This window comes from Haliotis cracherodii, unplaced genomic scaffold (genome assembly GCF_022045235.1).
Source record: "Haliotis cracherodii isolate W230 unplaced genomic scaffold, xgHalCrac1.p SCAF_19, whole genome shotgun sequence".
NCBI lineage: Eukaryota > Metazoa > Mollusca > Gastropoda > Lepetellida > Haliotidae > Haliotis > Haliotis cracherodii.
In genome coordinates, this window is record NW_027266274.1 from 10,523,913 (window position 1) to 10,596,001 (window position 72,089).

At 42.0% G+C, this 72,089-nt stretch overlaps 3 protein-coding genes across 3 annotated transcripts; 1 reads left to right on the plus strand and 2 right to left on the minus strand.

Moving 5' to 3' along the window:
* Positions 1-16,078: 16,078 nt before the first annotated feature.
* LOC139467096 (isochorismatase domain-containing protein 2-like) lies at positions 16,079-27,796 on the minus strand. Its single transcript, XM_071248814.1, has 4 exons — positions 27,594-27,796; positions 25,289-25,399; positions 24,387-24,519; positions 16,079-17,474 (listed from the first exon to the last, which is right to left on the minus strand). The coding sequence occupies exons 1-4, from the start codon at positions 27,775-27,777 to the stop codon at positions 17,312-17,314; spliced, it is 591 nt and encodes a 196-aa protein (XP_071104915.1). The 5' UTR covers positions 27,778-27,796; the 3' UTR covers positions 16,079-17,311.
* Positions 27,797-28,255: 459 nt separating this feature from the next.
* LOC139467097 (GDH/6PGL endoplasmic bifunctional protein-like) lies at positions 28,256-35,462 on the plus strand. Its single transcript, XM_071248815.1, has 3 exons — positions 28,256-29,106; positions 31,129-31,217; positions 33,438-35,462. Exons 1-3 carry the CDS (start codon positions 28,334-28,336, stop codon positions 35,051-35,053), a joined length of 2,478 nt encoding a protein of 825 aa, XP_071104916.1. The 5' UTR covers positions 28,256-28,333; the 3' UTR covers positions 35,054-35,462.
* Positions 35,179-36,637, minus strand: LOC139466940 (uncharacterized). The gene is made up of 3 exons (XM_071248663.1): positions 36,556-36,637; positions 35,414-36,400; positions 35,179-35,207 (listed from the first exon to the last, which is right to left on the minus strand). The coding sequence occupies exons 1-3, from the start codon at positions 36,635-36,637 to the stop codon at positions 35,179-35,181; spliced, it is 1,098 nt and encodes a 365-aa protein (XP_071104764.1).
* Between the last annotated feature and the right edge of the window lie 35,452 nt (positions 36,638-72,089).

The window sequence follows — 72,089 nt, forward strand, 5'->3', positions numbered from 1 at the left end:
AATTTTCCAAGTCGTTCAGGTAAAGCGAGAATAGAAGTGGTGATAGGTTTTCACCTTGTCGCACGCCGGAAGCGGTTACAAAATAGTCTGACAAGTTGTTTTTTGAGCAAACGCATGATTTAATATTTCGGTACATATTTTTAATAACATTCAAACATTTTCCACTAACACCTTGTTTTTGTAATTGATGCCATAGGCCGACTCTCCAGACTTTGTCAAACGCTTTTGAGAAGTCGATAAATGCGCAGAATAGCTTTTTCTTTGATTGTTTAAGTGTATTTATCAGCATGTGTAAAAAGAATATATTATCCATGGTTGAGTGGTCCTTACGAAATCCGGCTTGTGCTTCACTTAGGATTCTATTGTTTTCAATAAATTTAGTAAGTCTATCATTAAGTACGATCGTAAATAGTTTCCCGAAACAGCTGAGAATAGTAATTGGACGGTAAAAGTTTGGGTCAGAACGATCTCCTTTTTTTTCTTATATATTGGTTTTATTATGCCGCTCGACCATGCCCCAGGTATGTGGCCTGTATTGAGAACATTATTAAAAATCAAGACATAAAGAGGACCCAAAGAATCTATAGTATCGATAAGGTAATTGTTTTCAACGAAATCAAGAGCTGTAGCTTTGTTCCTTTTTAGTTTTTTAATGCAATATATAATTTCTTGCAATGTTATTTCATTATTCAATGTACTTATATCGTAGTTCTTAAAATGATCATTATCTTCATTTTCAAAGTCGTTTTGTGTATCATCTACATCAATATTCAAGTTAGAGAAGTATTCATAAAACACGTCTGCATTGGGGTGTGTTTCAGTATCTTCGTTAGATTTTGGATTTAACGATACTGAGCACATTAATTACCGACACTGAGCACACTAACGACACTATGCAAACTAACGGCGCTATACACACTATTGGCGATGTACACACTAACGGCACTGTACACACTAACGACACTGTACAAACCAACGGCGATGGACACACTAACGGCACTGTACACACCAACGGCGATGTACACACTAACGGCACTGTACACACTTACGACACTGTACACACTAACGGCACTGTACACACTTACGACACTGTACATACCACTTCATACTATTTATTATGTAAAATGCATTAAATATTGGTTTAAGATTTTGCAAATGAGTCCAAACAGATACCCATACCAGTGTTATTAAATGTTATTATCCATTGCTGATAGAAAACGCCCTCACTGGGCATCGCATATCAGTCATTATGGTTTTGGGGATGTATGGGCTGCACAAAGCCTTGGCATTCCAGAATTATTTGTACACATGTTCAGCGAAAGAGTTAAAGATTGTTCGTTTCAAGATTGGCATGCATCTCTAGGCAGCAAGACCATCTCATTCTATAAACTGCATAAATCTAATATCGTTTGTGAAAAATATTTATCAAATATTAAGCATTGTGAATATAGAAGGCTAATAACCAAATTTAGATGTGGACAGAATACTCTCTTGGTATTCAACTTATTCGTAGGGATTATGCTAATATTGAGGAGGATGCCGTCTTATGTAAACACTGTCATGTAATTGAGAAGGAACTTCATGTTATATACAACTGTCCTCTTTATGCAAGTCGGCGGGAAATGTATATTCCAAAGACAGTTAATCATAATTATTTTTGTTGAGAAAGACTCTGTCAACTATCCAACAACGATGCAATGATAAATTTTGCAAAATTTCTAATGTACGTGTTCTCAACTCACACACACAACACAAAAAGTATCAATTAGGTAACTCTTAGATAAATATAATGTAAATGTATTTTGTACAATGGGTCAAATGGCCTTATACAAATCAATCTGTCTGTCTGTCTAACGGCACTGTACACAATAACGACACTGTACACACTAACGACAATGTGCACACCAACGGCACTGTACACACTAACAACACTGTACACACTAACGACACTGTACACACTAACGACACTGTACACACGAACGGCGCTGTAAATACTAACGACACTGTACACTAACGACACTGTACACACGAACGGCGCTGTAAACACTAACGGCGCTGTGCACACACTGTGTCAATAAATCAGAACGGTCAACACGATATTTCTCATTTATATGGTATTCGCATGTCTGTCATACGAAAAGAGTTTCGTTACTTGTGAAGGCAAAGTGACTGTTGGCCGAAAGACCATTGGTTAAGTTATTGCCACTAAATGTCAGATTTGTGATGAGGTGATTGGTCCATGGCAGTCTGACACGGTGCACACGAACATCACCGCACATTTAAACCGTGTAACGGACAACAAGATTCCGACCGCAAGACTCCTCCCCTATTTATATCATAAACGCCGATATTTGGATATATCTTCGTATGCCTGTGGTATTAACATCTCGTCGGTCATACGAAAAGCATCTCGTTGCTTGTGAAGACAAATTGATTGTTGCTTTAATTTGAATCCTAATAAATGCCAGATATGCGAACAAACATGTTTGTTATTTTTGAGTTAAATGTGGTTCTGTTATATGTTACTAGTTATTTTGGGCGGTCGGGTAGCCTAGTGGTTAAAGCGTTCGCTCGTCACGCCGAAGACCCGGGTTCGATTCCCGACATGGGTACAATGTGTGAAGCCCATTTGTGGTGTCCGCCGCCGTGATATTGCTGGAATATTGCTAAAAACGGCGTAAGACCATACTCACTCACTCACTCACTACTAGTTATTTTACTGATCCCGAGATGACAGGATGTTATATTGTTTTGTTGTGGTATGTTCTTTTGTTTGTTGTTTAACGCCGCACTCAGCAATATTCCAGCTATATGACGGCGGTCTGTAAATAATCAGACAATCCAGTGAATTATATCATGAGCATCGATCCACGCAATTGGGATACGACGACATGCATCAACCATGTCAGCGAGCCTGACCACCCGATCTGGTTAGTCGCCTCTTACGACAAGCATAGTCACCTTTTACAGCAAGGGTTGCTCAAAAACTATTTTACCCCGGACCTTCACGGGTTGGATTTAACACACACACACGCGCACACACACACACACACACACACACACACACACACACACACACACACACACACCAGATCTATCAAAGGTCAATTCCAGGAAGTGAACATTTTATAGCATCCAGGAGCTATTGACGGCATAGGAGATGTATGTTCTTTTCTTTCACTTGAAGGCAAGGGTAGCTGAAGTTCGAATCGGGATCAAGAAGAGTCTACATAACCCCTCAAAAACGTTGAAAAACATTCATTTGTGAGACTAATCCTACGCACTGTCAGATTGGACCTGTGAAGATCCGGGGTAGAACAAACTCTTCAGTAACCCATTCCTGCCGTCAAAGTCGACTATGCTTGTCGTAAGAGGCAACTAACAGGATCGGGTGGTCAGGCACGCTAACTTGGTTGATGCATGTCATTGTATCCCAATTGCGTGGATCGATGCTCATAATGTCAATCACAGTATTGTCTCGTCTAGACTCGATTATTTACAGACCGCCGTCAAAGCTGGAATATTGCTGAGTATGATTGTCATACAAGGAGACTAAATGGATCGGGTACTCACCTAGACGTCAGACACACACACACACACACACACACACACACACACACACACTACCCAGACTACCCCATCTAGTCGGAGATTGAAATGCCGCGTCATACCAAAATACGTTAAAAGATGGTACTTGTTGTCACCCTGTCTTGAAACAGCTGCCTGAAACAGAACTCACTTGCCATCTCAGTCTAAGTTTACAAGTTGCTTGATGATAGTTCTCTTTGGAATCAATTGTGTTTCCTCCGATATAGGTTACATGTCTTTGGGTATAGAAACATCAGTTTCCGAAAGATGAAAAATAGGTTTAGTTTAGTTTTTGCTATGAATATAGCTCACTAAAGTTATGGTGCATCATGTCACTACACGATTCCATGACAATACACGATTTCATACCCATAGTACTTGCTGAAAGGGGCCGACCATTTGATATTGTGATACCCGTGAAGATTCGGGGTAAAATAGGTCTTCAGGAACCCATTCTTGCCGTCAAAGGCGACTATGCTTGTTGTTAGAGGCGACTAACGGGATCGGGTGGTCAGGCACGCTAACTTGGTTGATGCATGTCATCGTATCCCAATTGCATGGATCGTCTCGTGTAAACTCTATTATTTACAGACGGCAGTCATATAGCTGGAATATTGCTGAGTGCGGCGTTACACAACAAATAAACAAACAATAGGTTTAACAAGGTTTTCTGAATGTAGAAATATGAATTTCTCAGGCAGTAACATTGTGATATGACAAATATCATGGAATGTGGTTCAGTCAAATTATACCCAACGAATGAACGATTGTAAATAATCGAGTCTGGGCCAGACAACCCATTGAAAATGTGTTAAATTCTAAACATATTTATTGTGAATGAAAGATTTTGAACTGACTATCAAATCGGTGACTATATTTAATGGGCATTTAGGGTATTGTGTGATAGAATATGTTTTAGCATCGAGTGACATATTCCCCGATATCCCCGATTTTGATATAGTATCTCGATCGGAATCGCAGCATCTACCTGTATTTGGGGCATTAAAAGGAGTGAGTGAGTATGGTTTTACGCCGCTTTTAGCAATATCACGGCGGGGGACACCAGAAATGGGCTTCACACATTGTACCCATGTCGGGAATCGAACCCGGGTCTTCGGCGTGACGAGCAATCGCTTTAACCTCCAGGCTACCCGTCTGCCCCGCATTAAAATGAAGTTGTTGCACAAAGTCAGTAACCGTAAAGCATACAGATACACGTAGAAAGTGTAGCTTCACAGTATTTTCTCCACAATATGGAATCCTCTTCGACATCAGACTGTGAGAATGCAGCATTGTGTTCTCTTACAGATTTGTCTGGTGCAGCATTACTAACTGATACTATTGTATCCGCCGCTTCTGTGATGAAGACACGAGTGAGCGATAACTATAGACGTTCACTATGGCATGATGACGAATGTCGCTGTAAAAAAACACGAACGGTGCAATTATTTAAATGCGTTCAGAAAAAAAACTAAAGATAAGTCATACCTCATTAAGTATAACAGAGTTTGCAATGCATTCAGATCACTGTGCAGAATCACGAAGGACCAGTATGTTCAGCAGCGGAAGATTTCAGGGACATGATTAAGCGGGTGTCGGGACGACTTGTATAAAATATCTGAATGTCAGTCGGGGTTTCCAAAAGGTTATTTAATTATTGATAACTATTTTAAACTCATTCAGCGTTGTCTTTCACGAAAATGAGGTAAATTTTATGTAGCATTTATTAATTTCTCTAAAGCATTCGACTCCATTCAGCATCATCTTCTATGAAAGCTATTGTACAAATTGGTTTGAGTGCTTAAATGGGTAAAATGGTACAATCAATCTACAGTAATGTGAAGGCGTGTGTTCGTTCAAACAAGAGAGTATCGAGTACATTTTATTGCTTCGTGGGTGTGAAGCAAGGGTGTATGCTTAGCCCCTTTTTGTGTCAGCTTTTATTTTATAAACGAAATGGTTTCTGAATTTGGTGTTCAGTTACATCCGGAATTTATTAATATTTTTCACTTCTGTTTGCTGATGGCCTTTTTGGCAATACTGTCAACAACTTACAAATGAAGTTAAATATATTGTTTGATTACTGTTGTAAATGGCAAATGTCAGTGAACCTATCAAAAATAGTTGTTTTAATAATGGGGGAGGTTTGTCACGTTATTAAAAGTGGTATTTTGAAGTAGTTACTTGGCTTATATCTTAGCAATAGATTACTGAGCCTTAAGCTTTAAATAATATTGCAATTCAGACAAGAAAGGTGTTCAATGTCCTGTTGAGTAGTATACATTCCTTAAAACCACATAATAGGTTTACATTAACAGTTGTAACAAGGGTTAACCCGCAACCATTCATATTATTTTTTTTCATTAAGAATATTTTTTTACATGAAGGGTTGTAACAAAGCCCCCTATACTTACGCTCATTACAGATTTCACTAGTGACATCATAATTGTAGCCGCTCTCACACTCGCAGACACCACCGCTGCATACTGAATGGGCGTATCCACAGTCTGATGCGTCCCCGCAGTTACTACCATACGAGTCTTCTCCTGTGAGGAACATGTCACTCGTGAACCATGTGCGATAAAAAATAAACACTTAAGGGTGAGGTAGGGGTGTGTTCACGCAGTTACTACCATAAGAGTCTTCTGGGAAGATCATGTCACTCGTGAACCATGTGCGATAAAAAATAAACACTTAAGGGTGATGTAAGGGTGTGATCACGCAGTTAGTACCATACGAGTCTTCTGGGAAGATCATGCCACTCGTGAACCATGTGCAATAAAAAGTAAACACTTAAGGGTGATGTAGGGGTGTTTTCACGCAGTTACTGTCACAAGAGTCTTCTGGGAAGATCATGTCACTCGTGAACCATGTGCGATAAAAAGTAAACACTTAAGGGTGATGTAGGGGTGTGATCACGCAGTTACTACCATCAGAGTCTTCTGGGAAGATCATGTCACTCGTGAACCATGTGCGATAAAAAGTAAACACTTAAGGGTGAGGTAGGGGTGTGTTCACGCAGTTAGTACCATCAGAGTCTTCTGGGAAGATCATGTCACTCGTGATCCATGTGCGATAAAAAGTAAACGCTTCAGGGTGATGTAGGGGTGTGATCACGCAGTTACTACCATACGAGTCTTCTGGGAAGATCATGTCACTCGTGAACCATGTGCGATAGAAAATAAACACTTAAGGGTAATGTTTACATAAAGGGTCGTAACAAGAGGTAACCCGCAAACCTTAATGTAAAATATTTTTACATTAAGAATAATTGTTACATTAAGAGTAATTGTTACATTAAGAGTTGTAACAAGGATTTACCACAACCCTTAATGTAAAATATGTTTACATTAAGAGTTGTAACAAGGGTTAACCCGCAACCCTTAATGTATTTGTTTCATTAAGATTATTCTTTTACATGAAGGGTTGTAACAAAGCCCCCTGTACTTACGCTCAGTACAGTTTCCACTTGTGACCTCATAATTGTAGCCGCTCTCACAGTCGCAGACGCCGCCGCTGCATACTGAATGTGCATATCCACAGTCTGATGCTTTTCCGCACTTACTACCATACGAGTCTTCTCCTGGGAAGAAGATGTTACTCGTGAACCATGTGCAATAAAAAATAAACACTTAAGGGTGATGTAGGGGTGTTACCAGGCAGTTAGTACTATACAAGTCTTCTCCTGGGAAGAACATGTCATTCGTGAACCACGTGCGATAAAAAATAAACACTTAAGGGTGATGTAGGGGTGTGACCACGTAGTTACTACCATACGAGTCTTCTCCTGGGAAGATCATGTCACTCGTGAACCATGTGTGATAAAAAATAAACACTTAAGGGTAATGTAAGGGTGTGACCACGCAGTTAGTATCATATGAGTCTTCCCCTGGGAAGTTTATTTCTAATTCGTTCAGGATATCAAACTAAAACGTGAACGCTTTAGGGTGATAATTGTAAATTTAAACAGTGTTAAAAGCATCATTTGTCCAACCAAATTTATAAATTATTGCTACACTGTACTAATTTCATTGCAGGAATCCCGTAGCTTTTTGAGCCGTCGGATAAATCTTGAACTATTTAAATTAAGTTTTGGATAACTTAATGATAATTGCTCTCAGTTTTTGAATAATTATTCTAGCTCCGTACTGTGGAATTCGATTAGTGTAAGTGTGGTTTGTATGCAAGAGGCCCGTGAAGATTCCGGGGTAGAATAGGTCTTCAGCAACCCATGCTTGCCGTAAAAGGCGACTAACGGGATTGGGTGGTCGGGCTCGCTGACTTGGTTGATGCATGTCATCGATCCCAATTGCGTGGATCGATGCTCATGATATTAATCACTGGATTGTCTGGTCCAGATTATTTACAGACCGCCGTCATATAGCTTGAATATTGCTGAGTGCGGCGTTAAACAACAACCCAACCAATGTATGCAAGAGATAGAAATGACAGTACCTTGCAGGAAAATTGTAACTTACTTCCACACATTAGAAACAGTCGCGACCCATCCTCGTCAGTCACGGGGTTCAAGGTCTTCCCAGGGAGGGAATAGCCACAGCCGTAGGTAGAGCACGTCCTTGTCCTTGGGTTGTACCTGTAGGACCTGCATCTGCTGTCCTCTGAACACCTCATGGAACAATATCCCAGGGTGTCCTCGGCGTTTTTGAACGTGGCTATATGGAAGTCTGATACAGCCTTCCCTTTGAATTCAGAGATAGAAAAACATCTACATATGTAGGGACATCCAACCGCAGATATATAAATTGGTTCAAAAAGCAAAATCGTAAGTAGGAATAAGGTTGATAGAGACAGCATCATCAATTTTGTCTCGACTTTCACTGCTCCCCTGATGCGCTGGAGCAAGTGATTGTTGGTATATATAGGTGACCCAAGTGTATTGATTTTTTGTATATAAAACTGGATTGTCTGGTGCACACCCGTGATATAGCTGTTTGTTTGTTGTTTGGTGCATGAACTAAACCAAATAGATATTTTGCTTATTAAATTAAAGTTATGAATATTGTCTGCACAGATTGTTAATGGATTTCTGCTTTAACTATGAGTGATCCTAGTATATGGATTGTGTTTTTAAAATTGGCCTTAAAGGTTTCTTTCCTTTGTGAAAGAGCACAAAACAGAAATTATCGACACGAGTCGGCCAGTTTAGATCGGGCATCAACAGAAATGATTCCAAGTGTGTCTACCACTAGTTCGATTCATGAAAGAATGGATAAAAGTGTAAATACTAGTATACCATCCCACTTATTGGATGTCCAGCCACAATAATTGGATTCAGTTGATGTGTAAAGCAAAAGACGTTGGCAATTTTTCTCGGAAATGAATTGCTAAATAAAGCGACAAAATCCTTTCCATATCCAAAAGAAATTTCAGACTCTCCACGCCACAAGCGGAATGACATCACCTTCAGTCAACTTTCCCTTTATGCCGAGCAATATCCCATCAGCTCCAGCCTTTGGTGTGTAATCTGCACAACTTTTAAGGTATAATCACACATGCTTCCTGTACGAAGAGCGTCTTACGACTCTTTGTTTAAAAGTTGTTTGATAAAGGTTAAACATTCAAGTTCTCAGTAAAAACGTTTTATGGCGGAGGACTTTTTCAAGTTTGACGCATCGGTGACAAACATTGGGTACGTTGTAATTTCCTATTTTCACTTGTTCTATGTTTCCGTGTTTTTGCTTTATTTCCTAACTTTAATTTATTTACAATATTTCTTTTAAAGTGGCAAAAAATGTTGAGGCTTCAAATGATGTAGCATGTTGTCTGGTTGTTTGCCCTGAGTTGTCGGGGGCACGGGTGGCCCAGTCGTCGATGACTTGCGTCCCTTGTGCACACGCTAGAAAGCTATGATTATGGGTTCGAATCCCGGTTCGCCCCGATTATGTTTCTAGGTTTGTCAGCACCATATCCGTGCTCGTGGGTTTCACCGAAGTGGTAGAGGTCTGAGGATGAACCAAACTCACTCACTCACTCACTCACTCTTTGAGTTTCCCAATGATACCAACATCGCAGCCAGACATGATGGGTTTGGCGGTGATCGTCCATTTATACTCTCAAGCAACACTCTCCCACTGTATAAGCGTCGGTAAACATCCCATGGAACCACAAGAACCGTTGTTTTAAGGCGTATTTTCGGGAACCGTGGAAAGAACATGCAGCTGAACTCTGTACAGCTCAGACACATGAATGTTTCAACGTTCCCCATATATAAGCGCCATAGTTGATCACACATCGTGTCATAAAGTCTTGTTTATGTATACTCTGCAAAACAAGACAATATCCATACAAAATAATTACCAAAAACGAATTCGTCTTTTCCGCATTGACTGGGATTGATTTGTATGGGGAGAATGAGGTAGTGCACGTGCAACATCACTTGTAGAGCTAACGTTGGGTTCGTTTGCATAGCACCACAATCTCACAGCAAGTGAACAGCGAAAACATGCCACGACTGACGGAACCCCAACGCATCAACGCCGTCGGCCGACTGCAAACAGGAGAATTATATTCAGCTCTAGCCAGGTTTTTGCACATAGCACCAAGTACCATTACAAGACTGTGAAACCGTTATCAGACACACGGGACAACGCGGGACCTTCCCAGATGCGGTTGATCACGTATCACTACCAGAGCACAGGACAGACTCATACGTCACTTACTTGAAAGAATCACCAAGTAACTAATGGATAATTCCATCACGGGCGTTGATGGAGAAAAGTTTGGTTTTGTGATGAGTCATGTTTTATGCCTCACCGTGAGCAAGCGACAGGCGTCGAGGAACGCTATTCCCGAAACTGCATACAGGAAGTGGACAGATTTGGCGGTGGTTGTGTAATGATGTGGGCGGCCATCTCCTAAACTGGTAGAACAGGCTTGGTTCAAGATCATGGGAATGTGACGGCACAACGATACACGGATGAGATTCTCTGACCACACGTCCTTCCCATTATGCAAGAAGCGAACGTCATTTTCCAACAAGACAACGCCCGACCTCACACGGCAAGACTGAAAACAGCCTTGTTCAGGACTCGCAACAACCAGGTCTCAAGATTTAAACCCAATCGAGCACGTCAGCAACAACCACAGAACCTCCGACAGTTAACACAAGCACTGCAGGAAGAGTGGGTGAACATTGTCCAGGCCACAATTCGGGATCTGATTGCTTCAATTTGACGACGATGCCAGTCGGTTTTGGACTCTAATGGCGGCGCAGATGACCTTCATCTTGAAAATCTACTGTTCCATGTGTGCCATTTGGAACCTTGGTCAATGAGAAAGATGTGTGCAAATTACCATCTGTTGATTATTTATATGAAATATAAAATATGCATCTAAAATAATTTTTGCGTTTCTTTTTTTTGCTGAGTTGTTTTATGTCATAGTTTATTCCATCCAGTATCTTATATTTTAACAATCAAGTTCTCTGCTCGCAGATGGGACAGCTGCTTTACGGCCACAGTCAAATAGTCAATATACTCAGGCAGTGAAAGTCCCGAGTTTGTTTGTTTGTCTTTTTGTTTAACGCCGCACTCAGCAATATTTCAGCTGTATGACGGCGGTCTGTAAATAATCGAGTCTGGACCAGACAATCCAGTGATATGACATCATGAGCATCGATCCACGCAATTGGGATTGATTACATGCATCAACCAAGTCAGCGAGCCTGACCACCCGATCCCGTTAGTCGCCTCTTACGACCAGCATAGTCGCCTTTTATGGCAAGCATCGGTTGCTGATGACCTAATCTATGGCTGTGTACATTCTTGTTTGACGTTAGCTGTGGAGTAAAACAGGGATGTCTCTTATACCCAGCATTGTTATACAAAGATGTTAAACAATGATGGGTATAAGAGACATCCCTGTTTTACTCCACAGCTGACGTCAAATCAGGATGTACATAAGCCATTTGCGTACACAACTCTTGACGTTCTTGCATATAGATAGACAACAGTGCATTAAGCATTCCGTCATGTATGTTAAAGTCAGAAATCTTTCTCCAAAGAATGCTTCTTGATGAGCTCTGCGTAAATAGTAGACCATTGAGGTAATTTATTCGAAAATGTATGGCTTGCTTTATAGAGGGATCCTTATTCTTGCAATTTTGGAGAGAGAAAGAGATCACGCCTTCAGTGCAATACATAGAAGTAACATAATGACCTATAACATTTGAATTGCAACATTGTATATAGATAGACAACAGTGCATTAAACAGTCCGCCCTGTATTTTAAAGTCGGAAATCTTTCTCCAAAGAATGACAAGGGGCCATTAGTCTTGCAATTCTGGAGACAGAAGTCGATCACGCATTTAGTGCTGTTCATGGAAGTAAGACAATGTTTTATAAAATTTGAAATGCAACATTTATATTTAATAGTCATTGCTTTGTGTAAGAACCAATACAGAAGGCATGGTATTAAGTCGACAAAGTATTCGTTTAGCTTCCTCGAAGATACAGTCAATGGACTCGAGGACTGAGGACACAGAACGACTGTCCTTCGCTTTATCCTGAGGAAAGCAGCTTCGTGTTGTATCAAGTATGTTCATGCATGTTATACGTACAGCATATTGACATACAGGCAGTGTCTACCCGGACAAAGGCATTGACGAAAGAAACAGGCAAACATACACTGCATCTACACTGAAGGACGGAACTTCCCTTTGTTATGAGGAATTGTTACCTGTGTGACACTGTCACGATGTCGCAAGCTGGACCCACAGTTCTGTGCAGGCTCCTTCTGGACGCTGGTGATCCGCCATTGAGTGAGTGAGTGAGTTGGGTTTAACGCCGATTTTAACAGTATTCCAGTTATATCACGGCGTGTCAGCTTAATGTGGGAGGAAAGCCCGAAGTGATGCAGATCTCAGACGTTTACCACTTCGTTTACCATAATCGGGGCGAACCGGGATTTGAACCAACAATTATAGGTTTCTGGCGTGTCCAAGGGACGCAACTCTGCACAGTGAATCGCGGGGCCTTAGACGACTGGGCCACCCGTATCCCCCGATCCGCCATTGCGCATACTAAATGTTGTCGCGTTTATTTAAGTAAATATTAGCAAGTCTTACCCATAAGGGAAGTCAGATAGAGGGTACTAAATGTTCTGTAATGGGCTTGGGAATAAGAGTTTTTCATTCTTGAGTTAAAATCGGCACAACGGCAGTATTTCAGCCATATCATGACTATCAAATGTTACACTATAAACTATAAAAAGTCCGTCAGGACAATACAAAAACTAGAATGTCAGTGTATAATTTAAAACTAGTATACAACCATAAAACGATGTCTATACATGATAAAAAAGGGCTATAGGTTGTCAGCAACAGAAGGTAGATCACCATACTTTTGTTCCCTGCATGATGAGTGTGAGTGAGTAACAGTATTTCAGTTATATCGCGGTGTGTCAGCTTAATGTGGGAGGAAAGCCCGAAGTGATGCAGGTCTCAGACGTTTACCACTACGGTGAAACCCACGAGCACGGTTATGGTGCTGACAAACCTAGAAACATAATCGGGGTGAACCGGGATTCGAACCCGAAATCAAAGGTACGCAAAGGGACGCAACTCTGCACAGCGAATCCTGGCGCCTTAGTGTACTGGCCCGCCCGTGCCCCCATAACAAAGATAGATGCTGGTTTATGTAAACGAGAAAGAGGCCGAGGTTATATAAATTGACTACTGCTGACCGTTGTCTGTTTATCCAAGCAACTGATAAACATACAAAATAATTCAGACGGCAAGCAAATGTGTTCTATATATGAGAAAACTTTACATTTAATATTTAAACACTCAGACATCGATCTGTGATAGAAACATCCTTCAAAGAGGCGAATGGTTTTCACAAGTCATGTTGATCGTTCTTAATGCATCACTGATCAGTCAAAGACAACAATAACAGACCAAGCCATCTAGAGCATCTCTTGCAAAAATGCATATGTTCAGGCAACAATCCAGTGATTCTCATCGTAAAATCGATCCACGCAATTGGGATACGATGACATGTATCAACCAAGTCAGCGAGCCTGACCACCCGATCTTATTTGATAGCTAAGAAAAACGCATATAGATTTGTTTACCTTTTATTTCCAATATTTGATTTGTGGCAACTCCCTTCATCCACAAGTTTCCGAACTTGCTGCTTTCTCATGCTGCAAAAAATCAATATTTGATGCAAATTCATTTATCATATTTATTGTGTAAATTTATTAATAATTTAATTATTTAATTTGATATAATTTATTGCCTTCAATATTATTTCAATTTCATTTGGAAACATTCGAAAAAAATTGACAGGTCTAGATCAGTTAATTTATTTAAATTATCATTGGTTTTGGTTTATTGTTTGTTGAATGAGTCAAGAGTATGTACAATTAAATACAATGTGTGAGACGCTTGTCTTTTGTGATATTTGTTCCATCCGTCATGTCATTCATGATACTGTATAATTTGTTTAAGACCCATCGGTGAACTCTTGTACCAGGCAGAGTCGACTTTCCCGGAGTGGTTTATTTCCACAAAGAAAGGGCTCTCTGGGTGAAGCATGGATGTTGGCCGGTTGTCACTGTACTTCTTGTAGCAGGCCAATGGATTCTGATTTTGTTCATCAGGGATTGCATAGCTACGGTGCTTCCTGTGGATGCCACTTGGGCTTTCTCCAGAACGGGTCTTTGGCTGACGCTCAGAGGTAAATACCAAATATTCTTCTTTGTTGTCATCTTTAAGGTCGACTTCCCCCATCACACCTGAAGGTACCTCTCTCCCAGTTCCCATCCTGAAACAGAGTGTTCAGAAAGCCCATATTGAATGTACGAGGCTGATTCTGTTTGACAAGCCGAGAGAACCTGCTTGATACATAACATCAAGGTCCTTGTCTGTTATCTCGTCAGCGACCCGGGGTTCATTCCCCTTTCCTTGTGTTTTTATTTCTTTTTGTTTTGATTTCAGCACTAATCTGGATTTTGGAAATTCATCACTTTTAATTACGCTGGACACATAAGCTTTCTTTTTCAGGTAACGCTGAAAGGAAGACAGAAAATTCCTGTGAGATGAGGGTTCGTACTCTGAACCATCTTTCTTGCCAGCTGAAATGAGGAACTTCGGCATGAGGTGACGAGAGGTGAAATTGGGTTTAACGTCCCGTCCAAGATTATTGCACTTATATAGCGACGTGCATGCACGTGTGTGTGGCTGCTTGTACTAGTCCGGACTGATGCCGATTTATAGTGCTAGCTCACTGAGATATCATGCCGCAGTTTAACATGAATACCCCACTCAGACACAGTATACTGACTCCGAGCCGACCAGTCCTTATTTTAGCCGCTTAATGCCGGTCAAGCCGAAGACCCGGGTTCGATTCCCGACATGGGTACAATGTGTGAAGCCCATTTCTGGTGTACCTGCCCTGATATTGCTGGAATATTGCTAAAAGCGGCGTAAAACCATACTCACTCATTCTGACAGGGTAACAACAAGTACCATATTTTAACGTCTTTTGGTATGACGCGGCCGGGGATCCAACCCCGGACCTTCCGCTCTCCAGGCAGACGCTCTACCACTAGACCACGGAGGCGGTATTGGACATGAGGTTATCGAGAACAATGGGTTCTATTTCTACAACTGGTCTTGAAGCCCTCAGGTCGTAGGCAGTCTTCTTTTTGATGTTTTCATTTTCTTGTTCATCAAGAAATCTGTCAACATCTTCACTGCAAACTTTGTAGAAACGTTTGGAAGGAGCTTCTTCATGTTGTTCAAATATACTAAATCAGTTGAAGCTAGTAAATGGACAATATCATCCATCTTCACTTTGTTGTTTCTTGACTAGGATTAATGCTTGCCTTTAAATGCGACTATGCTTCCTGTAAAAGGCGACTAACGGGATCGGGTGGTCAGGCTTGCTGACTTAGTTGACGCATGTCATTCATTTAAACTGTGTGGATCAGTGCTCATGATGTCAATCACTGGATTGTCTGGTCCAGATTTGATTATTTACAGACCACCGTCATATAGCTGGGATAATGCTGAGTGCGGCGTAAAACAACAAACCGACCAACCGACCGACTAGGCTGTGCAGAATATAATCCCTTTCAGGGGGAGGTAATTCAAGTACAGGGTAAAGGGAAGTAACTCTGAGTGGCAAGTAATTCTGGCAAAGTGTTATTTTCACTGCAGTGAACATATCACGTTTCGGTCACTGCTGTGAAATATTACTTTTCCAAATGACAGAAATCTCAGTCTTTCACACTAAAGTATATAATAAATAGAGTTATCTGTGCAAGGCCAAGAGTATATGCTTTTAGTAAAAGCCAACAAAATATATGTGATGTTACAATACTAGAGCTAACTGCAGCAATAAATAACTTTCTCCCACTTACTCATACATTTGACAAGATCATTTGACCTGCATTTTTCTATTTTTTACACAAATTTGTCTGGCCATAATAAGAATTAAGAAAGAAAATTTATGGATGTCAACTTCTTTATTATGAGGAACACAGCATTTTGGAGTATATGCCTCAATATGCAAAACACTGAAGGCTCGTTGTTTGTTGTTTTACACCTCTGTCATAAATATTCATCATTGCAATATTTCATCATTGCAATAAATCATAGATGCATCTGAAGACAACCAACTGCAGGACCGAAGCCACACGGCTATCAAAGTCAACTGTCCAACAGGCAGGTGCACAGTCTCAACACCTCATGCATAAATCCAGTCTGTGTTGCAAAGATCAATCAGTTGATGATCAGTTGATCGATCAGTTCTCATCTGCACATTGTGTCTCACAACTCTGCAGATCAATATCAATCACATTGTCTGTTTATTTACAATCTCATGCATAATTAACATGTTCATTACTCCATCAATCACAGTGCTAACAGTCATCAGCAGGCATCAGTAGGACTCTGCTAATGCAGTTTTTGAAACCAACGACCAAACCTGGGTCTAGATTTTCAAAACATTCTTAGGGTTAAGATTATCATAAAGCTATCATGAGCACATCATACTCTGTCGTAGCCTATTTTTGAAGCTATCAATGTCCTAAGATAATATAAGAATGTCATAAATCTTAAGATAGCTCCACACCTGCCTACGTTTATTTTTCATCTTCATCCAAGATGGAGCATGCTTTGCCATAGATATATTTAAAACTAGAATGCGTTTTTACTCCAAAACATATGTCTTCCTCCTAATTTCTTTTAATACATTAGGTATGGTTTGTTTGTTGTTGGACCAGACAATCCAGTGATTGACATCATGAGCAATTGGGATCGATGACATGCATCAACTAAGTCAGCGAGCCTGACCACCCAATCCTGTTAGTCGCCTCTTACGACAAGCATAGTCGCCTTTTACGGCAAGCATGATTTGCTGAAGACCTATTCTACACCAGATGTTCACGGGTCTTATAACACATTAGTTCAAGTCGATACTGTAAATGTGTTTGCAAATCCATACAACATATGACAGTAATAAGATAATTTCCAAAATGAATCTTATCATAAAAACTTATATCATATCTTTGAATGTAAGTTGTTAATATTAATCTTAACTAAGATCATTTTGAAAATCTAGACCTAGGAAATCAGAAACTGGGAATCTGAAATAGATTCTGCTGCATGCACTGATGCAAATTCCTCTTTGTATCTATCATTTTCTATGCTTTTAGATCCCATGAACCAATAACCAAAGTGTCTGAGTCACAGCGTCTATTTATCTCCCAGGAGTCCGCTGTCCGGGGCAGATTCCCAGATGAGTTTCTGAACTTGTTTAAACTTTGGGGATGCGGCGTCCTTCGTCAAGGCCAGCATCATACTCTCACTGGTCGTCAGAAAAGCACCAGCCTCCTTCATTCGATCAAATGCATACATTCTGGAAAAAAGAGAAGCGATTGCTACAACCAAACCTGTCACCTCCCATGTAGTGGTAATGCAAGGTTGGTTGGTTGGTTGGTGGTGTAACACCGCACTCAGCAATATTCCTGCTATATGACGGCGGTCTTGAAATAATCGAGTCTGGACCAGACAATCCAGTGATTGACATCATGAGCATCGATCCAAGAAAATGGGATACGATTACATGCATCAATCAAGTCACCGAGCCTGACCACCCAGTCCCGTTAGTCGCCTCTTACGACAAGTATGGGTTGCTGAAGACCTATTCTACCCCGGAACTTCACAGGTAATGCAGGGAGACAGATTTAAAGTGTCTCCTGATTATGAATTCTCAGAGAAGTTTTGTCAGATTTCAGAATGTACAACAAACCACATTACATGATATTTGTCATATCACAATCTTACTGCCTGAGAAATTCATAATAATACATTCAGAAAACCTTGTTAATCCTATTATCAATTGCAAATTAACTGAATCAATTTCATTAATGTGTATAATCACAACTGACGAAATTAAGGCTTGTCTTTTTAGTTGGCTTTTATGACAAAAATCAACACAATTTTTTAAAGAGAGCATGCCGTTAATATAGATCTCTGCTGCTCTGTATGCAAACCTTTATTGTCCAGATTGAAAAATGTGATTGCCTCAATATTGCCACAATAATTCCATGCATGTATACCCGTGAAGATTCCGTGGTAGAATAGGTCTTCAGCAACCCATGCTTGCCGTAAAAGGTGACTATGCTTGACGTAAAAGGCGACTAACGGGATCGGGTGGTCAGGCTTGCTGACTTGGTTGATACATGTCATCAATCCCAATTGCGTGGATGGATGCTCATGATATTAATCACTGGATTGTCAGGTCCAGACTTGATTATTTACAGACCGCCGTCATATAGCTGGAATATTGCTGAGTGCAGCGTTAACGACAAACCAAACCAAACCATGCATGTATATTAAATTTATGTACCCAACTTTTCACACATAAGATACAAGTATGGCTCAATTAATCCTGAGTTTAATGTATTTGAAATATTTCTTTATCAGAGAATTTTCAACAATATTTTACGATTATCAACATCACAACGAATTAAATCTTTATCCGACAGAAATTGATGCAACTGTTTGTGTATTTTGAAAAAGATCAAACGACAAAGAGAACATTAAATATACTAGAAATCTAATTATCATCAGTGAGTGAGTGAGTGAGTGGTTTAACGCCGCTTTTAACAGTATTCCAGTTATATCACGGCGTGTCAGCTTAATGTGGGAGGAAAGCCCGAAGTGATGCAGATCTCAGACGTTTACCACATCCGTGAAACCCACGAGCCCCGTTCCCCTTAACTTCCCAGAAACAGATAGAGAAGCAGGTAGCACCCCCGGAAGAAAATGAAAAACGAAACTGAACAAGTGGGCCTCAACATGTAACATGCATCCACTGCACACTCGAATGTAAAGAATATGATAACTTGCAAATATAATGAAAAAGTCGAAATATAGATAGAGAACACTTACTTTTATAATATACTTCAGTGTGACTGAGTTTCCCAAAGTTGAGAAAAGTGACATTTTCAATATATCCCCTTTCTCATCACAAATGAGAGAAACATGATATTTCACGACACATGGAATATTCTATTTTTTAAGAAAATCACAATTACATGGGGTGGGGAAACGTCCATCTTGTTAGGTTGGGAGAATTAACGTTTCAAGGTTTTACATCTGTAATGGAAAAATATAATTTTCCAGTAGACAACCACAAAAAAAAGTATATAATTAATAGGATACTCCATGTGTTGATTGAATCTGATGTTTCTCTCATCGAGTGATGGAAAAAGGAGATACTTTCACAAATTGATAGCAACAAGTGAAAAAATCACCTTTCCCCTGTCACGAAATATCCTCTATTACTTAATTAGTTGCTGAAAGTAATTGCTTTACAGTGCTGGAAACAGTGTTAATATAACTGCAGTGAAGTGCACATTTTGTTTAAATATAATGCTATTTGTGAAACTATTTGTGCTGTCATGTTGTTCTTGGCAACATTGTTGTTCAGTTGAGATGGATTGGTTTGTTGTTTAACGCCGCACTCAGCAATATTCCAGCTATATGACGGTGGTCTGTAAATAATCGAGTCTGGACCTGACAATCCAGTGATTAATATCATGAGCATTGATCCATGCAATTGGGATCGATGACATGCATCAACCAAGTCTGTGAGCCTGACCACCCGATCCCGTTAGTCTCCTTTTATAACAAGCATAATCATCTTTTACGGCAAGCATGGGTTGCTGAAGACCTATTTTACCCCGGGTCTTCACGGGTCGATGCCATTGTGGAGATATGTCACCCTAAAAAGCAATAAAGTAAACAACACCCCAACAATGAATAGCATCAACCAGTGGGCCCACACAATATACTCAGCACAACCCATGTGCACGCACATCCTACCCTATTGATACACTGGCAACACTGCCCCAATGTTGGTACAATGTTGGACTCTTGTCATGTTGCCAACATTGGACCAAGATGAAAATGCTGCGCAAAAGATCATGTTGGGCAAATATCATCTTCCAACATTGGCACCACGTTAAGGCTAAGCGTGACATTGGGCCAACATTGATCCAAAATCATTATGTTTGCTGCGTTAGCAAATGGGTGCAGGTCAGGGGGAGTTGCCTCCCTTGGATTATTTCAGTGAACACTCTTGACATGTATTTTGATGAGAACATATTTCTACACTCCTGTCATTATTGTAAATTTTACATTAAAGTGTTCATATATAACACTTCTCCTATCTGAGTGTATTGATTGCCTTGTTTTACTCATTCATTATATTTCAACAAATCACATCTTCCCGATACAAGGGAGTTAACTGACTGCAAAAGTCCAGTTTCCACCCTTGCCGAACTCGGCTGGAATTTCTAGGTTCAATCGTTGTGCCACCAGTATCTATTACGAGTTATATCCCTCCTATTTACCAATCAGATTCCACCTCTTCTCATTGCATCAAATCATATGAGCAACTTGATTAAAAACATGAAAAGATATTGAAAATATCTGTTAATGCCGAGTTGGGGGTACACACATTTTGCAAATCCTGCAATCGACCGACATCTGCACAGCAGTTTATGAACCGGATGTTGATTTCATTACGTGATTTTGATTGGACTATGCATAGACTCATCGTCCAACCAAAATATAACTCCGTAATCCAGCCTATTTGTGCAAGGGTGGAAACTGGACTTTTATTGTCATTTAATTCCCTTGCCTAGGGAAGATGAGCAAAGCGGTACAGGTTCTTGTATTCAGAAATCAGTTACTCATCTCACTATAAGCCCAGGTAAGCTTTGATTCTTAGCATGCGCAGATCCAGAGGAGGTGAGGTGAAATAGGGTTTGACTTCGCATTCAAGATTATTGCACTTATAAATAGTAATGTGCATGCATGTGTGTGGCTGATTGAACTATTCTCATGATGCAGATTTTATGGTGCTAACTGAAATATCATGCTTCAGTTTGACAAGAATACCCCACTCAGACACACTAGACTGACTCCCAGACAACCAGTCCTTGTTTAGCCCCTTAATGCTGAGTGTCAGACAGAGTAACAATAGGGATAGAATCCACGACCTTCCACTCTCCTGGCACAGGCTCTGCAACTGGACCACAGAGAACAATGCAGGGGTGCCATCTTCCCCATGCAAGGGAATTACCTGACTGTAAGAGTCCACTTTCCACCCTTGATGAATAGAGCTTGAATTTAGATGCAGGCATACAAACCTACTGTTTCCACCATACTCCTGGAGGAACACGCATCCACGATCACATGAACGCCATAGCTCCACTCTACCACGCCTACCTGTCCACCATACTCCTGGAGGAACACGCATCCATGACCACATGAACATCATAGCTCCACTCTCCCACCCCTACCTGTCACCATAGAGGAACACGCATCCACGATCGCATGAACATCATAGCTCCACTCTCCCACCCCAACCTGTCCACCATACTCCTGGAAGAACACGCATCCACGATCACATGAACATCATAGCTCCACTCTCCCACCCCAACCTGTCCACCATACTCCTGGAAGAACATGCATCCACGATCACATGAATGTCATAGCTCCACTCTCCCACCCCAACCTGTCCACCATACTCCTGGAAGAACACGCATCCACGATCACATGAACATCACAGCTCCACTCTCCCACCCCTACCTGTCCACCATACTCCTGGAAGAACACGCATCCACGATCACATGAACGTCATAGCTCCACTCTCCCACCCTTCCACCATACCCCTGGAAGAACACGCATCCACGATCACATGAACATCACAGCTCCACTCTCCCACCCCTACCTGTCCACCATACTCCTGGAAGAACACGCATCCACGATCACATGAACGTCATAGCTCCACTCTCCCACCCTTCCACCATACCCCTGGAAGAACACGCATCCACGATCACATGAACATCACAGCTCCACTCTCCCACCCCTACCTGTCCACCATACTCCTGGAAGAACACGCATCCACGATCACATGAACATCACAGCTCCACTCTCCCACCCCTACCTGTCCACCATACTCCTGGAAGAACACGCATCCACGATCACATGAACATCACAGCTCCACTCTCCCACCCCTACCTGTCCACCATACTCCTGGAAGAACACGCATCCACGATCACATGAACATCACAGCTCCACTCTCCCACCCCTACCTGTCCACCATACTCCTGGAAGAACACGCATCCACGATCACATGAATGTCATAGCTCCACTCTCTCACTCCACTCTCCCACCCCTACCTGTCCACCATACTCCTGGAAGAACACGCATCCACGATCACATGAACATCACAGCTCCACTCTCCCACCCCTACCTGTCCACCATACTCCTGGAAGAACACGCACCCACGATCACATGAACATCACAGCTCCACTCTCCCACCCCTACCTGTCCACCATACTCCTGGAATAACACGCATCCACGATCACATGAACATCATAGCTCCACTCTCCCACCCCTACCTGTCCACCATACTCCTGGAAGAACACGCATCCACGATCACATGAACATCACAGCTCCACCCTCCCACCCCTACCTGTCCACCATACTCCTGGAAGAACACGCATCCACGATGACATGAACATCATAGCTCCACTCTCCCACCCGTACCTGTCCACCATACTCCTGGAAGAACACGCATCCACGATCACATGAACATCACAGCTCCACTCTCCCACCCCTACCTGTCCACCATACTCCTGGAAGAACACGCATCCACGATCACATGAACATCACAGCTCCACTCTCCCACCCCTACCTGTCCACCATACTCCTGGAAGAACACGCTTCCACGATCACATGAACATCATAGCTCCACTCTCCCACCCCTACCTGTCCACCATACTCCTGGAAGAACACGCATCCACGATGACATGAACATCATAGCTCCACTCTCCCACCCCTACCTGTCCACCATACTCCTGGAAGAACACGCTTCCACGATCACATGAACATCACAGCTCCACTCTCCCACCCCTTCCTGTCCACCATACTCCTGGAAGAACACGCATCCACGATGACATGAACATCATAGCTCCACTCTCCCACCCGTACCTGTCCACCATACTCCTGGAAGAACACGCATCCACGATGACATGAACATCATAGCTCCACTCTCCCACCCCTACCTGTCCACCATACTCCTGGAAGAACACGCTTCCACGATCACATGAACATCATAGCTCCACTCTCCCACCCCTACCTGTCCACCATACTCCTGGAAGAACACGCATCCACGATGACATGAACATCATAGCTCCACTCTCCCACCCCTACCTGTCCACCATACTCCTGGAAGAACACGCATCCACGATCACATGAACATCATAGCTCCACTCTCCCACCCCTACCTGTCCACCATACTCCTGGAAGAACACGCATCCACGATCACATGAACATCACAGCTCCACTCTCCCACCCCTACCTGTCCACCATACTCCTGGAAGAACACGCTTCCACGATCACATGAATGTCATAGCTCCACTCTCCCACCCCTACCTGTCCACCATACTCCTGGAGGAACACGCATCCACGATCACATGAACATCACAGCTCCACTCTCCCACCCCTACCTGTCCACCATACTCCTGGAAGAACACGCATCCACGATCACATGAACATCATAGCTCCACTCTCCCACCCCAACCTGTCCACCACACTCCTGGCGGAACACGCATCCACGATCACATGGACGTCACAGCTCCACTCTCCCACCCCTACCTGTCCACCATACTCCTGGAGAAACACGCATCCACGATCACATGAACATCATAGCTCCACTCTCCCACCCCAACCTGTCCACCACACTCCTGGCGGAACACGCATCCACGATCACATGAACGTCACAGCTCCACTCTCCCACCCCTACCTGTCCACCATACTCCTGGAGAAACACGCATCCACGATCACATGAACATCACAGCTCCACTCTCCCACCCCAACCTGTCCACCATACTCCTGGAGGAACACGCATCCACGATCACATGAACATCATAGCTCCACTCTCCCACCCCTACCTGTCCACCATACTCCTGGAGGAACTCGCATCCACGATCACATGAACGTCATAGCTCCACTCTACCACCCCTACCTGTCCACCATACTCCTGGAAGAACACGCATCCACGATCACATGAACATCACAGCTCCACTCTCCCACCCCTACCTGTCCACCATACTCCTGGAAGAACACGCATCCACGATCACATGAACGTCATAGCTCCACTCTTCCACCCCTACCTGTCCACCATACTCCTGGAGGAACACGCATCCACGATCACATGAACGTCACAGCTCCACTCTCCCATCCCTACCTGTCCACCATACTCCTGGAGGAACACGCATCCACGATCACATGAACGTCATAGTTTCGCTCCAGCAGATCTAGTGCTGTTTGCTGTATGCAAGCTTGAGTCTCAATGCCACACAGGATCACTGACTTCAGATCTGGAACATGGTAAACAAATATCTACTCTAACCACGGCAACCAATTCTGAATTATTACAATTCCTTTCTTGACAATGAAACTAATACATTAAGAGAGATTGACAATTCCACAACCTGATTATCTGTTCAAGTGAATTTCATGAATGTTGATAAGAGCATTATGTTTGTTTGTTTTTGTTTGGCGGTCTGTAAATAATCGAGTCATGGCCACACAAATAGTTTCACAAATAGCATTATATTTTAAACAAAATGTGTTGTTGGTTGGTTGGTTGGTGGTTTAACGCCGCACTCAGCAATGTTCCAGCTATATGACTGTGGTCTGTAAATAATCGAGTCTGGACCAGGCAAACCAGTGATTAACATCATTAACATCGATCCATGCAATTGGGTTAACTCGGGAACTCAGGCCGGGTGGGTACTGAGTAGGACCCCGGTACCCACAGGACTACCCGAACCCATGGTTAGACACATGATATATTGTTTAATGACATAAAATCACTAAAACTACACTAATGTTCACATTTCTTCAAGATTATGAACGCATTCCTTCAGATGTTTGAAAAAGGATAAAACTTCAGTCAATTTCAGTATGCATGACCAGATAATTTTATAAGTGTATCTAAATACATTTTGCTTGGGCTACTGTCACACTACTCCCAATCAGGCATTTTGTACCTATCTCTTGAAACCAACAGTGGGTACCCGGGTAGGGTCGGGTAATATGGGTGTGAGTACCCCGTTAGTAAATCAGGACTCGTCCCAGCCCTACCTCTCATCTTTTTTATGTGTTCCTCAACCTCTGGTATGAGCATGGAGAAGCAGGTTTTGGGGAACACTTTGTGCTGGGTGACATCAAGTTCAGGTACGGTGGGGCCCAGACCTGTCAACATACGTAAGATTCTGTCATAGTGGAGTCTTAAAGGGGCACTGATCTAACGCAATTCCCCGGACTGGTTGTTGCCTTTGTTATTGTTTTTTCCCTGTGAATATCCGGATGATACGCAACGCAACTGAGCGTGACCAGAGACTGGGCTACCGTCTGCAAGGACAGCTAAATTGGAGGCTGGAGGCAATATTTGTTTTACGCATTTTTGAACACGGATTAGTTTAACCGTGATCTATAAAGATTTCGACAAAAGGCACATGTTAATTAATTTCTTCAGCCTAAACAAACAGACAAAAAGAACAGCGGAGCTCATCGTATGTCATCATTTGGAAATACCCCAGATGGTTATAGTTTAATAATAAAAAAAAGTATCCATGCAGTGAAAGCATTTTTGGATTTTGGATTGCGTCGATTATACGATTACTACTCACTTGTTGTCATCCACGTTTTCTGGTATAATCCTACACTTGTGTATTTGTCGTCATTCACTTGGTGCTCAGTTAATGAATTTATTACAGGTACAATTAGCGGTAGCACCACTTAGATTACCTGACAAAGGTCCCAATTGGCATTTATTGTGTCTGGAGTAATTATTCAATCTAAATCCAGGTTTGAAGTGAGGTGAAATGTGTGTTATGTAATATGCACGTGGCAGCCCAGCAAGAGGTGAATGATCAGTTCATTTCCTTTTTTTGTAAATCAACGGATCGTCCCTAGTCATCAAAGGATTAACAGAAAATACGTTGATTGATTAATCACTGTTATCTTGCGCAGTGGATATGTCAAAAGGGAGTGTTTACATGTCTAGGTTTACTAAAACAAAGGGAATACACTCATATCATGGCGTGAAGTGTAAAAACAACATACTTTGTTCAAAGGGTTAACTAATAATACGTTGATTGATTGCTCATTGTTATCTATCACTCAATGGATTTTTTTAGGTATCGTGGACGTTATGAAAATAGTTGTCACGTGGGCTTTCTCAGCCGACCCTTGAGACTTGACACCTACCGGTATGTGAAACACCTGAAACAATCTAAGTGATCAGTTGAGAAAGGAACACGGGTTATAATATCCCGAAACGATATATATCTTTAAAAATATTTTATTGTTACAGAGACACGTGACATCGAATAAGTTTCTTTGTACAGCTGCAGACGAGTGGGATATTGTTCCTTTGTGTGGATATTCACGGATACATTCCTTGTACAAGGAAGCTGCCCAAAATTTATATACACATAAATTTGGTAGGTTGTAATTATGGTATTTGCATTTTGTTTTCCTTCATTCGCTGTAGCATTGAACCGATTCGTTCTTGTTCCTCTACGTCTTGGTTGGGAAATTCTTCAGATTGACTAAAATTGATTAAGACGATCAAAAGGGCCTAACAACATCACAACAGATTATTATGTTGGATTAAAAGCCAAACAACATAGAAATGTACTTTTCAACGTAACATTTTCAGTCTCTTGGTGATGACATTAAACATCAAAATGTTTGGAATTCGTTATCATAATAATACAAATGGAAATTTTTTCAGTCACTTTGTAAAATAACTGAATATTTAGGCGTTTAATAAATTTGAAAATGTTACACATTTTGACAGTAAAAAAATATACACACTATAAAAAAAAGCAATGCTCAGGTGAAATATTTACTTGGGGTTGCAAGTCAAAATAGTGTAAACGAAAATCGCAAAATTACCAAGCAAGTGACTTAACAAAATTTCGTCACCATTACCGATGCAAAGATACCTACATTTCCTTATTATCTCAAAAACTGTATTTCATTTTGTTGATCAATGTGACCATGCGCCCTCATTACTACCGGTATCCATAAAAGTGACTAATGCGCTTACGAATGGCGCAGCAGAGGTGGCTAACTAGACTAGATTTCTGCTATACATCCGGGTACTCACTGGGAAAAAACAATAACAAAGGCAACAACCAGTCCCGGGGAATTGCGTTAGATCAGTGCCCCTTTAACATACTCTTACATCATTCAAACGGTGCAATCAGGACTTCTGTGTATCAGACGTATAAATCAAATCATCTTCTAAAACAAAGATTTCAGTTTGTCACGTCTAATGCTCTACGCATTTTAGTTATTTGGGAATATAAAACAAAATGCGATCATACGAAATGATGAGGATAATCCCAGGCAACCCTAAAAGGGCCCCCTCTATCACCTTTTGGATATTGCTCTGTCACCACGACCGGCATGTCAAGCGTGTTGGCAGCATTCAGCATTCTGTTTGCTACATTGATAATTTGTGGAAAGTACTGAATAGTGGGCCGGAACTTTTCCTGCATGTCACACAGAAATAATGTCGAGTTTTCCAGAGCAATCCTTCCCAATCTTCTAGAGGCCATGGTTGTGTTTATGCTTTAAGGTCAGTGGAGGTCAAGGACTAACGATAAAACGGAAACGAAACACGACCATTTAAAGAGAACTAGAACTAAGCAATCCTGCCGAATATTTTAAACAATATGTACATTGTAACTGTAATAATTATGATCTAAAACAATAGTGTAGCTAGTAATCATCTTTTCTCATTTAGTTTAGAAACATAAAACTACGTGTTTCGTTTTTGGATTTCAATAACACCGTGTGTCTTGTAAACAAGACAACTTATTCACTTACAAAATGTGATATAAGCAAATATTCATTTTCGTTGGAAAGTTTTAGTACAGAACTATTGTTGTATCAGTTCGGATGAATGTGTAGCAATTATATCATATAATTTCAAAGTATTATTACAATTTTAGAAATATTGTCTTCTGTCAATTTTCATAATGTAAAATTAGCTGTCCTCCCTATAGGTTTTGCGTTTTAACATGGCGGCCCCCATGTAACAAGAAAATTTCCACCTTACTTATATTCATTCCATGGGTTCTTGGTTGCAAGCACAATTTACTCTACCGCTTCATGCGCCTGGAATTAGTTAAACGATCCTATCTCAATATTTCCTTGTGTATGCCAAGTAATTTGATTAAAATGTTTTCCCCAAGACTAGGGAGCACTGTAGCCGTCGCCATCCTGTTTCTCATAGGGTGTTCTGTGTGGCAGTTTAGTTTGGGCACTGATGTTGACTCAAAATATAAACACACCGATATCGTTATCATTGGCGGTATGGGTGATCTGTCCAAGAGATACCTCATGCAGGGATTCTATAGCCTCATAACAAAGTATACAACTGAACATAATTCATTCACCCTCTACCCTACTGGAAGATCTGACCCAGAATCAACGGAACCAATTTTATCCAAAATTCTTGATGAACGACTTACTTGTGAAGAGATGGATGGACATGCATGTAAAAAATCCAAAGAGAATTTCATCAGTTCAGTCAATTATGCACAATTGAAAACAGATGAACATTATAAAATATTTTGTGATGGTATAAAAATAAAATGGGAAAATCTTATGAATGGAAAATTAAACGTTAATGTAGAGGCTATATTTTACTTATCAATTCCATCGAGTGGGTATTTATCAGCTGCACAATATATAAAGAATTACTGCCGAGTGAGTCATGAAAAATGGAAAGTGAAAGTTGTATTGGAAAAACCTTTTGGCCTTGATCGCCAGTCTGCTAAGGAAATGGGTCTTGAGTTGTCCCATTCTTTTTCTGAAGAAGAGATCTACAGGGTTGACCACTACCTTGGAAAAACAATAGTTAGAGAAATCATAAATTTCAGGTATATTTACATTAATCATCATATAAACATGGCATAGGATTAATTGTCTTACAATTGTTTGAGTCTCATGTCAGCTTGGTCAGGGTTTCCCTTGCCTCTTTCTGAAATTGTAGCACGGGTTGCGAGCGGTACCTTTGATCTTACCCGTGCTGTATCATGGTAGTAAGAGCACGGTTTGTTAAAGATTATTACCATTGGCTGATGCCAAGATCAGCATTCCCCACCTACTAGCTTGAGAAATTTCAAACTTACGGCAATGTTTCTTTAGTGTTGTACACAGTGTTCAAGAGTAATAACGTGAATAAACAACAAAAAACAATAGAAATGTTTATAACTTAATTAAAAGATTACAATGTAACTGTCAAACATAAAAACAACTGGACACAGAACGCATTTTGCTAAATTCGGAAAATTAATAGTTGACATTTCTAATGTGCCTTTGAAAATTCCAAAGTTTACACTTGATTTAACAATTAGATTAAAAGTTAAACGTTAACGTTAAAAGTTAACGTCATATTAAACGTCACTAAATTTTACACAAACTCGCGCAATTTTGGAATGACCGTTGCAACCCGTGCTACAAGTCACTTACAACACACCCACCTACTCGTTGTTTGGGCAGTAAGAGCACGGTTTGGCTTGGTATTTGATTGACGGACAAAAGGATCACCTCGGGGCTCCGCCCCTCGGTCCTTTTGTCTGTCAATCAAATGCCAAGCCAAACCGTGCTCTTACTGCCCAAACAACTCGTGGGGCCCTCATTGCTACTACTTTTAACAATTATGTTTTGAGTACAAGGAAAGTACAGAAACAGTTGTATCAATGTGTCAAATTATTATGCAAACACTTCTTACATAAAGAATACTCTGTCCCTAAATTTGGGCAACCTGAACACTCAGCAGAAAATGTACCTTGCATTAAGAGTTTGTGCAGGTTGTTTTAACCTGTGGGAATTTAGAAAATGTCCCCAGAGCCCTATGTTCTCAAATGGGTTAGAAATATGTGTCCAGGCAGATTGTATGTCATTGTTTGTTTGCTTGTTTGAATGTTGTTTAACGCCACACTCAGCAATATTCCAGCTATATGATGGTGGTCTGTAAATAATCGAATCTGGACAAGACAATCCAGTGATTGACATCATGAGCATCAATCCATGCAATTGGGGTCGTTGACATGCATCCACTTTCTGATTGGTCAGTTAGTCTGAGTAGCATAACAAATCAGCTTCGCTTATGAAAGTCAACGGTGGGTAATTTAAGATCGCAAGAACTACTGGAATGGATCCAGGGGTTTAACCGAAATGCGAGCCCTGAAGACCTGGAGGATGTTTCATGTAACACACAATACATATATGCTCATACTGCATCACTTGGGTTTTCCTCCCACATGAAGCTAACAGGCGTGGACATACTGTTCTTTTAGTAGCTTTAAAGCTGTCTCCCCTATTCACTCATTTGTTGTTACCCCAATTGATTCTTGGTAAGAGTTGATCCCCAGGAACGTGAAAGGCATCTGTATGAATCGGGTGTCCAGACTTGGTGACTTGGTTGATAGCATGTCTTTGTACCCCGATGGTGTGCATCGTTGCTCACAATATCAATCACTGGATTGTCTGATGTAGATTTGATTATTTACATGCTGCTGTCACTTGTGAAGATTCCGGGGTAGAATAGGTTTTCAGCAACCCATGCTTGCCGTAAAATGTGACTATGCTTGTCGTAAAAGGCGACTAACGGGATCGGGTGGTCAGGCTCACTGACTTGGTTGATGCATGTCATCGATCCCAATTGCATGGATCGATGTTCATGATATTAATCACTGGATTGTCTGGTCCAGACTCGATTATTTACAGACCGCCGTCATATAGCTGGAATATTGCTGAGTGTGGCATTAAACAACAAACCAACCAAACCAACATGCTGCTGTCATATAGCTGGAATGGTGCTGAGTGCAGTGTTAAACAACCAATAAAAGTACTCATTTGTTAAATCTTATTATCCTTTGATATGCTTTTTTCCCCAGGAAACAAAACGATCATGTGGAAGCTTTGTTGAACAGAGACCATGTTGAGCAAGTGGAAATATTTATGAAGGAAACCATTGGAGTTCAAGGTAACAAATAAGGTCGACAGAGGTCAGGGTTAGAATTTAACACCAGCCCACTTGCCCGGGCTAGTACATATTTCCAATTTTCCCCATTTTTTCACATTACAAGGGCATTCTATGTCTACTCATGCTAGTAACATGTGTGAAGTTTTTGAGTTTAGTTGTAACCCTGGAGGTCCACAAAACCATTCACTGTTTCATTTTTCCCTTACTTTGGGTAATTTTTTGTGTGTGTTTATTCCCATTGGGGAATTCAAATAAAAAGTCTCAAGCTTTCGGCCTCCAGGCCTTAAACATGCACACTCTGTTGGTTTCATTCTATTTGATATCCTTTTTCAATAGCTGAAATAGACCCGTGAAGATCTGTGGTAGAATTGGTCTTCAGCAAACCTACTCTTGCCGTAAAAAGCGACTATGCTTGTCGTAAAAGGCGATTAACGATCTGGTGGTCAGACTTGCTGGATAGATGCTCATGATGTCAGTCCCTGGATTGTCTGGCCCAGACTCGATTAATTACAGACCGCCGTCATAAAGCTGGAATATTGCTGAGTGCGGCAACAAAACAAGCAAAACAAACAAACAATAGCTGAAAAAATTTATGACACCAACAGAATGTGCTTGATGAAGGCCGGGAGGCCGGGAGCTTGAGACTATGTAAGTTGATGTTTTTATGTAAAGCCTATTTTCACTACTTGCATCTGAGACATTTTTCTGTTTGAATAAAATTGTCATATAAACAGTAGTGAACCACGATTATTTGATACATTGTTTTATACAGTGTAACAACAAAGACTGGTCGGCTCGGAGTCAGTATGTCTGAGTGGGTATCCATCTTAAAGGGGAAGTGTACACGCAAAAATCACTTTCTTTCTTTTTCTAAACAAAACGCAATTTTAGAATTAGTTAGTATCTGTGTTTGAAAATATACACTCATTTTTTTTCACAGTGAAAGTAGGAAGCTCACAATAGTGTGAAAGTGATATGCCGTTATGAGGCCTTCGTTTTACGAGCGAAATAGGCCTGAGTTATCCCCCTTAGATTATGACGTAATTGGTGCCAATTCAACTGGGTCCCTGTCTATTCTCAACGCAAAAGATATCAAGGACCAGTTTGCGGTAAAACAACATGGTCTACGACACACTCCGGCGCAGTGGTGACTCAGCATAACACAATTCTGGCTGGCATCTGAGATGCTAGAATCACAAAACTGTACCTACACCACGTGAAGCGGCTCTAACAAAGCATGATGACGTCATAATGTTTATCAATTGGCACCAATGACGTCATATTGCAAGGGACATAAGCCATGGTGTTTTTGTTATGGAAATAGAACACTTGGAAAATGTGAAAAATATAAATCGTTTTAGTGCAAAAAATATGTTAATTAAATATGATGTTTTTATATTTTTGTCTATGACACTTCTATGTTAACACTTTTAATGTGGAAAAAGTAAAAGAAAAAAAGGTTCATTTCCGTGTGAACTTGCCCTTTAAGCTGTGGCATTGATATTTCAATGGGCTAGCATTATAAAGCTGGCATTGGTCTGGACTAGTACAGGCTGCCATTCACACATGCTTGCACATCGCTATATAAGTGCCATAAGTCCATTGAAGATTCCAGGATAGAATTGGTCTTCAGCAACCCCTGTTTGTCGTAAGAGGTGACTAACGGGATCGGGTGGTCAGGCTTGCTGACTTGGTTGATGCATGTCATTGTATCCCATTGCGTGGATCGATTCTCATGATGTCAGAATCAGAAAGTGAATGCATGTCAACGATCCCGATTGCATGGATCGATGCTCATGATGTCAATCACTGGATTGTCTTGTCCAGATTTGATTATTTACAGACTGCTGTCATATAGCTGGAATATTGCTTAGTTGCGGCATTAAACGACAAACAAACAACATGATGTTAAACCCCATTTCACCTCACCTTATTGGAGGGATATACTTTTTCTTAGTCACTCCACATCGAACAGATTCAGCTGTATCTAAATCAATGATGCTAGTCATGGGCGGATACAGAGGGGGGGTGCGCACCCCCCTTTTTATTTCGAAAAAAATCTTTATTTCTGTGTAAATTACCACCAAAGACAATAAATAGATCTTAATTGTGCATCCCCCCCCCCCTTTTCAAAAAAGCTGTATCAGCCCATGCTAGTCATGAGAGCTACAAAGACATTCTGTCAGTGGTACCATGGTTATGTTCTTGTTACATTTCCAGGCAGGATTGACTTCTATGATCAGACTGGCGTCATGCGAGATGTCTTCCAGAACCACCTCACGGAACTGCTCACAATCATCGCCATGGAGATCCCCCAAAACTCATCATCATCAGTCGACATCAAGGTCAACAAGCTGAGGCTCCTGAAACAGATAGAGCCTGCCAAAATGTCTGCCACTCTTCTTGGTCAGTTCTCCGAATATCTCAAAGATGCAGAGGAGGAACAGGCCGATCTTGAAAAGTCTAAATTTACGCCAACATTTGCAGCAGTGATGTTAAAGGTACATTCCCCCAGGTGGGATGGTGTGCCGTTTATTCTTGCTGGTGGAAAGAAGCTTGATGAACGCTCAGGCTATGTCAGGGTGGTATTCAAGAGAAATACTGTCTGCACTAATAATTGTAGGGACAAAAATTTACAACAATTGATTTTTTACATAGGTCATGGTCAGCTGAAAATGCCTGCCATCTTGATGTCCAAATCTATTGGTCAGCCTGTTTGGCCCCTGGGAGTCTCTGACCTGTCCTCCGTACCAAAACCATCTGAATTATTTGGGCAGAAAAGGGATGATTTATTTATTGGAATTCCCCATAGAGACCCAACTGCTTATACTGTTTTGATAGAAGATTTGTATCTTGGTGTCAAGGACAAATTTATTGGGACAAGTCATTTGCTCTCGCTGTGGGATATTTGGACTGATGTGAGTTCATCTTTCTCTAAACCTACTCCTAAGATTTACGATGCAGGTGACAAAGATGGAAAATTGTCATTCAGAGTGACAAGTAACAAACTGCAATATACTGAAAATATTTCCGATTCTGTTACCATGGTAACAGGAGCGGCATCAGTTCAAAATGAATCATTTGGACAAACCCCTTCTTCCTTTCTTGGCAACAAGTTAATTACTACAGATCCTCAGAGGCTTGCCTTCCGTTTAGCTGAAGACATAGCTCACTCAATCAAGCAAACATTAAAGAGGTCATTGTCGTACCATATTGCATTTTCAGGAGGGAAAAGTCCAATTATTTTATTTGAGACCCTGGCACAGCACTTTGCTGATATTCCATGGCGGTATGTGCATATTTGGCAAGTCGACGAAAGGTGTGTTCCTGCTACTGACAAAGATTCCAATTTTGGTAAAATCGAAGAATATCTTCTGAAATATATACGCCTACCCTATTTCAATATTCATCCAATGCCTGTGGAAGTTACAGGCAAGTTGTGTAGCCCTAATGATGAGGGGTTACAGTTGTATCAAGACATGATCAAAGATCAAATAAGTGATAAAAGATTCGACTACATTGTTTTAGGACTTGGCGCCGATGGTCACACCGCGTCCCTTTTCCCAAATAACCCAAGCCTAAGTGCGATAAGACAGTTTACAGCGTTCGCGTACGGGCCGGAAGATTTGTTTGAAATTCAGAGAATGACTCTAACATTGCCAGTCATTAACAAGGCTAAACAGTTATCAGTGTTTGTAACTGGTGAAGGGAAGAGACAAATTTTGAAGGATTTAGAAGATGCGGAGGGATCTAAGGATGAGTACCCCATCCTTGGTGTGAAGCCAGATATAGGAAACGTAACCTGGTATATTGATTCAGAAGCGTTGATAGATTGAAAGAAGTCTGTTGTGAGGATTAAGTGCAAATTTTGTCCGCTGGAAAAAAATGCATTTGGTTCCCCATAGAGTTGTCTCCCTTTGACTGTGGGATGTGGCTTGGGGGAAATAGTTTGGATAGATATTCAAGTTTCAGTCTTTTTCTGGTACCATCCTGCTGAAGAATTGTGTGTTTTGTGAGTCATCTATGTGTGGAGTGTATCTTGTATGCGTGTGTTTGCTTGTTACACATGTTGTTATGGAATGTCGGATGTGTTCCAATTCTTGTTTTGCTTGTTGATTTATTCGTCTGATGATTTGGTATATTTTGTTTGATAGAAATATATATTTTCATAATTGTGAAATTATTGTATTCTTTACCAGGCAACAAGGCAGTTTTATCAATGAAATCCAAAGATATTGTGTAAAACTCAATAGGTACCATGGGTACTGAGTACTTGAGATACTGGAGTGTCTCAGGTACTGAGTACTTGAGATACTGGAGTGTCTCGGGTACTGAGTACTTGAGATACTGGAGTGTCTCGGGTACTGAGTACTTGAGATACTGGAGTGTCTCGGGTACTGAGTACTTGAGATACTTGAGTGTCTCGGGTACTGAGTACTTGAGATACTTGAGTGTCTCGGGTACTGAGTACTTGAGATACTTGAGTGTCTCGGGTACTGAGTACTTGAGATACTTGAGTGTCTCGGGTACTGAGTACTTGAGATACTTGAGTGTCTCGGGTACTGAGTACTTGAGATACTGGAGTGTCTCGGGTACTGAGTACTTGAGATACTTGAGTGTCTCGGGTACTGAGTACTTGAGATACTGGAGTGTCTCGGGTACTGAGTACTTGAGATACTGGAGTGTCTCGGGTACTGAGTACTTGAGATACTTGAGTGTCTCGGGTACTGAGTACTTGAGATACTGGAGTGTCTCGGGTACTGAGTACTTGAGATACTGGAGTGTCTCGGGTACTGAGTACTTGAGATACTGGAGTGTCTCGGGTACTGAGTGCTTGAGATACTGGAGTGTCTCGGGTACTGAGTACTTGAGATACTGGAGTGTCTCGGGTACTGAGTACTTGAGATACTGGAGTGTCTCGGGTACTGAGTACTTGAGATACTGGAGTGTCTCGGGTACTGAGTACTTGAGATACTGGAGTGTCTCGGGTACTGAGTACTTGAGATACTGGAGTGTCTCGGGTACTGAGTACTTGAGATACTGGAGTGTCTCGGGTACTGAGTACTTGAGATACTGGAGTGTCTCGGGTACTGAGTACTTGAGATACTGGAGTGTCTCGGGTACTGAGTACTTGAGATACTTGAGTGTCTCTAACCCCAGTTGGACCTGCTTGGTGGGTGTTTCTCATTCAGAACATCATGCAACTATTACATGTTTCTATGTCAGTTCACTTTTATCAAATGATCACAAACTCCCTCGTATGTGGATAAAGAGGGTGTTCGGGGAGCGCCTGGCTGTTTCATACTTAAAGATGATAAAATATGGTACTTGTTGTTACCCTGCCTGGAGTTCCGTATTTTGCGGATGAAACACAGACTGGTCGGGTCGGAGTCATAAATACATGGTTTGTCAAAGCACATGGGTTTCACCAGCTTGCAAACATCTTTGTCCCCATGCGTGATATTGCTGGAATATTGCTAAAAGCGGCGTAAAACGATACTCACTCTGTTAAAGTGTTTGTATTGTCCAGGTTCAATTACTGGTATTTACAGTGTCCGGTGATTTACAAATTGAAATGAGGTTAACCCAGAAATCTGTTTTTACAGATCTAAAATGTGAAATTGTTTTATGTGACCACACAAGATCAATGCATAATAATAAATTATATTAAAATGGACTGACTGACTGCTGTGATTTCTTGTCATATTTGAGTAACTAATAATTTGTATGTATTGATTGTGACTTGATGTCATGTTTATCTTGCCGAGGCAAGGGAGTTAAGTGACTATAAACTTCCTGTTTCCACCCTTGCCAAACTTGGCTGAAATTTAGAGGCTCGATAATAGCACCACCATTGGCTATTACGGGTCGTGTCCTTGCTATGTCCCTCCTACTGACCAATCAGATTCCACCTCTCAAATCACTTGCATTTGCTGTTAACAAAATGGCGGCGCCCAGTCATGACAGTCTTGTTGATAATCCAGATCTATGATGTAATAAAACAGGTTAGATCACTTGAGCACCTCGATTAAACAGTTTGGAAAATATCTGTCGACGCCCAGTTGACGGTGCACATGTTTTGCAAGTCCTGCAGTTGACCTTAATCTGCATGACAGTCGCCATGTTGTTTGCGAAAATTTGATTGGACTATGCACAAACTTGTTGGTCCAGCCAAATATATAACTCCGGAATTCCAGCCTAGTTCGGCAAGGGTGGAAACAGACTTTTATAGTCAATTGTCTCCCTTGTCATGGAAAGATGTGTCATGGTTTGAGAGTCTTTATTAACAAAATAACGTGTTTTGAAGCATTGACAAGGATGATATGTATTGCTCAACTTGTACCCGAAGTATTTATCAACATGAATGACTTTCATTGCCATGTTTCTTGTTAAGAGGGGGCGATCGGGTAGCCTTGTGGTTATAGCGTTCGCTGGTCACGCCGAAGACCCGGGTTCGATTCCCGACATGGGTTCCAAGTGTGAAGCCCAATGATGTTTTTCCTTTCTCTATTAGTTTTCCATTTTAGTAAACATGAAAGTTAACAAATTATATGCATTGTTCGCACAGGTACTTAATGAAATCCTGAAAACTTCAAGGCATGGAATAGTTCTGGAAAATAGGTTATAGTTATAAAATCATGGAAAAATCATGGAAATATATTTTTACAGGTTATTTTCCGGTGATATATCATAAAGAAAAAATAATAAAATTCAAAATGTTTTTCGAGTGAACACCCCCCAGAGTTTCTCATTCGGAGCGTGTTTGTTTGAAGTAACAGTTTTTTTCATGTCGATTCATCCTTTTTACTTTACGTTCCTGTCCTTTGTGTTTTTTGTACCATTTTTTCAAAGAACCAATTGTCCATTGTCTGTTCATTTATGTAGACAAATGAAGTGTTTCTAATGTTTGGTAAAATATCATATCTTTGTCATTGACAAGTGTTGTAAAATATACTGTAATATTAATCTTTCAAAACTGAGCCAAGTCTATTTTTTTCTGCCAGCCATGTATCTAACGCAATCACAATGAGATGCCAGCCTTTGTCGTGCTTTTTCCAGACTAGCTTCTATTGGTTTCTTGTACACTAAGCTTCGTGGACAAAGAGGAAAATGTGAAAGTTTCATATTGTTTCTGGGGCGGTCGGGTAGCCTAGTGGTTAAAGCGTTCGCTCGTCACGCTGAAGACCCGGGTTCGATTCCCGACATGGGTACAATGTGTGAAGCCCATTTGTGGTGTCCCCCGCCGTGATATTGCTGGAATATTGCTAAAAGCGGCGTAAAACCATACTCACTCACTCACTCATATTGTTTCTTTGAGAGGCATTTAGAAATTGGAGTACTAAGTAAGGATAAGATATATGGATGAACAACTTGATTACAGTTAGGAGTGACGTTTCGGTGTAGTTCTAACATTGTTATCAAGCAAGTGAAGTACAGAGTATGGTTGACAAGTTTATATACAGGTAGGAGGCAGTGTTTATACAGTAGAGTAGATATCAGATGTTGTTACACTTTAGTGGAGAGGTGTGGAGAGGTGAGGTGAAATGGGGTTTAACGTTGCGTCCAAGATTATTGCACTTATATAGCGACGTGCATGTACGTGTATGTACGTTTGTGAGGCTGCTTGTACTAGTCCGGACTGATGCCGATTTACAGTGCTCACTGAGATACCATCCCGCAGTTTAACATGAATACCCCACTCAGACACATTATACTGACTCCGAGCCGACCAGTCCTTGTTTTAGCCCCTTAATGCCGAGCGCCAGACAGGGTAAAAACAAGTACAATTTTTTAACGTCTTTTGGTATGACGCGGTCGGAGATCGAACCCTGGACCTTCCGCTCTCCGGGCAGACGCTCTACCACAAGACCACGGAGGTCCTTCAGGGGAGAAGCCTGTTATGTAAACAAAAGGGTAGTAAACATGTTGACCGGCTAATTCAGTTGTATAAACAAAAGGGTGAAGCCAGCAATGTAAACAAAAATTTTTTGACTGATTTGGGTGTTTGATGAGTAGATGGTACGCCGGGGGCTACGAGCCTTGGCCACCGTTGATTGATGGTTGGAGTACATTGATGTTGATGGCTTCTTGTAGTTTTTTCTGGTTTTGAAGTCTTTGAGGTCGGTTGTGAGGGCTTTGACTATTACATTCCCCCGGGGTACCATCAGCACATCATCGATTGATAACGGTGTTAGAACCTACACCGACATGTTGCTCCTAATTGTAATAAAGAAGTTGTTCATTCATATATCTTATCCTTACTTATTTCATATTGTTGCTTATGTAATAGATATTCAAATCTGCAGTTTGATACTTGCTATCTTACTCAAATCTGCAGTTTGATACTTGCTGTCTTACTCAAATCTGCAGTTCGATACTTGCTGTCTTACTCAAAGACGTAATTTGATACTTACTATCTATTTTGATACCCAACTTCTGATTGAAGATTTATTGTAAAAATGTGTGTTATTTTAATGACAACATTGTTTTATCAGATATTTAAAAAAAGAAGTCGGGAAGTCATGAATATATTTGGGAATGCTTTTTTTTATGAAATTGTGTGCTCAGTTTTCACTACAAGAAAATATCCCCAAGAATATTCATGATCCCTAAACTTTTTGTTCAGTATATGCTTTATGGTGAATGCTTTTACATATTTTTTTCGCATGCAATAAATACATTCCAATAATAGCGGTCAGATTCATCACTTTTTTAGAAAAAGCTCACTACTGTAAGCAATAAAATCTTTTTTTATTATGATTAAATTTATTGACTTTTCTTTATACCATTTGAATGGGAAAGAATATTACTGCCAGCTTGGGCATTGTAAATAATTTGAAAGTTGTACAAGTGTTTGTGCTATTGGATGTGATATTTTGAAGCGGCATGATCGATGGAATATAAATTTGTCAGTATGGTGGTCGTGATCGCAGTACTGTTGGAGTTATCTCCCTTCAATTGCAATCCCTAAAGCTCCTTCCCAGCGCGTGACACCTTCGTTACACTCTGGGCAGTATAGAGAGCTCGGCGAACGGGTTATCGCTGTGAGGAGCTTCGCCAACCCAGTTTGCCATCCCGGCATCCAATGCTTAGCTTCCAATGAAATGACGATTTCGTTGACTGCGGTGTCGTGACCTCGTAGCATGAGTCGTTGTCCATGCTGAAAAAATGGATGCCTTTCTCAGCTGTTTCTACCGGTGTATTTAAAGGCTGTTGTGATATCGCTGGAATATTTACCAACGTGGCAGAACAATGTGCTCAATCATCGCAATGCTGTTGTTGACGGGTATTCCTCCCCAAGGCCTACTGATTCTTGGTTTAACGCGTACTTCTTTAACACATAAAAGTGTATAAGCCTGGCTTCATAAACATCAATAACTTTATTTGACATGCAGCCCAGCAGCACTTGGTCTGAATATTTGTTGCCGCTTTTAAGGTCCGGCTTAGAATAAGTCTTCAGCAACCCATGCTTGCCATAAGAGGCGACTATGCTTCACGTAAGAGGCGATTAACGAGATGGGGTAGTCCGAATTGCTGACTTGGTTGATGCATGTCATCGTATCCAAATTGCAAAGGACCCGTGAAGATCCGGGGTAGAATAGGTCTTCAGCAACTCATGCTTGTCACAAGAGGCGACTATGCTTGTCGTAAGAGGCGACTAACGAGATGGGGTAGTCCGAATTGCTGACCTGGATGATGCATGTCATCGTATCCCAATTGCAAAGATCTATGTATATGATAACCATCCCTGAATTGTCTGGTCCAGACTCTATTATTTACAGACCGCCGTCATATAGCAAACAACAAACAAACAAACAAACAGTTATCGATGAGGCGCTCACTCTCGCCGGGACGAAGACAAAATATATGCGCTGTCACACGAATTTCATGAAATATTCATCGATTCATAACATTTTGTTCTGTTTGCATCAACTGCATCTGTCAACACCAAGTCATGACGGATATATACATATATTCATCACTCTTGAGGCTAAAAGCACATTGACAATACAACACTTTTAAAAGAAAAACAACAGAATCAAATGGATTGTTTGTATTATTGTATTTGTACTTTTTACTGATGTAATGTTTCTGGTAAGCTGTCGCTATGACATCCTGGTTCAAACTATTGGAATTCAATGCGGTGATTTCTGCCCTCAGTCATACTCCAACGTAGGTGTTAGTCTACAGAAGCTTCTTTAAAAAACGCTATATCTTGCATAGATGAGAAGTTAATTCAAGAAGTAAATTAGATCCTGTTATTTCTTTATATCGACGATGACATTAGTAACTGTGTCAATATGTACCGCTATGCATTGCAAATAATACCCTGATCCTGGTTAATAGGTCTTCAGCAACCCATGCTTGCCGTAAAAGGTGACTAACGGGATCGGGTGGTCAGACTCGCTGACTTGTTTGATGCATGTCATCGATCCCAATTGAGTGGATCGATGCTCATGATATTGATCACTGGATTGTCTGGTCCAGACTCGATTATTTGCAGACCGCCGTCATATAGCTGGAATATTGCTGAGTGCGGCGATAAACAACAAACCAACCAACCAACCTACAAATTTAAGGCGAAGTGCGGCTTCCATTCTTGCGACGGAACCATTTTAACCCGATACGAGCTCTTTCCGTTGCCTAAAGCGGGGAGTTTGTACATTACAAGGCAAATATCTCTTGTGCAAGAAAAGAGGACGCAACAAGCATTCTTATGCGGCACATTATCGGCTGTTAGTTTATTGGGACATAAATGTTCTCACCATGTGTCAACGGCGGTCTCTCAATCTTCTATAGCCTGATGGTATTGCTTGTGCCTTGACGTACGAAACAGACACACATGGTGTCCAGGGCCCTGTTCCACATAGCGATCTTAGTGCTACGTTGATCGTAAGCCTAGGGTAAAGTATGGGAGTTACGACCAACTTAACACTAAGTTCGTTTGTGGAACAGGGCCCTGGGTAATTATTTTGGGCTGACATATCTACCGGGATTCGAACCTGGGGTGTTATTTCCTGTTCTGCCCAGGTGAGTGGTTGAATGTTATTTTGCTCCTCACTCAGCAACATTCCAGGGACATCAGATAGGCTGAACATTATTGAGACGGAAAATGCACCCTTTTTGTTTAAAAGCTTGAACACCGACCCACACACGTCGGAACGATGAGACACCTTCAGCCATATGACAAATTGCAACATAATAAGTCGGTAAGCATTCATTATTGAATTTACCTGTTCTGCCCAGGTGAGTGGTTGAATGTTATTTTGCTCCGCACTCAGCAACATTCCAGGGACATCAGATAGGCTGAACATTATTGAGACGGAAAATGCACCCTTTTTGTTTAAAAGCTTGAACAGCGACCCACACACGTCGGAACGATGAGACACCTTCAGCCATATGACAAATTGCAACATAATAAGTCGGTAAGCATTCATTATTGAATTTACCTGTTCTGCCCAGGTGAGTGGTTGAATATTATTTTGCTCCGCACTCCGCAACATTCCAGGGACATCAGATAGGACTGAACATTATTGAGACGGAAAATGCACCCTTTTTGTTTAAAAGCTTGAACAGCGACCCACACACGTCGGAACGATGAGACACCTTCAGCCATATGACAAATTGCAACCTAATTAGTCGGTAAGCATTCATTACTGATGACCCCACCCCCTCTATCCGGAGAGACAAGAATCGGGTAATGGAGACCAATTCTGGCTGAAATCAACCCGGGAGACAAGCATCGGGTACTAGAGACCAATTCTGGCTGAAATCAACCCGGGAGACAAGCATCGGGTAATGGTAATCTTGTCTCACTGGAATCCCTGCGGGTTAATAGTTCGGTATAAAAGTAGACCGAGTCCTGGTGGTTCAAAGTAATATAATTACTAATGCCCTTTGACGCGCCGACCCCTGTACCGTGATAATGCAATCTCATTAAATCAGAAGGTCTGAGTGCTCGCGGGTAGCACTCCTATGACCGAATGTCCAAGAACAATTAACACTAAGCATAATTACCAATGACCTCCTCCTTGAACACACTGTCCGGCGGGGGTTGTAGGTCTTTGGCACCGGGACTCCCCGACGGAGACAGTCATGGTTGCTGGTGATCTATTGCCCCAGAATCCTCACGGGTATAGGAGACTTCGGGGATCTGTATTTTGACAAAGAATGACCTATTCTATCCTGTCATCCCCACGGGTAGTGCTGACCCGGGACGTGATGTGCACTGATGGCCGACCGTACATTCGTTATCCATTCCCTGTCTCAGATCCACTGTGAATCCACTTCTTCATTTTGTGTGTGTTTTAGAGATACTATTGTGGAATTGTTGAAAGCCATGTTAAAGTTTACACTGCAGCATGTCTCGATGGGCATGATATAAATTGTCAATGCAAGAGAATAACCAAATGGCAAATAAATGTGGAAATCATATGAATGGACCCCTGAAATTCTGTGATGACTCCAGGTAACACACAACCAAATGTTTTCCCATAGACTTCTATAGTAACGTTATATATATATATTTAAATAACTAAGCATTCAACAGCTTTTACCTGAACGTGTGTGCACAGTTTGGCCTTAGAGCAGAAATAAAAACATAAAAAATGACTAGCTCAGCCAGCTCCTTTTCCGAGTACCGGAAGCTAAACACACCACTCACAGTTTCGCACCAAATGTCACCTACTTGAAAATAGCTGTGGTCACATTCAGCATAAGTCATCATGTTGAAAAAGACAGTACTAAATATTGAAAAACATGATCAGTTTTAATAACTGGATGGATGTACATTTGAAAGACATAAAAATCTTACAGAATATCCTCCAATCACAGCCTGCAGATATCTCTCGATCTGCACTGATCGAGGGCTCCCTACGAAAACCGCGCTGTCCCAACTGGTTCTGATTTGGTGTTTTTGAACCACCAGGTGTGCCCTACGCGTAGCACCCGCCATTCAATTTGCATAATTAAAAAATGCAATCAAGAAATGCTGACAATTTTTGGACGACTGTGTCGCGTTTGTTTTGTGGTTAGCACTTCATGAATGTTGATGTCTCAATTTAACGAAGACACTCATTGCCTTATTTCATACTGATTAAATTTGTACCTGAATCTTGCCTTAATAATGATGCTCTATTTGGGATACATCCGTCTCTCATTACGTCGGGCATTGCCCAGTGTCTAATCAGGAGAACTCTATGGTCTAATTAAGGCGCCGCAAGAAGCTGTGCAGAATTGCATCCCGAAACATTCATCAGAAGATCCACGGGTTCCAGCTCCGCATCCAAGATTGGCCTCGATTGACATCCTTAGTCTCCATATTATCTGTTCCTGAAACATTGGTGAGGTGAGGTGAAATTGGGTTTAACGTCGCGTCCAAGATTATTGCACGTGTGTGTGTGTGTGTGTGTGTGTGTGTGTGTGTGTGTGTGTGTGTGTGTGTGTGTGTGTGTGTGTGTGTGTGTGTGTGTGTGTGGCTGCTTGTATTAGTCCGGACTGATGCCGATTTATAGTGCTAGCTCACTGAGACACATTATACTGACTCCGAGCCGACCAGTCCTTGTTTTAAGCCCCTTAATGCCGAGCGCCAGACAGGGTAACAACAAGTACCATCTTTTAACTTCTTTTGGTATGACGCGGCTCTACCACTAGACCACGGAGGCGGTCCCTGAAACATTGTATCTGACTGTGTGGAATAGGGACAACAGATCGCAGACTACATTCCGAGTCGGAAATGGCAGAACATAGATCTCTAAAGGTGACGTGGAAAGTTGCAATGCAGCAGAGAGACAAAGGGTCATGGCGCGGTGCCCTCACCTACTGCCAGAGCGGCGGACAAGTGCCCTGAAAATGGTAGCATTTTGTCGAGCGAGAGATGACACGTGTACCAGATTCCAAGTTGCAGCACGTGCATATTGCCCGAGCACTGTGCCTCATTTATGGTGTTCGAAGGCTGCGAGGGGGCACGGGAGGCCAAGTCGTCTAAGGCGCCGCGATTCGCTGTGCAGAGTTGCGTACCTTGGGCACGTCAGAAACCTATGATTGTGGGTTCGAATTCCGGTTCGCCCCGATTATGTTTCTAGGTTTGTCAGCACCATACCCGTGCTCGTGGGTTTCACCGAAGTGGTAAACGTCTGAGACCTGCATCACTTTCCTCCCACATTAAACTGACACGCCGTGATGTAACTGGAAAACCCAACTCACTCACTCACTCACACACTCGAAGGCTGCGATATATGATATATGAGTGAGTGAGTTTTTGAACAGTATTACAGTAATATCACAACGTGTCAGCTTGATGTGGGAGGAAAGTCTGAAGTGACGCAGGGCTCAGACGTTTTCCTCATCGGTGAAACCCAAGAGCACGGGTATGGTGCTGACAGACCTAGAAACATAACCGGGACAAACCGGGATTCGAACCTACAATCATAGGTTTCTGGCGTACCCAAGGGACGCAACTCTGCACAGCGAATTGTGGCGCCTTAGACGAATGGGTCACCCGTGCCCCTTAATCATTTGGTAGATTATATAGAATCAACTGATGGTTATCTGTGCCTTTAATTATTTCTGTTTTGTTTGTTTTGTTTGTTTGTTTAACGCCGCAATCAGCAATATTCCAGCTATATGACGGCGGTCTGTAAAATAATCGAGGCTGGACCAGACAATCCAGTGGTTGACATCATGATCATCGATCCGCGCAATTGGGATAGATGACATGTATCAACCAAGTCAGCCAGCCTGACCACCCGATTCCGTTAGTCGCCTTTTACGACAAGCATAGTCGCTTTTTACGGCAAGCATGGGTTGCTGAAGACCTATTCTTCCCCGGAATCTTCATAGGTCTATTTCTGTTTTGAGTGGATGTATTTCATACATACATTTAAATTGGCCTTTGTTGTATTTTGTAAGCTTAATACAACGAATATCCAAATATTAAAATAGCACTACCACAAAAAAGGGTATTGGAAAACGGCGTAAACTCACTCACCCAAGACACCAGTTAAGGTATAAATGAGCCATCCTGCACAAGCGCAAGCGCAACCAACCCAGGGAACCAGGCTGTAAATGAGTCACATGACGAAACCATTCTTAGTGAAATTTCTTGTTGGTTACGTAAAGATGCGAATGATGACGAAAGGATTCAGTTTCATGTTGACATTGTGGCACTAAGATTCAAGACTCGTGGTCCTCCAGCTTCGACGTTGAACGAAAAAACAGTTGCAATATATTTATCAAAGCGAAACTGTGAAGTTAACCGACTCGAGTTTCATGCCTGTGGGGTCACCGCCGCCAAGATCAACCTTACCATCGTCAAGGGTTACACCTGCTTATTTATTTTATGTGCATTTAATGACATTTAAGTGGCATACCATTCTGGTAGAAAGTTACGTCAATGTTTATTTCGGTACTTTGAGCAGGTGTGGATGCTTGGAGAGATACCTTTCCTGGCTAGAGTCACGTAAAAAAATTGTTGAGATGAAAAACAGATCTGATTAATTTTTTACTTTGAGCTATAGGAGCTACTTTCAACTTTTGGAGATGCGCCAAAGATAAAAGATTCGAAAAAAACCAAGCATTTTTTTATTAACAGCAGCGTTTTCGTCTTGAATTTTTTTTTTTAAATCTAAATCTTGGGCTTGAAAAAATGCAGGATTCAGTCATTGTATCTGTGTTTCGTGTTTCATTAAATTAATGAAGCAACTTCGATGGCCTTTAGAGTTAAAGAATACAGGTTTGATGTTGTACTATAGCACAGTAGACGTCTATATCCTGGCTGCCTAGGAAATGGGTGATCGAGTATGGACCAGACAAACCAGTAACAGTTGTCTAACGCCGCACTCAGTACGGCGGTCTGTAAATAATCGAGTCTGGACCAGATAATCCTGTGATTGAGTCAGAGAGTGAGTGAATATGGTTTTAAGCCGCTTTTAGCTATATTCCAGCAATATCGCAGCGGGGACACCAGAAATGGGCTTCACACATTATGCCTATTGGGGGACTTGAACCCGGGTTTTCAGCGTGACGAGCGAACGCTTAACCATTAGACTACCCCACCGCCCCTCCAAAGAATGACGTCATGAACATCGATCCACGCAACTGGTATTCGATGGCATGCATCAACTTAGTCAGCGAGTCTAACGACTTGATCAAGTTGGTCGACTCTAACGATCAGCATAGGTTATTGGGGATATATTCTATCTCGGAATCCATACGTAGGAACCAGTGATTGATAGCATGAGCACATAGCCTTGCCAACCAGGTCACATATGGTATTACCGATATACATTTAAGTCAGCTTGGGCATTGAGGACCTTAGACACAAACAAACAAACACGACGTTCATCGGGGCCCGTATCACGATCGTCTTGTTTGCTAAACGGACTTATATCAATGTCATTAAAATCAGATCTTAGTTCTCGCTACCGCTAAACATAGATCTGAGGACATCCCATTACGGGTCACGTCAGACCGACCTTGCGAGAACTTTGGGCGACCAATGTAGTGACTGACAAGAAGTCGACATTAGCCAATCAGAAGGCAGCTTTCTCGTGCTTTACGACACTAATTTCAAATCGGCGATTACGCCTCGAAACATATTTTGACAAATTCTCGATTAAAAATGTGAAACCCGAACAAAAGAACATTCTGGAATGGCTAATAGATTGGACTTATAGAGGACATAAGCACATTGATAAGCACACTGCATTGGAAATGGCTGCAATATCATTACAATAATAAACTCGTTCACCTAGGTATATTATCCAATCAAATCAAAGTATTTGGAGACACAATATGTATGAAGTCTTTGACAGGCATTTAAAACTGATACACATAAGGAAGAGAATTTATTGTGAGGAACACAACGTTTCGCAGTATATATGCTTACTCCTTCATTATGTAAAATGAAGGAGTAAGTATATACTCCGAAAAGTTGTGGTCGCTATGTAAGCGCAATAATGTTGGACGCGACGTTAAACCCAATTTCACCTCACTTTTTGTGGAGATGAATGCAGAGGTCCTTAGTCGATGATGTTCGTCCGCAGTTCATCCGTGTAATGTAGTAAAATATGTCTTTGTAAAACACGTAAAGTGCAAATTCGTATCAGGTGAGTAAACCCCAAATTATGTCCACTGTAGGCTCACAGGTGAAGCGTATGTTACACAATATGAGTGAGTGAGTTGTGTTTGACGCCGCTTTTAACAATATTCCAGTTGTAGGAGGAAAGCCCGAAGTGATGCAGGTCTCAGACGTTTACCACTTCGGTGAAACCCACGAGCACGGCTATGGTGCTGACAAACCTAGAAACATAATCGGGGCGAACCGGGACTCAAACCCACAATCATAGGTTTCTGGCGTGCCTAAGGGACGCAACTCTGCACAGAGAAACGCGGCGCCTTAGACGACTGGGCCACCCGTGCCGAAGCAGCCTCAGTGGTCTAGCGGTAGAGCGTCTGCCAGGAGAGCCGATTCGGCGGTTCGATCTCCGCCTGCGTCATACGTTTAAAGATGGTACTTATTGTTACCCTGCCTGTAGATCGGCATCAAGGGGATAGAACAAAGACTGGTCGTCTCAGAGTCGCTATACTAGTACTGTGTCTGAGAGGGGCATTCATATTAAACCACTGCATGGACACACGCACGCACGCACGCACGCACGCACCCACGCACGCACGCATACATAGGCCTTGCTATTTCAATGGTATATTACATTATTTTGGTCAATTTAAGTATATGAGGTGAGATTAAATGGGGTTTAACATCGCGTCCAATATTATTGCACTTATATAGTGACGTGCATGTAAGTGTGTGTGTTTGTGTGGCTGCTTGTACTAGTCCGGACTGATGCCGATTTATAGTGCTAGCTCACTGAGATACCATGCCGCAGTTTAACATGAATACCCCACTCAGACACAGTATACTGACTCCGAGCCGACCAGTCCTTGTTTAAGCCTCTTAATGCCGAGCGCCAGACAAGGTAACAACAAGCACCATCTTTTAATGTCGTTTGGTATGACGCGGTCGGGGATCGAACCCCAGACCTTCCGCTCTCCGGGCGGACGCTCTACCACTAGACCACGGAGGCGGTCCCTGAAACATTGTATCTGACTGTGTGGAATAGGGACAACCGATCGCAGACTACCTTCCGAGTCGGAAATGGCAGAACATAGATCTCTAAAGGTGACGTGGAAAGTTGCAATGCAGCAGAGAGACAAAAGGTCATGGCGCGGTGCCCTCACCTACTGCCAGAGCGGCGGACAAGTGCCCTGAAAATGGTAGCACGGAGGCGGTTTTAAGTATATGAAATTAATCTATTGTGATACATATCAAAAACATGTTGGATAGGCACATTTGTCGATACAGCAGGGTTATGCATAGTGCTTGTGGCAATAAGAACGCTTGACAAACTTGTGTTGGTTATACATCACATAATCTGAATAAAGTTCAATCAGCTATGAACAATATAACCAACATGTATCAAGACTGAAAAGCAAGAAGTCCAACAAATACCAGCGTTTTAGCATTCGGAACAAACATGTTAATTAAACAGCGACCGTCATCAGATCCATTGACAAACTGGGTCTTCTAACATCATTAACTAGTTAATGATGTGTGTGTGTGTGTGTGTAACTAGTTAATGATGTCCCTTTCAAAACATCCTTCCCATTTATCGATCTAATGTAAGTATAAACCTGGTTTACGAGCAGTTCCATCGTAATTAGCTCCAATCAAATATTACACTCGTGTTTGTTAACAATGTTATACCTTGTATGCCGTTGTAAAATGGTAATGCGTAGGCATTTAGCAGCCAATCTCGTTGCTTCTAAAACATTTACCGATATATATAGTATGTGACTGACATTGTTCGGTTGGCCCAGTAGTCTAAAGCGCCGCAACTCGCTGTTGCACGCCAGAAACTTATGCGGGTTCGAATCTCGATTCCTCCGGATTATGTTTCTTGGCACCATACCCTCTTCTGTTTCACCAGTGTGGTAAACGTCTGAGACCTGCAGCCATAATGTTATTTCGGGAGTCGAGACCCCAACATAGTGAGTGAGTGAGTGAGTTGGTTTTACGCCGCTTTTAGCAATATTCCAGCAATATCACGGCGGGGGACACCAGAAATGGGCTTCACACATTGTACCCATGTCGGGATTCGAACCCGGGTCTTCGGAGTGACGAGCGAACGCTTTAACCACTAGGCTACCCGACCGCCCCTCCCAACATAGACTTACGACAGTCTTAGCGCAAAAATCGCTTTGTGAAACAGTTTCCAGATCTATTGCCCCGTTAGTGTCTCCTTAACGCCAATGCATTACATGTCGCAATAAAAATACATTGTAAAATTTAAATTAAAAATCTAAATTTAAGATTAAGTGACAGTGAGGCATTATCAACGGCGAATGAGTGAGTGAGCTTTGACTTTACGCCGCTTTTAGCAATATTTCCGAATCACGGCGGGGGATACCAGAAATGGGCTTCACACATTGTACCCATGTCGGGATTCGAACCCGGGTTTTCGGCGTGACGACTTATCCACGACGGAATATATGTAGATTTGTAGAATCCACACACATGTACTTAAACATTGTTAAATCCCCTGAAGCCTTGCCGTTAAAATGTCAAACTTGAAGGCAGTGTTTCGTCGAGTAATAGATCCATATCGTTATATTCCAAGTTGGATCAGTTGATTCGTAGCCCATGTCCTTCAAGGATCTTCATTTACAGAAAGCAATAACATCACCACAATCACTTCCACTGCGCTGGACAGATACATCTTTGTTTCCTACAGAAGTTATTTTTGACATATTAGATCCTTCGTCTTCGTCTTTGAAGATTAAACAAACGGAAATTATGTAAAAAATAAAAAATGGACGTTTTCATGAATACTATTGATTCTTCTGTGACCTGTCTGTACCCAAAGACATTATAGAACGCGCAAGTACATCCAAGTCACGAAATGAAAATCTCTAATACTCCCCATATTAATGTTTCGCGTGTAAAATACACACTAACCTTTGAAATTAATGTCTGAAACACGTTTTAATTTCCATATGCTATTTTAGCTGCGTTTGAAATCCTATAAATGTTTGAGAAAGCACACTGGCGACAAGTTTTAAAAAAAATCAAATTATCTAGGCTTAGCCACCGAGCCAAGTGAAATTCTAAAATAGCAGTATCATTATTAAAGTAAATAATCAACATCAATGTATTTATGAGTACATATATTTATCATTAACGATAATGAAAATATATTTCAAACATCCGTTCAGTGTTAAAGTGATATCTTTAAATAGTAGTAAAAGAAGGAGATACAGCATAATCCTGAAATAATTGCGCATGCCAGACGCTCCTTGTACGAAACATGCGCCTCACAAACCTTGCAAGACTCAATTATCAGAGCGTTCGTCAGATAAGCGTCTGCATTGTGCAATAACACCATGATACTCTCTTGCCACGAGATTTTGTGTTTGACGCCGGGCAGCCGGAAAACTGGGAATAATCTTGTGGAACATCACTTGTGTGAGACTCCCTGCCAGATCCTTCTGTAAGCTTGACTGATTTTTATATTTGTGTTTTTCATTCAAGTGAGCGAATCTCCTCTTGACAAAAACTATATATAGTTGAAATTGTCGACCGTTACAGTGAAAAACACTTCCAGGTACACGGACTGACTTGCTTAAGCAGATGCGTCCGCCACTGATGTGAGACCTTGTGTTTTATGTGTGATGGGAATATTTTACCGATGACAGAAGTCGATGCAGTAGTACTGTTGTGTAGTTGTCAAAGTCGTAGTAACATTGGCACAATTTATTTTATGGTCTCTGAGAAGTGGTAGTAGTAGTAGTAGTCATTTCATAATTAGTAATAGTAATTTATTTACTACTATTAGTAATAGTAATTTGATTACTAGTGGAAGTAGTAGAAGTAATTTCATAATAAGTAGTAGTAATTGTAGAAGTAATTTCATTGCTAGTAGTAGTAATAGTAGCAATTTGATCACTAGTAGAAGTATTTAAAGTAGTAATTCATTTCTAGTAGAAGAAGTTGTAGTAGTAATTTCATTACTAGTAGTAGTTGTAGAAATTTCGCGTTACTAGTAGACGTAGTAATTTCATTATAAGTAGTAGTCATTGTAGTAGTAATTTCACTACTAGTAGAAGTAGTTGAAGTAGTAATTTCATTGCTATAAGTAGTAGCAATTGTAAATTGTAGTAATTCCATTACAAGAAGAAGTAGTTGTAATTTGATTATAAGCAGTAGTAATTGCAGTAGTAATGTCATTATTAGTAGAAGTGGTAGTAATTTCATAACTAATAGAAGTAGTTGAATGCGATAAGTAGTAGTGATAGTCGTAATTTCATTACCAGTAGAAATAGTAGTAGTAATTTCATATTATAAATAGTAGTAATTGTTGTAGTAATTTCACTACTAGTAGAATTAGTTGAAGTAGTAATTTCATTTCTAGTAGAAGTAGTTGTTGTAGTACTAATTCAATTACTAGTAGTATGAGTTGTTGTAGTAATAATTTAATTAATCAACGATATTTAAGTTTATGTCTCCATTAATGCAAAAAGAAACATTAACTCACCCATCCACACACCCACCCACTCACTCACTCACTCACTCACTCACTCACTCACTCACTCACTCACTCACCCACCTACCCATCCACTCACCCACCAACCCACTCACTCACTCACTCACTCACTCACTCACCCACTCACTCACTCACTCACTCACTCACTCACCCACCTACCCATCCACTCACCCACCCACCCACTCACTCACTCACTTACTCACTCACTCACTCACTCACTCACTCACTCACTCACTCACTCACTCACTCACTCACTCACCCACCCACCCACTCACTCACTCACTCACTCATTAAAAACTACAAGAGGCCTTAAACATTGATTGTTTCATGCCCTCAAAGAAGGCTAATTTATCACTTGCATGACATAACGTTACTGTTGGTCATACAGAAGGTCATGTGACGAGAACAAACAATTTCCATAATCTTAATTCGATGTCAATACAAAGACCAGTGCCACCATCAAGGCTTCTGTGGTTGGCTCGAGAAACAGCTCTTAAGATTCCTAAACCCCTTGAAGACGTCGATTTCAAAAATAAGAAAACATCCTTGATTCGAAATACTATTTCCCTTAGATTAGAATAAAGATTACAACTCAAAGGTAGTGGAGACGTGAAAGGTCAACTCGATGGGATGAAATCATTTGAACTCGGAGGCCGACGGCAGAAGGGCTTTACAAGAAAAATCTCTTACTACGGGAGTGTATTGACAGAAATTGACCCCGCAGAGCCACCGCAAGCACGGATACAGTGAGGGCATTAGAGGGCGTGTTCCGGAATGTATTGACCGCTGTCCATGCCGTCTGAATGTCCAGCCGTCCATGAAAGCCTCATGTCTGGCTGGCAGGGTTCCTGAAGTCATATCCTAGGAGAATAAATGGCATGGTCTGTCTTGATTTGAGAGCTCCGCTGATTCAATTAGAGACGTATGCGGTATCTGTGTTATTCCGGTTTGAGTGACCTTGGTTATAGATTAATAATTATAATTATGGAAATATTTGTTTTGCCCTTGTCAGTAATTGCAAAATAATTGAAAACGATTATTTCCAACATGCCTAAGATAGATGCATGATCTTGATGTGTAATAAATAAAATAGAATCAATGCACATTACAACATTGCTACTTGATCGTAAAGAGTACTCATAGGTACATTGACCAGCACTGCAACCTGACGGTTGGTGCACATCAATCACAAAAATACACATAAACACATCAAGCACACATAAGGACTGAGTGAGTTTTGAACAGCATTGAAGTTCTATCACGGTGTACATACAAAAGCTGTATATTCGTACATTCGTTGATAACTTTAAGACTGAAACAATCTAAAGGATTCTGATATTCTTTAAACACACTCTTTCTTGTAGAATTATTTGTATGTTGTGCCACTGCGAGAAACATTTCTCCTCTATCAAACTTCATATGTCATTCGACAGTTACGACACGTCTGTTAGTGATCTCCTGTTCTATCATGGGGGACCGGCTCCATCGCCTTGTGGATAGAACGTCTGCTCGGAGAGCAGTACTTGTTGTTGCCCAGCCTGGCGCTCGGCATTAAGGGGCTTAAACAAGGACTGGTCGGCTTGGAGAAAATATACTGTGTCTGAGTGGGGGATTCATGTTAAATTGCGGCATGGTAAATGAAACAGCCTGCACTATCATCCTGTATTTGTTCGGACGAGTACAAGCAGCCACACACTCAAAAACACGTGCATGCACGTTAAAACATTTCACCTCACTTCTGTCAAAACGCGTCCACAAAGCCCCAACGTTTTAAGCCTGCCGGAGGACAAAAGCCCAAACGGGACCTTTGTAGCATCTCTTAAACCCCGACCCAGACAAGATGTCAAATGTCTTGTGATATGACTGTTAGCAGACACCCCCAGGGTCATGCCGTGTGTAACACAGTGGGAATGTCAGTGGTCAATTTGACGAGTTCTTGATGGTAGGGACACGTGAAGATCCGGGTTAGAATAGGTCTTCAGCAACCCATGCTTGCCGTTAAAGGCGACTATGCTTGTCGTAAGAGGTGACTAACAGGATCGGATGGTCAGGCTCGCTGACTTGGTTCATGCATGTCATCACTTCCAATTGCGTGGATCGATGCTCATGATGTCAATCACTGGATTGTCTGGTCCAGACTCGATTATTTACAGACCACTGTCATATAGCTGGAATATTGCTGAGTGCGGCGTAAAACAACCTACCAACCAACCAACCTGACGTTGGTCACTTAGCTTGAATTATCACCAGGAATTTGGAACTGCAAGACACCAGACCACATCGTGGAAATATTGCTGAGTGCGACGTTAAACAACGAACCAACAGACTTGATGGTGGGGCAAGAATATGTCCTCATCCATCGTCCTGCCCAATTCAGGAGATCCCAACCGGGACAGATCTATCATGTGTTGGTCTGATGCTCAGAGGGTCTGTTCCACGGCTCCCTACCTGCTTCCCAACTGACATTGTCTCACACAAGTCGCAGGCATAAGAAATCTATCTATGTATATCTCTAGTGGACTAGACTAGGGAAATTTATGCAATCTTGACATTGTGTCTGTCTGTGTTTTCATCAAACGTCCGACCTCTGCTACGTGTACCTAGTTGTCATATTGTAGGTCTACGGTCTTCGCAGTGTCATGATTAAATACATACTTATGTTGTTTATGTTTATGGTGTATGCGCATTGTCACAATTGTTATAATAGGAGTGTGTGTCACGAGGACATGACACAGGTATAGACTAGGGGTGTGTGTACAGAGGACATGACACAGGTACAGACTAGGGGTGTGTGTACAGAGGACATAACACAGGTACAGACTAGGGGTGTGTGTACAGAGGACATAACACAGGTACAGACTAGGGGTGTGTGTACAGAGGACATAACACAGGTACAGACTAGGGGTGTGTGTACAGAGGACATAACACAGGTACAGACTAGGGGTGTGTGTACAGAGGACATGACACAGGTACAGACTAGGGGTGTGTGTGTACAGAGGACATGACACAGGTACAGACTAGGAGTGTGTGTACAGAGGACATAACACAGGTACAGACTAGGGGTGTGTGTACAGAGGACATGACGCAGGTACAGACTAGGGGTGTGTGTGTACAGAGGACATGACACAGGTACAGACTAGGGGTGTGTGTACAGAGGACATGACACAGGTACAGACTAGGGGTGTGTGTACAGAGGACATGACACAGGTACAGACTAGGGGTGTGTGTACAGAGGACATGACACAGGTACAGACTAGGGGTGTGTGTGTACAGAGGACATGACACAGGTACAGACTAGGGGTGTGTGTACAGAGGACATGACACAGGTACAGACTAGGGGTATGTGTACAGAGGACATGACACAGGTACAGACTAGGGGTGTGTGTGTACAGAGGACATGATACAAGTACAGACTAGGAGTGTGTATGTACAGAGGACATGACACAGGTATAGACTAGGAGTGTGTGTGTGTACAGAGGACGTGACACAGGTACAGACTAGGGGTGTGTATGTACAGAGGACGTGACACAGGTATAGACTAGGAGTGTGTGTGTGTTAAGAGGAAGTGACACAGGTACAGACTAGGAGTGTGTGTGTTAAGAGGAAGTGACACAGGTACAGACTAGGAGTGTGTGTGTTAAGAGGAAGTGACACAGGTACAGACCTGGAGTGTCTGTGTACAGAGGACATGACACAGGTACAGACTAGGAGTGTGTTTGTGTGTACAGAGGACATGACACAGGTACAGACTAGGAGTGTGTTTGTGTGTACAGAGGACGTGACACTGGTACAGATTTGGAATGTGTGTGTACAGAAGACATGACACAGGTACAGACTAGGAGTGTGTGTGTACAGAAGACATGACACAGGTACAGACTAGGAGTGTGTGTGTTAAGAGGAAGTGACACAGGTACAGACTAGGAGTGTCTGTGTACAGAGGACATGACACAGGTACAGACTGGGAGTGTGTGTGTGTGTGTGTGTGTGGTGTGTGGTGTGTGTGTGTGTGTGTGTGTGTGTGTGTGTGTGTGTGTGTGTGTGTGTGTGTGTGCGTGCGTGCGTGTGTGTGCGTGCGTGTGTGCAGAGGCCATGATACAGGGTCTAGGTGCGTGCGTGCGTGCACAGAGAACGTGCATCAATTTATGTTTCTATTCCTGATCGGTGTACATGGATGCACGGAATGGCCAAAGTGGAATAGTATCGTCAGAGAACATAACCCAGGTTTCACGAGGAACGTCAGGGGACATGACAGGGATAGTATGTAAGAAGGACATTGATTGGATAGGATCTACAGAGGATCCAATCTTGACATGTATCTACGGAGGACACATTACAATCTTGAATTATATTTACAGAGGGCATAGCGCAGACTGGGTGGTATCTACAAAAGACATAGCCCAGGCTGGGATAATATCTACAGAAGACATAGTCCAATCTTGACTTTACCTACAAAGGACATAGTCAAGGCTGAGGTAGTATCTACAGAGGACATAGCCCAGGCTGGGATAGTATCTACAGAGGACATAGCCCAGGCTGGGATAGTATCTACAGAGGACATAGTCCAGGCTGGGATAGTATCTACAGAGGACATAGCCCAGGCTGGGATAGTATCTACAGAGGACATAGCCCAGGCTGGGATAGTATCTACAGAGGACATAGCCCAGGCCGGGATAGTATCTACAGAGGACATAGCCCAGGCTGGGATAGTATCTACAGAGGACATAGCCCAGGCTGGGATAGTATCTACAGAAGACATAGATTGCTCAATCTTGACTCGTATCTCCAGAGGGCATGCCCAGTAGACAAACATGTCTTGCATAATAATATTCAATTTACTCGAGGTTTCCTGAAAGTGCAGTGGCCATATATCCTGTTGTCACCATCTGTGATGTATCCGGCTGTGATCAACAAGTCAGTAATTACTCCCCCGTCTCAATCTTCCGCACAGTAATCACCAAGTGGTCAACCTGGTCACTCACGCATCGATCTCATAGGGTGAAGATATCGGCCAAGAGACCCACAGTGACCACAGGTCATCCCTGCTGCGCATTAGTATAAGTTGGTTGGACCCCAAGACGTGATGGAATTAGATCCATATTCTCATGACAACTGAAATTAATTAGATTTGTTAGAAACCTATCATGCCATGTCTTACGGTGGTTTGATCTTGGGATCATTTCCAACAGGATACCCAATTTTGCTGGATAAGGCAAGAAAAGCGGAATGGTGGTAGATTTTCATTAATTAGGGTTCAGTGGATTCTTGTTATTGTCGAAGCCGTCGCGATAGAACGTCGATGGTTTTAAAAATGCGCGAGTTGATGTTCTAGATCAACTCGCAGCTGCATGCTTCCATTGCGATAATGTTAAATGTAGTTTATTAGTTTTATAATTTTGGTCAGCTAAAGAGACGAAGCCATTTTACCATACTGAAAGTAATCATTGTGAGTGAGCGAGAGTGGTTTTACGGCGCTTTGAGCAATATTCCAGCAACATCACGGCAGGGGACACCGGAAATGGGCTTCACACATTGTACCCATGTCGGCATTCGAACCCGGGTCTTCGCCGTGACGAGCGAACGCTTTAACCACTATGCTACCCGACCGCCCCATAAGTAGTCATAAGAAATCGCTGCTGGAAGCAAGATCGGCTGTATGATTTCTAATATTCAGCATGCGCTCAATAATCACTATCAGTTCGTGGTGATACCAGGCGATAGGTAAGCGTGTCCTGCCCAACGGTTGCATCCGTCACGAACGCATACAAAGGCAAGTCAGTTCTTCACCTTAACAACGAGAACATTGCACAAGTCAAAGAAGGGAATTTCATCTGGTATCAGTTTGGTCAATGATATGTCAAATATGTCCTTCACACGTCTTCAATAAAACTGAAAGCTTAAGTAATGCTTTAAATTTTGTAACCCTGAGTTAAAAATCTTTCACCGATGACGCTGAAATCGTCGTAGAGCAAGCATGCAGGATTTTACCACAACAGTTGTGAAATTTTGACATCAAAGGCTTGAGCTGCTGTCATGAAGTTTGATTGGAATGTCGCTCTCATGTACCGCTTATTGTTATACGTGAACGCAATGTTTTCTTTATTGGATGCCCTGTTTTGTTGAACATATATACAGTTAACAGCGTTATGTTGGAGAATATTAATACAACACCTATCGGGGGCCACTCTACAACGGCACTTTTGATGCTGTCTGGATTATTGCGATCTTTGATGTCATGTTGTATTTATTTATGGGCCGGGCGCATGACATCTGCCCTTTGCCGCTACTGGCACGTGATAATGCTGAAGAAATATTCTGCCAGTGACAGATTGTGGTTGTTTATATTATGCCACGTGATTTCCACTGACATTAAGCAGTTTGTGCGTTGTTGGTGTTTTATTGTTGTTGATCCTGTTATCATCATCATCACCGCCATCATCATCATCATCATCATCATCATCATCATCATCATCATCATCATTATTATTATTATTATTATTATTATTAAAATATAAAAGCAATGAGGGTTTGGGTGATCAGTCTGCACGCAGCCCAGACAGCGAATGGGACTTCTCCCAGGAAGCGCTGCCTAGTCAACCCAGAACGTTTCGGAGAATGTGAAGACTTCCCAACACTTCAGCCTTCTGCATTACCCAGATTGTCAGAAGCGCTGTATTCCTGGTAGCAAACCCGGGTAGTCTCCCGATGTTAGTCAACAGATTGGGAGGTACCAAACCTAAGACACCGAGAACAATGGGGAGTCAGACAACTTGGTACCTGGGATGCAAGCGTGACATTTCGATATCGAGGTACACATATTTGCCATGTTTTTCGTCAATCTCGTCAATCACATTAGTGTGGAATGGGACAGAAAATTCAATTATATAAATGATTTCATTGGATTTATCCAAAAAGACAAGATCAGGTTTGTTGGCCTAGATACGTCTAAGGCTGTAAATGGGCCTATTCCAAAGAATGTTGTATTTATCATTTTCCATGACGGCCTCTACATATTCTGGGTCGTACCATGGATGGACCTCTGTGTCAAAACCACAAGCATGGCGTAGACGGTAATAATATGATCGAGCTACACCATCATGTCGTTTAAGATACTGTGTTTGTGCCAAAGCTGGGCATCCACTGACAATGTGTTGGACAGTCTCATTACATTCATTACATAATCTACCTGTCATATTTCCATTTTGATGCAAAATCACACATTGACGGTTTCGAGTGGTAAGTGACTGGTCTTGAGCAGCGAACAGAAAGCCTTCAGTTTCACTTTTCAGGCCAGACGACTACTTCTTCTTCTTCTTCTTCTTCATCATCATCATCTTCTTCTTTTTCTTCTTCATCATCATCATCTTCTTCTTCTTCTTCATCATCATCATCATCTTCTTCTTCTTCTTCGTCATCATCTTCTTCTTCTTCATCATCTTCTTCTTCTTCATCATCATCTTCTTCTTCTTCATCATCATCTTCTTCTTCTCCTTCTTCTTCTTCTTCTTCTTCACCATCTTCTTCTTCTTTTTCTCCTTCTTCTTCTTCTTCTTCTTATTGTTATTATTATTAGTAGTAGTAGATCCGTCGCGTACACAATGTATATGTTTGTTGCCTGACGCCGCATATCGTAAATAAAGTTGATTATCAAGTGATGGGCCAGACAACTAGTGAGGTGAGGTGAGGTGAAAAGGTGTTTAACGTCGCGTCCAAGATTATTGCACTTATATAGCGACTGCATGCACGTGTGTGTGTGTGTGTGTGTGTGTGTGTGAGTGGCTGCTTGTACTAGTCCGGACTGGTGCCGAGTTATAGTGCTAGCTCACTGAGATACCATGCCGCAATTTAACATGAATACCCCACTCAGACACAGTATACTGACTCCGAGCCGACCAGTCCTTGTTTTAGCCCCTTAATGCCGAGCGCCAGACAGGGTCACAACAACAACATCTTTTAACGTTTTTGGTATGACGTGGCCGGGGATCGAACCCCGGACCTTCCGCTCTCCGGGCGGACGCTCTACCACTAGACCACGGAGGCGGTCAGCGACAAGTAGTCACACGATAGAACAAGAAACACAATGCTCAACTGCACTACCACAGCAATACTGGAGTAACTGTTAGCAACATAACAACACGTTTCTGGAATAATGTCACCTTCAGCCATGTCGGGTGCGGAACACAAAGGATGTTCACACATACCCGGAATCGAACCCCGTCTCTCCACATGACGGACACACGTATGACCCACTAGGCCACCCAGGTGTCACTTAAACACCAGTAATATATACAAGGGAACAATTGAAGTGGGAGAGTGGAATATAACGCTGCTTTTAACAGTTACCGCACGACGTGTCAGCTTCATTTGTTTGTCAGGCATTACTTGAAAGTTGACGGATGAAACAATTTATGGATAACAACTTCTTATTTACTGTAAAGGCGACGTCTCGGTGTCAGCTTGATGTTGGGGGAAAGTCCCAAGTGATGCAGGTCTTAGACATTTACCACTTCGGTGAAACCCGCAAGCATGAGTATGGTGCTGACAAACCTAGAAACATAATCGGGACGAACCGGCATTCGAATCCACAATCATAGGTTTTTGGCGTGCCCAAGTGACGCAACTGTGCACAGCGAATTGTGGCGCATGAGACGACTGGGCCACCCGTGCCCCCGAACAATAGAAGAGAACGTCAATTAAGTTACGCGAGTGTATCAATAAGGCGTCTTGAAACCATTGAAAACGAAATGGCTTCATTACAATGGATATAAATCTTTAGTTCAGACAGTGACTTTTACTGGAAAAGACAACAGTGAATGTCTCAGAGATCGTTTCCCGAATCGATATTCTGTTTTTCGTATCTGAGGCAGTTTCATTTTGATATAAATATTCCATGGCTTTGGTCTAATGTCGTTGACATCAATTTCCTAAATAATCATCTCGCTCTGCTAGGCATGTTTATAACTCTCTGATTGTGTTAAATTACACGTGTTTATGCAAAACGTTGAACCATTTTGTTATTTTATTGTCACGTTTGATTAACCCCAGTGTCAAAACAGTTGCATGACTGCTTATAAATGTTGATGTAATACGTTGAATTAAGTAATCAAGTTCAATCTCGCTATCGATTACCTTTCAACTGAACTGGGTACAATCTCATTCCAATCACCATGTGAAATTTTAAATCGAATATACAATTGAAAGTGACGTGAGGATTATTCATATACCCACTCAATCTTATACTGTTTCTTTTTATGCTATATGTACTACATCCACCTTTTTGAATATAGCAATTTCGTTTTTTTACAGGTGTGACCAAACTGGGATGCCGGGGTAACATAATAGATGAAAGCCGTCAACGCTAGAAAATAACCAGTCTCTGAAACCAGTCCCCATTTGGAGCAAAAGCGGTGAAATCAGTGATGACACAGGTGTTCGCGAAAATTGCAATCAAGCCCTGTCCTACAGGTAGCACCGAAATGGAGAAAATTACTAGAAGCGTGTTAGGTTTTTTTTGTTATATAATTTTATTACGTCTTTTGAAACTATCGATATTGTACCCTGCATCGATGATAACTAGGATAATGTATTGTCGTTGTATCTCAAAGCAGCATCATGCCAGTGATGTTTTTTGTCGTTTGCGACCAACGGGACTTCTGGTTTTTACGTTACATTTAGCTGCAGCGCCTTGAATGTTACTTAAATGCTGTCAAAATCTTTTGGCCTGCAGTTAAGGTCTCCCGTGTCCTGTGCTGTTGTAAGAGCGTCTGATGTGAATCGTGTGATTAACGTGTGTGACCCGGTTGAGTGTGTCATTGTGCCCTAGTTGAGTGCGTCGTTGTGCCCCGGTTGAGTGTGTCATTGTGCCCCAATTGAGCGTCATTGTGCCCCAATTGAGTGTGTCATTGTGCCCCGGTTGAATGTGTCATTGTGCCCTAGTTGAGTGAGTCATTGTGCCCTAGTTGAGTGTGTCATTGTGCCCCGGTTGAGTGTGTCATTGTGCCCTAGTTGAGTGTGTCATTGTGCCCTAGTTGAGTGTGTCATTGTGCCCCGGTTGAGTGTGTCATTGTGCCCCGGTTGAGTGTGTCATTGTGCCCCGGTTGAGTGAGTCACTGTGCCCTAGTTGAGTGTGTCATTGTGCCCTAGTTGAGTGTGTCATTGTGCCCTAGTTGAGTGTGTCATTGTGCCCTAGTTGAGTGAGTCATTGTGCCCTAGTTGAGTGAGTCATTGTGCCCTAGTTGAGTGTGTCATTGTGCCCCGGTTGAGTGTGTCATTGTGCCCCGGTTGAGTGTGTCATTGTGCCCCGGTTGAGTGTGTCACTGTGCCCTAGTTGAGTGAGTCACTGTGCCCCGGTTGAGTGAGTCACTGTGCCCCGGTTGAGTGAGTCATTGTGCCCCGGTTGAGTGAGTCATTGTGCCCCGGTTGAGTGTGTCACTGTGCCCTAGTTGAGTGTGTCACTGTGCCCCGGTTGAGTGAGTCACTGTGCCCCGGTTGAGTGAGTCATTGTGCCCCGGTTGAGTGTGTCACTGTGCCCCGGTTGAGTGAGTCACTGTGCCCCGGTTGAGTGAGTCATTGTGCCCCGGTTGAGTGAGTCATTGTGCCCCGGTTGAGTGAGTCACTGTGCCCCGGTTGAGTGAGTCACTGTGCCCCGGTTGAGTGAGTCATTGTGCCCTAGTTGAGTGTGTCATTGTGCCCCGATTGAGTGTCATTGTGCCCCGGTTGAGTGAGTCATTGTGCCCCGGTTGAGTGAGTCACTGTGCCCCGGTTGAGTGTGTCACTGTGCCCTAGTTGAGTGAGTCACTGTGCCCCGGTTGAGTGAGTCACTGTGCCCCGGTTGAGTGAGTCATTGTGCCCCGGTTGAGTGTGTCATTGTGCCCCGGTTGAGTGAGTCATTGTGCCCCGGTTGAGTGTGTCACTGTGCCCTAGTTGAGTGAGTCACTGTGCCCCGGTTGAGTGAGTCACTGTGCCCCGGTTGAGTGAGTCATTGTGCCCCGGTTGAGTGTGTCACTGTGCCCTAGATGAGTGAGTCACTGTGCCCCGGTTGAGTGAGTCACTGTGCCCCGGTTGAGTGAGTCATTGTGCCCCGGTTGAGTGTGTCACTGTGCCCTAGTTGAGTGAGTCACTGTGCCCCGGTTGAGTGTGTCACTGTGCCCTAGTTGAGTGTGTCACTGTGCCCTAGTTGAGTGTGTCACTGTGCCCCGGTTGAGTGAGTCATTGTACCCCGGTTGAGTGTGTCATTGTGCCCCGGTTGAGTGTGTCATTGTGCCCCGGTTGAGTGTGTCACTGTGCCCCGGTTGAGTGAGTCACTGTGCCCCGGTTGAGTGAGTCACTGTGCCCCGGTTGAGTGAGTCATTGTGCCCCGGTTGAGTGTGTCACTGTGCCCCGGTTGAATGTGTCATTGTGCCCCGGTTGAGTGAGTCACTGTGCCCTAGTTGAGTGTGTCATTGTGCCCTAGTTGAGTGTGTCATTGTGCCCTAGTTGAGTGTGTCATTGTGCCCTAGTTGAGTGAGTCACTGTGCCCGGTTGAGTGTGTCATTGTGCCCCGATTGAGTGTCACTGTGCCCCGGTTGAGTGTGTCATTGTGCCCTAGTTGAGTGAGTCACTGTGCCCTAGTTGAGTGTGTCATTGTGCCCTAGTTGAGTGTGTCATTGTGCCCTAGTTGAGTGAGTCATTATGACCCGGTTGAGTGTGTCATTGTGCCCTAGTTGAGTGAGTCACTGTGCCCGGTTGAGTGTGTCATTGTGCCCCGATTGAGTGTCATTGTGCCCCGGTTGAGTGTGTCATTGTGCCTTAGTTGAGTGAGTCATTATACCCCGGTTGAGTGTGTCGATGTGCACCGATTGAGTGTCATATATTCCAGCAATATCACGGCGGGGGGACGACAGAAATGGGCTTCACACATTGTACACACGTGTGAAATCGAACCCAGGTCTTCGGCGTGAAGAGCGAACACTTAAACCACTAGGCTACCCGACCGCCCCCTTGATTGCAATAAAAACAACACGTATAATGTGCGTATATTCAGCCTTGTTACCCCAACATGAAACGTGCTGCCGTCGCTGAAAACGAATATCGCGTGTAAAGTAACTCCTGCAGTGGGTTCCACCCACGACATCCTAGCCCTGCAGAGACACAAAATCCACGGACACTGAAAATTAATTTGCACCTTTCTTGTTTGGGAAAACAAAACACAGACAATGAATCCATTAGGGGAAGTATATCCATAATGAAAGCAATACCTAATCCCCAGGTCAAGGAGTCAATCACCATGGGCTGGCCAGGTGGCCACGACCTCCACAATGTGTACCGGAAGTCCTCAGATTGTTTACTTCCGGTATTGATTTCCATTACTGGTGCACTCAGAACCGCTCCCTCCCGGGCGAGGCTGTATGCCGATATCGACTGTGATGGCTCCCCCGACGTCGTCAACGCGGACTGCAGGACGTAGTAGCCTGTCGTTACCCGCACTGACGTTTTGATGTCGTTTATAAACGGAAGTGTTTATTGGGATATTGTTTTCCCTGAACAAAGGGCATATCAGTATGCCTCGATTCGTTTGGTTTTTCATCGTGTTTTTTTATGCGATGGTTGTTCTTTGTTTCATATACTTTATGATCCTTCTAATCTTATCTTGACATTTGTCGACCACTTAAAGGAGATCTAGGTTCAGGCAGTCTGAGCAATCTTGATACAAATAATTGAAACATCACTCTGAAAACACCAATGTTATGATAAATTACAATATATCTATGATATTACCCAATTATTTACGCAGGTAGTCTTCGTGGTCTTGTGGATAGAGCGTCTGCCTGGAGAGCGGAAGGTCGGTGGTTCGATCCCCCGCCGCGTCATACAAAACACTCTCAAAGAGTATTTGTTGTTATCCTGCCTGGCGCTCGGCATTAGGGATAAAACAAGCACTAGTCGGCAATAATTTGATGTGTTCTCAACACTTGATAACATTGGTTCTGGCTTCGTATGTTGAAGGAATAATGAAAACGGTGCACGAAGAGCTGACAGTAATGAAATATAAATCCTTCACGATAACTTTACATGACAATGTTGAGTGATAAGTTGAGTTTAACGTTGCTTTCAACAGTTATATCACATCATGTTAGCATTATGTGGAGTTATTGTTTGTTTTTTGTTTATCACCGCTCTTAACAATATCAGCTATATGGCTGATTATCTCGTCAAAAAATAATCGAACTAATGTCCTCTACAACACATTCAACAATCAAAGATCTTGTTTTGTAAATGAGGAGAAAACTGAAAAACACAACAAACAAAAACATAATTATGGATTATGTATCAGGTCACATATCATTGAATAATTGTATATCAATTGTGTGAGATCCACAAATAAATTGGATATAAATGTATTGTACTCTGGGCAACGACGCCTCCATTACTTGAAAAAGAAAATCTTGTTTTGCGGAGAGAGAATTGTAACTATATTTTGTTTGTTTGTTTGTTGTTTAACATCGCACTCAGCAATATTCCAGCTACATGACGGCGGTCTGTAAATATTCGAATCTGGACCAGACAAGCCAGTGATTGATATCATGAGCATCGATCCACTGAATTGGAATCAATGACATGCATCAACCAAGTCAGCGAGCATGACCACCCGATCCCGTTAGTCGCCTCTTACGACAAGCATAGTCGCCTTTTACGGCAAGCTTGGGTTGCTGAAGACCTATTCTACCCCGGATCTTCACGGGTCTGTAACTTTGTAGTCGTAAGACGGTTGTCCTTGGTGATTCCTGCACCTTCTGTCGTTGGTACTTTACTTACCTAATACTTTCTTATGATTATGGAAATGATTTTCTCGCTGTTAATTGCATTGAGATTTGACCAATCAGAATCAGATGATCACAATGTGTGATCTGGCTGATTGTCTGTCATTGCACCCCGACGGCGTGGATAGTTACTCATGCTATTCACCACTTGTTTGCCTTGCACAGACACGCATATTTATAGGAGGTCGTGATATTGTTCATCTGTTCGCGAACACCCGGTGTCATCGATTAGTGATCAATAAACGCATGCTCAAAATACAGTCGGAATTATGCAATCGAATCTGCATTTAGATTAATTAAGTTTTTTGGCTTTTTTTCATTGGATATAGCTAACTGAGATGGAAAAAAACTATTCACTCACTGACATCATGAACTACTTTAAATGATAGATATACGATGACAGCATGCAAAATACAAAGTTATGTCATAATACAAGTAACACTGAAAAGAGTTGGTAATTCGTACAACCTTGTTTATATTCGTAAAAGTCATCACAGAAGGTGAGCTTCAGTACCGCTGATACTATTCTTATCTCATAATATCACACGTATTTGCCACTGTAGCGAGGCGTGGAGTCATACCACGGATGACATCTTTACATTGTCAACATGCTGATGGGGTTAACCTCTCTGCTTATGTGGACAAGGTGTCCGACCTCTGAACAGAAGGTCCGTGGTTTGAATCTCATCATAGAACCCGAAATGCTATGGCTGCTACACGACCATAGGAAATGGGTCTGAATGACGTCTCAGGATACGCTGACCGCGAGTTCTAGTCCAGATTCCATTCTATAACAAACCTGTGGTTGTCAGAAGCAGACGTGTGGAACGTATATTACACGCGCCACATTAATCTGACCGATTAATCTGAACTACTGCACAAAGCGATTCACTAGCCCTTAATAACTTCCTATTTCACAGTAAATGATCAAACACCAGACACGCAAACCGCTTCAAATGTATGACTCTCTAGTGACCAAGCTACAATCCATTATGCTGTATACATGGGCAGGAGGTTATCACGCGAGTGTTTTAATGGTAATGTATGGGATGGGATGGTAAGTATCCTGTATCAGGAATAAACATTGTATTGGAACAAACCTTGGAGTAGCAGTACTCTGTCTGTCATATTGATAGCCTGTCTCACAGTCCCTGAACCATATTTACCCCTCCGCCCCGCCCGTACTGTTATGCTGTAGCCCCATATGAAGCAAGTCTAGATTTTCCACATTATCTCATCTCACAGGGGCTCCTTTTCTATTTAAACGTAGATGTTTGTTTCTATTAAAGTCGTGTCTATCCAGATACTAAGTGTTACATGGCTGTGTATTTTAGTGTTTAGCGATGATTGTAACTGTGTAAGATTGTCATCGCGTCGAAACCAGCTTTTATGTGAGGACTGCTCATCATCCCTAATTCCCTGCCTGGCCAGTCTAGGAAGCTTCAGGACGGTCGCCGCTGGGTAAATATACATTATTATCACTGACCTTTGCTATCACCAGTATATTGTTTGTATTTAATACTGACCACTACCATCTAATTATTTATTGCCATTGAAGATTGTACTTTCACTCTGTTGTTTACTGCCATTGTAATTGTTGTGCAGTAACTTGTTTTCATTTGTAAACTTAGTTTTGTTATACATTTGTTGATTGTATACCACTTGTTGGTTGTTTGTTGGTTTCACACCAAGTTCTGTTACGTACAGATTTCTGGATTAACATATTGTTTGAATTTGGGAATCGACACGTAACACTAAGCGTTAGTCTGTCACATGATAAGAAAGTCCTGGTATTTGTACCACACGCGGAGTTCCATGACCACTAGGTCGGCAGTCAACATAGTCCGCTAAGAGGCTGAACATGTGTTTCGGACTCTCTAATCTCTAATTACAAAAATACACACCTAACCCATGCCTGGGGGAAAAGCGCTGCCACTTTATATCAGCATCATAGCATCCCCGCATTAATGAAGACGGTTCATAACACTACACACTGATAAGCTGTCGTTGTCCCAGTTTTTTACAGGCTTAGTTCAACGTGTGATATAAAGGCTGTTAATATCAACAGATTAGTGGTGATTAGGGAGGGGATGTGTGTTTACAGAGAGATTGTGTCGGAGATGAATTGTTCACTCCATGGGATCATGTTCTGGAAGACAACATACAAACGCTATGCCATAGATACGGACTTAAATATAAATGGATTTGAAATGATATCATGGATTTGAAATTATATTTTTAACGATTTGACTCATCATCGCTTGATAAAATAGTTTATATATGAGATCATGACTTTCGTTGTTTCCAGATATATCACACTATGAGTGAGTGAGTGAGTGAGTTGGGTTTAACGCCGCTTTTAACAGTATTCCAGTTATATCACGGCGTGTCAGCTTAATGTGGGAGGAAATCCCGAAGTGATGCAGGTGTAAGACGTTTACCACTTAAGTGAAACCCACAGCACAGCGAATCGAGGCGCCTTAGTCGACTGGGCCACCCGTGCCCCCTATCACACTTTGCACACTGTATGATTTGATTTGGGTAACGCGTCTAACGAAATTGGGTGGTCAGACTCTCTGTCTTGGTTGATGGATGTCGTCGTATACCAATTGTGTATAACGATTCTCATGATATCAATCACCGGATTTTCTGGCCCAAATTTGATAATTTACAGACTGCCGTCATATAGTTGAAATATTGTTGAGCGTAGCGTTAACAACGAACGCACAATGCTATTGCATAATACCACGGTGTAATATGGGTATCGCTGCGGATCAGTGTCAAAGTCGCCGGAATGCAGTGGGCGATGACAGTATAGAATGTTTCTGGTTTGAAACCGGCTTCGAACCCACTCACTCACTCTCCCAATATTGATGGAGTAAGGCAACGTCAGAAAGGAACGGTGCAATCGAATATGCACTAGTCTTTTATGTAGGTGAATTTCCATGATAATTACGCTAACTATATCTGGAGTTGTACAAATAAAGTGACTGATGTTTAACTATGGTCATTATATTAATCTAAAATGGTTTGTTGTAAATAGCGCGAACGACTTCAACGTTAACGTCGTATTAACATGCCCTCATTCTTTGCAAGATGATGAAAAACGATATGACAAGAACATAATGAAATTAGGAAAAACGATATGACAAGACATAATGAAATTATAAAAAAAATTATTATGACAAGACATAATGAAATTATGAAAAACGGGATTTTGACTCCATTACAAGATTATTATGTCCATTTCAATTCTTTGGGTTGCAGAAATACGAGTTAGATTGTCGAGAGCAGCTGCATTTTCTTAACGTGCACGTGTTTAATGAGCAGGTGTCGAAACTTGTTCCCGCTTCTGTTAAGAAAAATACATTGCACGATGGCTTCTTTCAGAGTTCTGTTCAAATTACACCGCACTACAAATTCCCATGCAGTCACACTGTACAATTCGTTCGCGATTGAAACAAGCGTTTGGCTGGACTTGGTCCATATCAATGCAACTTGACACAACGGGACCGCCTCCGTGGTCTAATGGTAGAGCGTCTGCCCGGAGAGCGGAAGGTCCGGGGTTCGATCCCAAGCTACCAAAAGACGTTAAAAGATGGTACTTGTTGTTACCCTGTCTGGCGCTCGGCATTAAGGGGCTAAAACAAGAACTGGTCGGCTCGGAGTCAGTATACTGTGTCTGAGTGGGGTATTCATGTTAAACTGCGGCATGGTATTTCAGTGTGCTAGCACTATAACCCGGCATCAGTCCGGACTAGTACAAGCAGCCACACACACACACACACACACACACACACACACACACACACACACACACACATACACGTGCATGCACGTCGCTATATAAGTGCAATAACGCGACGTTAAACCCCATTTCACCTCACCTTGAAACAACGGATGCGGATTCCACTGACCCGCCTTAGAAGGCTGTTCTAAATAATTATTATTTAAGTACCGTCTCGTTGTAAATTTTACTTCAAACACATCAACGTCTCGCCCGTTTTTGAGGCAGCCATTTTGAATATAGATCTATTGTCATCCAGAAGTGAGTGAGTATGGTTTTATGCCGCTTTTGGGAAGATTCCAGGAATATCACGGCGAGGGACTCCAGAAATGGGCTTCACATATTGTACCCATGTCGGGATTCGAACCCGGGTCTTCGGCGTGACGAGCGAACGCTTTAACCAATAGGCTACCCGACCGCCCCCCGAGAAGAGTATGTTTGATTGGGTGCCGATATCATGGGCGAGAGAACATCTTTGCTGTGTAAATGGTAGGAGAGCTACAAAGATGGTGACGCTACAAAGCTGTGGTGGCGCATGGTTCAAGGCCTACATTAGAGTGAGTGAGTGAGTGAGTGAGTGAGTGAGTGAGTGAGTGAGTGAGTGAGTGAGTGACCTGTATTTAACACGGCTTTGAACTTTTGATATTTTAGTAACCACGGCGTGTCAACTTTACATGGAAGAAAAACCCGAAGTGATACAGTTCTTAAACATTTATTACACTTGCCAAAATCACGATCACTGTCTCCAAACTTGTTCTGTTCCAGCATTCAAAACGTAACAAGTTTACTGCCACGTTCCTCTAGTGGACTGTTTATTGCAAATACAAACGCGATTTATGTGCACAATATAGCTTACTGTCTCCAAATTGTAAGGAAGTAAATAATGATTATATACTACTCAAAAGAAGTTAAAGAACACCCGATTCTTTCATATTACTATAGTTAATATGTCTTGGCATGTGAGATTAACTATAGTAATATGAAAGAATTGGGTGTTCTTTAACTTATTTTGAGTAGTATATGTTGACATAAAGATATGACTGAGTGAATTTGGTTTAACGCCACTTTAAACAGTATTCCAGTTATATCCACAGCGCGTCAGCTTAATGTGGGAGGAAAGTCCCAAGTGATGCAGGTCTTAGACGTTTCCTTCATGCAAGTTGCATGCATCGAACTATTAAGACAACATCGTGGAATATACTGCCAATGTTTCCAATGTAAATATAAAGATAGTATAAAAAAATGAAATATATTTTTCTTCTTCCCTGGCGTGTTCCGAATGCATCAAGTCCTCTAATTTCTAACACTTTTTGAACAACTTCTCAAATTTATTTGTTTTTTGTTGTTGCAGTTTATTTGTTTGTTTGCGTGTGTAGGTTATTTCAGACATACTATATGTTATATTATTATATTATGATATCGTTACAATAACACGAAGACTGCCCCAGTCCAAGCGGTATCGATTGCATCTATTAATATTTTAACTTCATATTTCATATCCATAGTTCCACGAAGTAAATTTAATCTGGTATTGACAGAGTTACATATTATCAGAGTTTGAATAAGACAAATTCAGCTGTATCAACAACGCATTTTTTATGTGGCACACTAAGGTCGCACATTTAAAATTCATTTCAAAGTTGGAGATGTTTTGGTTAAATAAGCTCAAAATACCGCATTCAACAGA

Coding starts and splice junctions, on each gene's coding strand:
- LOC139467097 (XM_071248815.1), top strand. CDS start 28,334: ATGCGCCTGGAATTAGTTAAACGATCCTATCTCAATATTTCCTTGTGT. Junction 29,107..31,128: donor AGAGAAATCATAAATTTCAG/GTATATTTACAT, acceptor TTTTTTCCCCAG/GAAACAAAACGATCATGTGG. Junction 31,218..33,437: donor GGAAACCATTGGAGTTCAAG/GTAACAAATAAG, acceptor TTACATTTCCAG/GCAGGATTGACTTCTATGAT.
- LOC139466940 (XM_071248663.1), bottom strand. CDS start 36,637: ATGTGCTTTGACAAACCATGTATTTATGACTCCGACCCGACCAGTCTG. Junction 36,401..36,555: donor AATACGGAACTCCAGGCAGG/GTAACAACAAGT, acceptor GTTCTGAATGAG/AAACACCCACCAAGCAGGTC. Junction 35,208..35,413: donor TAAAACTGCCTTGTTGCCTG/GTAAAGAATACA, acceptor ATTCTTCAGCAG/GATGGTACCAGAAAAAGACT.
- LOC139467096 (XM_071248814.1), bottom strand. CDS start 27,777: ATGGCCTCTAGAAGATTGGGAAGGATTGCTCTGGAAAACTCGACATTA. Junction 25,400..27,593: donor GACAGAGCAATATCCAAAAG/GTGATAGAGGGG, acceptor GTATGTTGACAG/GTCTGGGCCCCACCGTACCT. Junction 17,475..24,386: donor TCCAGGAGTATGGTGGACAG/GTAGGGATGGGA, acceptor TCTTTTTTCCAG/AATGTATGCATTTGATCGAA.